Source organism: Rhinopithecus roxellana, chromosome 2 (assembly GCF_007565055.1).
Source record: "Rhinopithecus roxellana isolate Shanxi Qingling chromosome 2, ASM756505v1, whole genome shotgun sequence".
Lineage (NCBI taxonomy): Eukaryota > Metazoa > Chordata > Mammalia > Primates > Cercopithecidae > Rhinopithecus > Rhinopithecus roxellana.
Window position 1 is genome coordinate 159,580,828 of NC_044550.1, and position 71,104 is coordinate 159,651,931.

At 44.1% G+C, this 71,104-nt stretch overlaps 2 protein-coding genes and 1 non-coding gene across 3 annotated transcripts; 1 reads left to right on the forward strand and 2 right to left on the reverse strand.

The window, feature by feature from the left end:
- Positions 1-13,100: 13,100 nt before the first annotated feature.
- On the reverse strand, positions 13,101-13,204 carry LOC115896272. The gene has a single exon (XR_004056174.1). It is a non-coding gene; the product is annotated as a small nucleolar RNA U13 (small nucleolar RNA).
- A 1,790-nt stretch (positions 13,205-14,994) lies between these two features.
- CLRN2 (clarin 2) lies at positions 14,995-27,265 on the reverse strand. Its single transcript, XM_010381684.2, has 3 exons — positions 26,911-27,265; positions 19,121-19,300; positions 14,995-15,282 (listed from the first exon to the last, which is right to left on the reverse strand). Exons 1-3 carry the CDS (start codon positions 27,161-27,163, stop codon positions 15,017-15,019), a joined length of 699 nt encoding a protein of 232 aa, XP_010379986.1. The 5' UTR covers positions 27,164-27,265; the 3' UTR covers positions 14,995-15,016.
- Positions 27,266-30,184: 2,919 nt separating this feature from the next.
- QDPR (quinoid dihydropteridine reductase) lies at positions 30,185-56,371 on the forward strand. The gene is made up of 7 exons (XM_010381674.2): positions 30,185-30,461; positions 33,030-33,122; positions 38,205-38,301; positions 40,778-40,918; positions 50,095-50,203; positions 51,709-51,792; positions 55,531-56,371. Exons 1-7 carry the CDS (start codon positions 30,360-30,362, stop codon positions 55,634-55,636), a joined length of 732 nt encoding a protein of 243 aa, XP_010379976.1. The 5' UTR covers positions 30,185-30,359; the 3' UTR covers positions 55,637-56,371.
- The last annotated feature ends 14,733 nt before the right edge of the window (positions 56,372-71,104 follow it).

The following is a 71,104-nucleotide window of genomic DNA, read 5'->3' on the forward strand; positions in this document are numbered from 1 at the left end:
GTACTGCAGCAGCTGCTGATGACCTCTTCTCTTTTTTCTCTGTTTCTTTGTCAAGGATGAAGTTGGCAAGAGTTCGCATGCTAGCCAGTGCTCCAGGGTGAGGGAGCAGTGGTCCCTAATCCCAAATGGGAGTTACCTTGGTCTTCCCAAATCACTACAATGGCCCAATTTTTATTTTAACGGTGTTTTCTTCATGGTTTTGTGTGGCATGGTAGCAAAATATTATTGAGTTGCTTTCATTCTTCTGTTATCTCTAACCACATATACAATTTCCTGAGCTTCTCTTTTTCATTTATAAAATAGGAACGGTGACAGTACCTACCTTAAAACTCTACCATGTTAAAAAACAACAACAACAACAACAACAAAACAACAGCTCTACCATGTTGATTCCAAGGCTGGGATGGGGGAAAGTATTAAATTAACCTAGAATCTTTCCATGCCATAGGTGAGGAAGTGCTCAGATAATGATGTGGGCATGTCAAAAGGAGCAGGAGCTAGCTGGAAAGAACTCTCACCAGCCAAATCTGGGACAACTTGAGTATCAAAATAAATAATGATGGAAATGGAGAGTAAACCATAGAACAAAATAGGAATTCATGAGTCTATAGTGATATAAATGTATGAATCAGGGAGAGAAAGGAAAGCTCTTCCCTACAGTAGAATGCCAACCAATAAACTTAGAAGAAATAATGGGATTAGAAAAGGAACCATTTGGCAATCACCACAGTAACAACTGATTCAGGCAGAAAATCAACAATGGATGCTAAAAGCATGGTTTGAATGGTGAGAATTTGATGAGAAATAAGATATTTACAAACTCAAAATATCTTTCAGCAAGACACTAATTAAAATGGGAAAAGTAGAAACTACAGTGGAGAAATCTCTCAGTACTACTTCTTAGATGATTAAAGTCAACACCATCATCAATGGGAGAGAAAGATACACATGCTTTCTGTTGAGATGCGCTGAGACGGGCACAGTGTCATCTTGCAGGTATTCTTGCCAAGAAAGCACATGCCTGAATCTAATCATAAAGAAGCATCAGGCAAACTCAAATTAAGGGACATCCATAAAAGAATGTCCGGTGTCATTCAAAAATGTCAATGTCATAAATGACAAGCACTGAGGGATTGTACTGATTTAGAGGAGGCCAAACAGAAATAAAGACCAAGTGCAACCTGGACCTTGCACCAGTAGAAAATACTAAAACAACAAGAACTATAAAGGACATAAGGAGCCACTGACAAAACTGGAGTAAAATCTGTAGATTAGATAACAGAACTATGCCAGTGTTGATTTCTCGGTTTTCATCACTCTAATAATGGTTGCTGTACGTTGAGTTTTAGAAAATATACATGGACATATTTAGGGGTAAAGTGGTAAGATGTCCTTGGCTACTTACTGTCAAGTGGTTCAGCAAAAATTTGTGCACACAGATGTTTGCACACGCACACATAGAGAAAGAAAAAGGAGGGAGACTATGATAAAGCATATGTGATAAAAATTTCAACAAAAAAAGTTTAAAATTCTCCATTTTTTTGTGGAGGTAGGGTCTCACTTTGTTGCCCAGGCTGGTCTCGAACTCCTGGACTCAAGTGATCCTCCCGCCTCAGCCTCCCAAAGTGCTGGGATTATAGGCATGAGTCACTGAACCTGGCCCAAATGTGATATAATTTTAAAATTTGGAGAATCTAGCTGAAGGATATATAGGAAGTTTTTGTACTTTTTTTACAACTTCCTCTAAATCTAAAGCTACGTAAAAGTAAAAAGTTAAAAAATCGCCGTGGGAATTAAATGTGATAATATACAGGTAAAGCAGATAAAGTGTTTAGCACAGTAGCTGGCACATGGGAAACACTTTCTGCAAGATAGCTGGTACTACAAAATTTATCGGTCAATATACAACCTTCTACTGTTTTCAGTACGTCTGTACATTGTCAATAGCAGGCGCCCCCAAACCCCTGGCCACACAGACCGGTACTGCTCCGTGGCCTGTTAGGAACCAACTGGACTGCACCACAGGAGCTGAGCTGTGGGCCAGTGAACATTTCTGCCTGAACTCCACCTCCTGTCAGATCAGCGGTGACGTTAGATTCTCGCAGGAGCGCCAACCCTATTGTGAATCGTGCATGCGAGGGACCTAGGTTGCACACTCTTTTTGAGAATCTAAGTAATGCCTGATCTGAAGTGGAACAGTTTCATCCTGAAACCATCTATCCCCCGCCCCCCAACACACAATTTTTCCAATCGTTGAAAAATTGTCTTCCACGAAACCGGTCCCTGGTGCCGAAAAGGCTGGGGACTGCTGGTCTGAAGAACACACGGATTTCATCTCTTCTTCCACACTGTGCTTGCCTGCGTTTCTGCCTTTGCCTGCGTGCACCCTGTAACCCTCCTGGCCAGCATGAAACATTTTTAGTTGAGCTCTGGTTCCTTTCCCAAGAAACTTTATTTACTTCTCCCTCTACCCACGTCTTTCTTTGCTGAACTTCTATAAATCCAATTACTGATCTAAAAAGTTAGCATTGGCTTATTATCTGTCATAGGTGATTTTTTTTCTTTTAAGAAGAAAATGGTGAAATACCATACACACCCATTAGAATGGCCGAAATCCAGAGCATGGATGACACCAAATGCTGGTGAGGATGTGGAGCAACAGGAACTGTCATTCAATGCTGGTTGGAATGCCAAATGGTATAGCCACTTTGAAAGACAGTTTGGCAGTTTCTTATAAAACTAAGATCCTTTTACCATATAATCTAGCAATCACACTGTTTTTTTTTTTTTTTTTTTTTTTTTTTTTTTTTTTTTTTTGAGGTGGAGTCTGTATCACCCAGGCTGGAGTGCAGTGGCATGATTTCAGCTTACTGCAACCTCTGCCTCCCAGGTTCAAGCGATTGTCCTGCTTCAGCCTCCCGAGTAGTTGGGATTACAGGCATGTGCCACCATGCCCAGCTTATTGTATTTTTAGTAGAGACAGGGTTTCACCATGTTGGCCAGGCTGTTCTCAAATTCCTGACCTCAAGTGATCCACCCACCTCAGCCTCCCAAAGTGCTGGGATTACAGGTGTGAGCCACCTCGTCCGGCCTAAGCAATCATATTTCTTGGCATTTACCCAAAGAAGTTGAAAACTTATGACCACAAAAAAACCTGTACAAGGATATTTATAGCAGCTTTATTCATAATTACTAAAGCTTAGAGGCCACCGATATGTTCTTCAGTAGATAAATAGATAAACTTTGGTACACACAGACAATGGAATATTATTCAGTGCTAAAAAGAAATGAGCTATCAAGGCACTAAGACATGGAAGAAATGTAAATACATATTACTAAATGAAGGAAGTCAGCCTGAAAAGGCTACATAATGTATACATATATATGTATATACATACATACTGTACCTACATATGTGTATATATTGCATGATTCCAACTGGCATATTACAGGCGTGAACCACCACACCTGGCCTATTTTCTAAATAATTTAGGAACAATTCTGGGTGCTTAACATCTGTCAAAGAGCAAAAGCCCTAGAAAGATTCCTGTCCTGGCTGGGCATGGTGGCTCACACCTGTAACCCCAGCACTTTGGGAGGCTGAGGAGGGTGGAGCACCTGAGGTTGGGAGTTCGAGACCAGCCTGACCAACATAGAGAAACCCTGTCGCTACTAAAAATACAAAATTAGCCAGGCTATGGTGGCGCATGCCTGTAATCCCAGCTACTCAGGAGGCTGAGGCAGGAGAATCGCTTGAACCCAGGTGGTGGAGGTTGCAGTGAGCGGAGATCGTGCCATTGCACTACAGCCTGGGCAACAAGAGTGAAACTCTGGCCGGGTGCGGTGGCTCACGCCTGTAATCCCAGCACTTTGGGAAGCCGAGGTGAGCGGATCACAAGGTCAGGAGATCGAGACCACGGTGAAACCCCATCTCTACTAAAAATACAAAAAATTAGCCAGGCGCGGTGGCGGGTGCTTCGTAGTCCCAGCTACTGGGGAGGCTGAGGCAGGAGAATGGCCTGAACCCGGGAGGCGGAGCTTACAGTGAGCCGAGATCGCGCCACTGCACTCCAGCCTGGGCGACAGAGCGAGACTCCGTCTCAAAAAAAAAAAAAAGAAAAAAGTGAAACTCTATCTAAAAAAAAAAAAAAATCCTGTCCTCATAGAGATGAAATTCTCATGGAGAAAGACAGGCAATAATCAATAAGTATAACACAAATATCAATTATTTAGCATGTTAAAGACAAGAAAAAGAAAACGTCGACTGTCGAACAGGGTAGTAAAGATGAACAATAGTGATAAGGTATAAGGCAGGCTTCAGTATTAAACTGGGTCGTCATTCAGGAGATGACATTTGAGGCAAGACTCAAGGTCACAATGCAATCTCAAACCTCCTGAGAAGTCAATTCCCAAAATAGATGGGAAGGCAATTCCTAAAGTTGTGAGAGATGATGTAATCATTTACTTGGTGAGTAAGCCTCTTTTTGCCCTGACAAAGCTTAGAATTAAGTACAAAAATATTTAAAAGAAGCAAAATCAAGGTATTGATATTTTTGATTTTAAAATTTGTCCTTCCTTATTATTTTATGGATTGGTGATGAAAGAGAAGCTGGTCTGCTGGCGAAACAGGACAGCCTTGCATTTGCAATGATTTGGAATCATGTTTTGCTTATATACAGGGTTGGAATTTTTTTTTTTTTTTTTTTTTGAGACAGAGTCTCGCCCTGTCACCCATGCTAGAGTGCAATGGCGTGATCTCTGCTCACTGCAACCTCCACCTCCCAGGTTCAAACAATTCTCCTGCCTCAGCCTCCTGAGTAGCTGGAATTACAGGTGCCTGCCACCACACTCAGTTTTTTGTTTGTATTTTCAGAAGAGATGGAGTTTCACCATTGGCTACACTGGTCTCAAACTCCTGACCTCGTGATCCGCCCTCCTTGGCCTCCCGAAGTGCTGGGATTACAGGCGTGAGCCACTGCGCCTGGCCAGAATTTTTAAGATAACTTAAGGTTCACAGTATTTTAACTTTAATTCATTAGACTTAGAAGAATTATCAAATTTTGCCAGTTAATTGAAGTGCATGGAAAATAAATTAAGTTATATAGGCTGTTTGGAGATGTTTATTTAGTACTTTCATAAAGGGGACCAAATAGTAAACCAAAGCTTTTAAAAAGAGATCATTAAAATTTGCTAAACTTAAAAACACAACAGTAAGATTTATAAGCTGAACTTCAATTTAAGGAGGTATAAATTTTGTGAATGTATAGCTTTAATAAACGGAATATTACCTATTTCAAAGTATTATTATTATTTTCATTTTTGCTGAAAGGCATACAACCTGCTATGTGAATGGAACTTGAAAAAATCATGCATTCCCACTATTTACTTTCTGAAGTACATAACAGTGGTTTTGCCACAGTTTTGTAAATTCTAAATCACTTGTTAAAGTTTGCCATAGTGATGACTGAGAAAAGAGATGAGGCCTTCATGATGAGAGCTTTAAAGAAACAAAGGCATACTTACAAACCAAAATTTAAAAAATAATGATTCATTAATTTTCAAGAAACTTTTTTTTCATTACAAGGAATAACCTACTACAACGAAACGATGAAAGGTGGGCTTTAAAAATGGTTCAGTTGACTACTCACCATAGGAACACTACTTTTGAAAACTAAAGTAAAACTTTGAGAAATTTGTTTTGGAGACAGAAATCACTCTTAATGACATAGTTAATAAACAGCAGGTATATCAGGAGCTGCTTCTCAGGTGGGCCACTCGAGCTGTGGCACCCAGGGAAGCTTCAACAAAAGTAGACAGGATGACTAGAGGATGGCTCATTTCTCTCTTCAACAGTGCTGAGAACTTCTTTTTTTCTTTCTTTTTTTTTTTCAAATATATTTTTATAGAGATGGAGTCTCCCTATGTTGCCCAGGCTGGTCCTGAACTCCTGGGCTTAACTGATCCTCCTGCCTCAGCCTCCCAAAGTGCTGGGATTATATTAATAGACAAACATCTCCTTTTTAATTGAAAGAATTCTTTTGTCCTATTCACTCCCTCCTGCCTCCTACCCCAAGGTGGCATAAGCCACCACACCTGGTCTGGTGCTGAGAACTTCTGTTGGCCTCTTACAAACATCTCTCTCTCTTTTTTTTTTTCTATAGTCTCACTCTGTTGCCCAGGCTGGAGTGCAGTGGCATGATCTTGACTCACTGAAACCTCTGCCTCCCAGGTTCCAGTGATTCTCTTGCCTCAGCCTTCCAGGTAGCTGAGATTACAGGCACGAACTACCACGCCCAGCTAATTTTTTTATTTTTAGTAGAGACGGGCTTTCACCATGTTGGCTAGGCTGGTCTCAAACTCCTGAGCCTCAGCCTCCCAAAGTGCTAGGATTATAGGTGTGTGAGCCTGGCCACATCGCCTTTTCAATAGAAAGAATTCTTTTTGCCCTATTCACCACCTCCTGCCTCCTACTCCATTGAAATCTGTAAGGTTGAAAGAATTGCTACGTTAGAAGAAAAAAAAGTATTACATCCAATTTATTGTTCCGCAAGAGGTCAATGACAAAAGAAAAATCACTGTGGTTCCAAAGTCATTTGTTAGTGTTGCTTATTATTTTTTCCAAAACAAAAAGCAATAAAGCAAACAATTACATGCCATGTTTTTACATTTGTTTTATTTAACCAAGAACTCAGCCGTGAACATCAGAGAAATGCATATGCAGTATATTCAGAATATAGTTGAATTGGTGGTTGAAATCCTCACAATACTGAATTGTCAGTATATGTAACAGCATCTCCAATCACACTGGTAGTCAACTATTACCAAAAAGCATTCATGAAAATGCCTAGCTTAGTTGCCCGGCATATAGTTAGGTGCTCTATTCACTATAAATCTGGATATATTATATAGCATTAAAAGTCATAACATTTTAGAGAAGGAAAGAAAATTAGAGATTATCTTATGCAACTTGGTTATATTACAAATGAGAAAGTTGTGTTTCTAATTCTTTAACTTGTGAATAAATGTAATGAATAAATGTTAATCTGAAAGAGTCAATCCTTCAACATGGATCCTGAGTGGCTAACTGGGAAAGTTTTGAATATAGCCAAGGAGCCACTTGCTTATTAGAGGTGAAACATATACTCTGCATTCCTCCAAAACCCACACTTTTTTGAGACTTTCAGGTCTCATCTGAAGCAACCAATCAGAGCTCACCTGCCTTGGCCAATCAGGACTCAGCTATATAAACTAATCAGGGTGCAGCTCTACCAAACAATGAGAACTCAGCTATGTTGGTCAATCAGCGCTAAGAACGTTTGCATCCTTTATTTTCATAAACAAACCTGACTGGGAAGCTGTTGAGGGGGATGTTTTGCTATAAAACCTGAACCCTTTCTTTGTTCTCTGGAATGCACTTTTGTTTTACACTGAAGCTACTTCCCCAGTTTGCAAACTGTTCACTGGAATAAAGTTTCTTTCCTCCAAATTCCTTTTCAGAGAACTTTTGTGCACAAACTGAAGGCTGCGTCTCCTCAGTTTGCAAACTGTGTCTCCTTGGTTTGCAAGACCAGGAATGGGGTGTGCACCTACTTCAAATACATATATATTAAGCTGGGTACATCCTCGAAAATCACAGAGGGGTAGAAGGAGGCTGCATCTCTCTGGTTTTCAAACTGCTCATTGGAATAAAGTATCTTTCCTCCACATTTCGTTTCAGAGAACTTTTGTTCAAAAACCCAAAAACTGGTAATAAGAGCAACTACGTCTCAGAATTTTTATGAGAATGAAAATGAAACAATGCATGTGGAGTACTTAGCAGAAAGCCTAGCATATGGCAAACGCTCTGTTATTCATTGGCCTTATTTTTGTCAAGCTGTGACTATTGCTGACTCATAGTTGACATTGCCGTAGAAAAGAAAGTAAGAAACAGAGAGCATACAACCTAATTTATTTGGCAAGGATTTCACATGTGTCCTAGTTGCATAGATTGGTTAAGAAGCTCTACTCTTGGTTTCACAACCCAAACTACCAAAACTAAAAGGAAACAAAGGATCATGAGGAAATGAAAAGGAGAAATATTTCACCTGTAGAAATTCATTTAAAATCAGCTCAGGAAGCCGGGCATGGTAGCTTACGCCTGTAATCCCAGCAATTTGGGAAGCTGAGGCGGGCGGATCATTTGAGGTCAGGAGTTCAAGACCAGCCTGGCCAACATGGTGAAACCCTGTCTCTACAAAAAAAATACAGAAAAAAAATTAGCTGGGCATGGTGGTTTATGCCTGTAGTCTCAGCTACTTGGGAGGCTGAGGCAAGAGAATTACTTGAACCCGGGAGATGGAGGTTGCAGTGAGCCAAGATTATGCCACTGCACACCAGCCTGGGTGACAGAGTGAGACTCCATCTCAAAAAGAAAAAATAAAATAAATAAATAAGTAAATAAATAAATAAAATGGGTTCAGGGACTTCTCTGAGTTGCTGTGTCCCTTTCTAGTATCACATCCTGAAATCATATTTCACATTTCACCTTTGAGATTCCCTGTGCCCTGCATAGCCTCCTTCCCCTCTATGACTTCCAGTGATGAACCTGGCTTAATATTTAAGTATTTTAAGTAGGTTAGCACCCAATTCCCAGCAAGTATTTTCTTTTTTCTTGTTGTTGTTGTTGTTGTTGTTGTTTTTAGACAGAATCTTGCTCTGTTGCCAGGCTGGAGTGCAGTGGCGCAATCTCAGCTCACTGCAACCTCTGCCTCCTGGGTTCAAGCAATTCTCCTGTCTCAACCTCCCAAGTAGCTGGGACTACAGGTATGCACCACCATGCCAGGTTAATTTTTGTATTTTTAGTAGAGACGGAGTTTCACTATGTTGGCCAGGATGGTCTCGATCTCTTGTCCTCATGATGCACCTGCCTCGGCCTCCCAAAGTGCTGGGATTACAGGCATGAGCCACTGCGCCCGACCCCAGCAAGTATTTTCTAAATTGTGATGCTAATCTATTAGTAATAATTAATAATTAATGCTTAGCAGGAGTTAGCATTTTTATTATATGCTTTTGGAAGTGTGAGGAGTTGTTTAATTTGCTCTTCATAGTTTCACATTTTTCTTGAGAGAGAGAGAAGTATATTTGTCACGTATAACTCTGCTCTGATTTGACATGGAAAGATCCTTGCTATCCAAAAGTCTTGATTAATTGTATATGTTATTAGTTATATTTTCATTTTTTGGATGGAGCTTCGCTCTCGTTGCCCAGGCTGAAGTGCCATAGCATGATTTGGGCTCACTGCAACCTCTGCCTCCCAGGTTCAAGCGATTCTGCTGACTCAGCCTCTCCAGTAGCTGGAGCTACAGGCACACACCACCATGCCTGAATATTTTCTGTAGTTTTAGTAGAGGCAGAGTTTCACCATGTTGGCCAGGCTAGTCTTGAACTCCTGACCTCAGGTGATCCACCCGACTCAGCCTCCCAAAGTGCTGGGATTACAGGCTTGAGCCACCGGCCCTGGCAATTACTCATTTTTTATGCTGTGAACATAGAGTAGAACTTCTTTTCACCAATAACAAATTACTTTTCTTAATTGCAGCTAAATTGTATTGGCTTTGATCCCTGCAGTTAGTATTAGTAATATCATATCATTAGCAATCATACAAATGTATGCATATGATAATTATTTTTAAAGGGCATATGAAAATCAATCATCATCACACTCTTATCAATGTCATAAAATAATGTTATGACCAACATTTTGACTTTGCATGGACTGGTGGGCTGGAAGGGATAGTGCACTGCAGGCCATTGGACACCTTTGTGAGCCTTAGGAAAAGGTGCCCCCTTTAGGAGAAAGCACCCTTGTGGATGAGGCCAGGAGAAGCCAGGGACACTTGGGCTAGTCCCTCGCCCCTATACTTGCACCTCCCTTGGGCAGGGTGCAACCTGCACAGCCACTTGCAGAAACCCTGAGAAGGAGCCTCAAGGGTGATTCAAGGCAATAATCTTGCTGTATTGGAAAAGTGGTGGCTTGACATCATATAAATCAGGGCTGAAGTCTTTCTCCATTACTTATTAGCAATGGGGCTGAGCAAGTTCCTTAAATTTTCCAAACCTAAAGTTACCCATCTGTTAAAAAAAAGATACTAATATTTATCTTGAATAATTGTTGTCAGAATTAAGGAGAAAGTGTACAGTGCCTGGCCCACATAAGATAATGAATGACCTCTGAGAGGAAAGAACTCAGTGTTTTTCTCAGCTCTCAAACTACTCTCAACAACAATTAATACAGCAGACTTCGATGACCAAATGTGGGGAATTTCCCTCCATCAACCAATAAGCAGTCAGCTCTGCAGCAGATACCGGCTGGGTATGCTCTAAGTCAGTTTTGACACTATCCACCTGGTGATAGCATCAGGTCCCATAGGCTGAGAGCTCAGTCCCCAAAGCTGTCCCTCCGCCCTCAGACACTAGTCACAAGTCCAGGTTTCTGGAACTTCTGACTGATTGGCCTCAAATTAGCCAAACCCACAACTTTGGGTTTGGTTAATTTGCTGGGGCAGCTCACAGAACTCAGGGAAACACTTCTATTTACTGGTTTATTACAAAGGATATCACAAAAGATACAGATGAAGAGATGCATGGAGCAAGGTATGGGAGAAGGAGCACGGAGCTTGCATGCTGTCCCTGGGTGCACCTCCCTCCAGGAACCTTCACATACTCAGCCATCTGGGAGCTCTCCAAACCCAGTTCTTTTGGGTTTCTACCGAGGCTTCATTATGTAGGCATGATTGATTAAGCATTGGCCATTGGTGATCAACTTAACCTTCAGCCCCTCTTTCCTCCCAGAAGTCATGGGTGTGGGTGGGGCTGGAAGTCCCAACCCACTAATTCTGCCTTGGTCTTTTCCTGTGACCAGCCCCCTTCCTGAAGCTACTATTTATTTACTCATAAAATGACCACATTAATTATAGTCAAGATAAAGGAGCTATATTTTCCTCTGTGCATTTGAAAATAATGCAAGTGAATTTTGTGACCCAGATACTTAATCTCCCTTCTTCCCACCCCCACTCTCAACCTGCTAAATTCCATATAGGAATCTCATTTACAGTATTCCTGAGAGATGGTCTTTCAGACTAAGCCTGATTATTGTCAGTAACATTATGGTTGCCACCTGATAGATCATGGTTTAAAGACATTATAGATACTTCTGAAACACTTTCAAAAGCTATGGACTCTGTCACAGAAAAAATGCAGATGCGTACAAAAGCCTGCACTTTGACTTCTTGAAACACATCTGGCTGGGCGCAGTGGCTCATGCCTGTAATCCCAGCACTTTGGGAGACTGAGGTGGGTGGATTGCCTGAGTTCGAGACCAGCCTGGCCAACATAGTGAAACCCCATCTCTACTAAAAATTCAAAAAATTAGCTGGGCGTGGTGGCGGGCACCTGTAATCCCAGCTACTCGGGAGGCTGAGGCTGGAGAATCGCTTGAACCCAGGAGGTGGAGGTTGCAGTAAGCCAAGATCCCGCCATTGCATTCCAGCCTGGGTGACAGAGCAAGACTCTGTCTCAAAAAAAAAAAAAAAAAAAAAAAAAAGAAGAAGAAGAAACACATCTGTCTTGATTAAAGTCAATCCTAATCTACACTTAGAAGCAAAACTGAATTCACCCTGCCCCTTCTTCTTCTTTTTTTTTTTTTTAAACAGAATTTCACTCTTCACATCCAGGCTAGGGTTCAAAGGCATGATCTCGGCTCACTGCAACCTTTGCCTGGGTTCAAGCAATTCTCCTGCCTCAGCCTCCTGAGTAGCTGGGATTACAGGCACTCACCACCATGCCCAGCTAATTTTTGTGTTTTTAGTAGAGACGGGGTTTCACCACATTGGCTAGGCTGGTCTTGAACTCCTGACCTCAGGTAATCCACCCACCTTAGCCTCCCAAAATACTGGGATTACAGGCATCAGCCACTGAGCCCGGCACACTCTGCCCCCTTCTTGGCATGATGGTCTGCATATGACTGAAGGCAGTGATCAGTTCAAAGGCTATGGCCCTGATGACTTTCTATTTTTATTTTTGGAAATAGAGAGGGTCTCACTATGTTGTCCAGGCTGAACTCCTAGACTCAAGCAGTCCTCCCTCCTTGGCTTCCCAAAGTGCTGTGATTACAGGCATGAGCCACCACGCCTGGCCACCGTGCTCACTTTTCAAATAGCTCCATCACAAGCCTGCTCAGTATGTTTCATCCTCAGCTGCTGGGAGAATGAAATGTCTGGAGGGCAGGGATTTTTGTCAGCTCACTGCTTTAGTCCCAGCACTACATCAATATCAATACTGTCGAGTGAATAAATGTACCAAGATCCTCAGACACTTGTAATATAAACTGTTGTCAGATTTTCTGTATTTATGTTGATTTTTAAAAAACCCATCAGCAGGACTTTGTGTTCAAACTTGATATGATATTGACATTTCCTCTTGTTTTCAAGACAGCTTGGCAGTCTCTCACTATCTTTTGGATCCATCTCCTATCACATTAACTGTCTCTTTTGAATCTGTCTCCTATAACATAACTGTCTCTTCTAGCCATATGCCATCTGCATCTTTGGTGAGTGACATCAGTCCACTAAACAGTGCTGAAACTATGCCTGGGATGTGGAAAAAGGGCTGAAAGGGGCAGGTGAGCCCAGCAAGGAATTATAAAGAAGAGATGACATGAGCACTTCATGAAGTCAGCAAATCAGGTGTCATTTTAGATGGAGCTAATTTGGGGGATTAGATAACTTAAAAAAAAAATGTCCCAGGTTGGGCACGGTGGCTCATGCCTGTAATCCCAGCACTTTGGGAGGCCGAGGTGGGTGGATCACTTGAGGTCAGAAGTTTGAGACCAGCCCGACCAACATGGTGAAAACCCATCTCTACTAAAAATACAAAATTAGCTGGGAGTGGTGGCACACACCTGTAATCTCAGCTCCTTGGGAGGCTGAAGCAGGAGAATTGCTTGAACCCGAGAGGCGGAGGCTGCAGTGAGCCGAGATTGTGCCATTGCACTCCGGCCTGGACAACAAGAACAAAGCTCTGTTTAAAAAAAAAAAAATTCATTTTCCTTTTTTTTCCCTTCGGGTCAGATGGGTAATGTGCGGATGTCATAACAAGGTTCCAGGGTGGCATATCTCACACATGTGCATGAAAACTCAATCATCCTCCTCATGAACTACAAAAGGATCGCATTAGATAACATTTGCATGACATGAAGATAGGAGACCTGGGAAAGGATTCATCCCAGCTAGCATTATGGGAAAATTAGTTCATATAGTTGTGTACCTCTGTTAGGGTTCTCCAGAGGAACAGAGCCAACAGGCTGTGTGTGTGTGTGTGTGTGTGTGTGTGTGTGTGTAGTGATAGAGAGAAAGAGGGGGGTATTTTAAGGAATTGTCTCACATGACGCAGGAGGCCAGCAATTCCAGAATCTTGAGGCTAGGTGGGCCGGCTGGAGATCCAGTGACAGCTGCAGTTTGAGTCCAAGAAGTCTGCTGGCAGAATTCTCTCTCCCTCGGGGGAGCTAGGCCTTTTTTATATTAGGGTCTTCAACTGATTGGATGAGGGAATTGCCATCCAATTACAGATGGTAATCTGTTTTACTCAAAATACACAAATTTAAATGTTAATCTCCTCAAAAAATACCTTTGAAAAAACATCTAGAAGTGTTTGACCAAATATCTGGTTACTGTGGTCCAGCCAAGGTGACACATAAAATTAACCATTTCAGTGGCACTTAGGAAAACTCAACACAAAACAGCTGAATATCTCCAATAGGTGATTAAAGCAACATTCTAGTCCCATTGAGTACTCACACGCTTCTAAGCCCTCGTTGAAATTTCTTTTTCTTTTTCTTTTTCTGTTTTTTTTTTTTTTTTTTTTTTTGAGATGGAGTCTCACTCTGTCGCCCAGGCTGGAGTGCAGTGGCATGATCTTGGCTCACTGCAACCTCTGCCTCCCAGGTTCAAGCAATTCTTCTGCCTCAGCCTCTTGAGTAGCTGGGACTACAGGTGCGCGTCGCCACGACTGGCTAATTTTTGTATTTTTAGTAGAGATGGGGTTTCACCATATTGGCCAGGCTGGTCTTGAATTCCTGACCTCACGATCTGCCTGCCTCCGCCTCCCAAAGTGCTGGGATTACAGGCGTGAGCCACCGTGCCCAGCCCCTCCTTGTAATTTCACACCCTATGCCCAGCCTCCTTACTGATGCATCCTGGAATGCCCTTTTCCAACCTTGCTTCCTTCACCACTGGAAAAATCTACTCATCTTTCAAAGCTCAGATCAAATGTTCACACTGTGATACTTTCTTTAATACCACATCCCATCCCCAAGATTTAATTCCCTCCTCGGTCCCTTATGGCTGTTCTATTATCAGGTTGGTGCAAAAGTAATTGCTGTTTTTGCCATTAGGACCTGATGAGTTAATAAATGAGTGAGAACAGTGTCTTGCACATAGTAACCACTCAAAAAATGGCAGTTATTTTTCATTCTTAGTGTTACCGTTGCTAAGTGCTATGTCATGTGGAAAGATTAGGTGTTTCTGGAGGGCAGGAACAGGAACAGTATCATATTCCTCTGAGAATTCTTCCCCACTCACCAGCCCAATATTGTATGGAATCGACCAGGGATCTATGGACACTTACTGGAGTCTGTAGTATCTTATATTTGCCAAGTGCTCCACAGAATGCAGAATCTGGCAATATCATCACCCATTGAAACTTCACAACCGCCTTGCAAAGTTGTTCCTATGCTTAAGCTGGCAAGTGGCAGAGTCTCCAGCTGCAACTGGAACTCCAACATTATGAGAGAGGAATGCAAGAACGCTGGGGATCCCGGGCAAGTTTTTCTTTTCTGGCCCAGGAAACAGCCTTGGTCCTTCGCATCCTTTTTCTTACTGCTGAGAACACGGCCATGACAGAGTGGGAAGGCTGCAAAAACACAAGGACCCCATTCACACACAGAACTGACTTAGGCCAGGGTGTGAACAGGGGAAGGCTATTAATACAAGATATCCTCAGCCGTGACAGTGGCCTCTTCGATCTTGGTCTTAATCTCAGGGAGGGGAATATGACTGATCGCCACCACGACCAAGTTTGCAGCGTGGGCCGACGCGCTGGCCACGCAGATCCAAAACGACTCTTCGTACTGTTCTTCCAGCACCACAAACTGGAAGAGCTTCTCCTGAAAGTTGGCGATTCGTTCTGTCAGGTCATGAAATTTCACCGCAGCCATGAAGCTGGCTATGGCTAACGCCACGACTCCACCTGAAACCCAAAAAGTCACCCTCACTCACAGCTCTGTTTTGCGATTATGACAACTCTATGAGAGGTGGCATTTCTGTGCCACGTGTGACAAACTTGCTTTGGGTTAGAAAAGTTATGAGGAAGACATAAGTTCTAATTTGCTTTTAAAAGTAGGAGCTAACCCACACAGTATGAAGGAGAAAGGCAGGATTGTGCAGGGAAAGAGAGAATCTGCTTTATATCAGATCAACTTTGAATTTCCACCCCTCCAATTTTTATTTATTTATTTATTTATTTATTTATTTATTTATTTATTTATTTATTTTTTGAGATGGAGTCTTGCTCTATCGCCCAGGCTGGAGTGCAGTGGCACCATCTCGGCTGGCTGCAACCTCCACCACCCGGGTTCAAGTGATTCTCCTGCCTCAGCCTCCCGAGTAGCTGGGACTACAGGTGCCTGTCACCACACCTGGCTAATTTTTATATTTTTAGTAGAGACAGGGTTTCACCATGTTGCCCAGGCTGGTCTCGAACTCCTGACCTCAAGTGATCCATTCGCCTTGGCATCCCAAAGTGCTGGAATTACAGGCGTTTGAGCCACTGCGCCCGGCCCACTCTTCCAATTTTCCCCTTACCCAGTACCATGCTTCCCAGGGATCCACATTTGGAGAAGTTAATTATCTGAAATATCTCAGGATTTCTGTGAAGACCATGAAGGCTATGTGGCAAGATGTAAGAAAAACTGTTGCTCTCCTCTTTAATTATCCTCCTTCCATGTTTAAGGACAAGGGTGACCATTCATAGAAGGAGGAAAGGAGGGAGGCAAAAACTGGAAGAATTCCAAACTACTTCCCTATGTTTTGCTTGAAACGTTGACCTTCTAGGAGGAATCTCTCTCTCTCTCTCTCTCTCTCTCTCTCTCTCTCTCTCTCTCTCTCTCCCCCCTCTTCCTCTGGTTTCAATTTTAATTAGTATTTTTAATAACACATTTATGATGCTTCTTAAAAGATTATTATCTTCATCGAAGAAAAATTTGGACACTAGAGAAAATCATAAACAAGTTTACTTTTGTCCTAAAAGCCAGCATGAACACTTTCAACATTTGAGTGTTTTTCTTTATGTTTCTTTCTCTTTAACAAAATTAGTATTACGGTGTTCTTACTTGGATTTTAAATTTGATTTTTTTCCCCTCACTTGGACATTTTTACGTGTTGTTAAATATTCTGTTACAGCATGACTTTATTGTTTGTTTTTATTTTTGTTTTTGAGACAGGGTCTTGCCCTGTCATCCAGGCTCGAGAGCAGTGGCGTGATCATGGCTCATTGCAGCCTTGACCTCCTGGGTTCAAGCGATCCTTTCACCTCAGTCTCCTGAGTAGCTGGGATTATGGGTGCGTGCCACCATGCTTGGCTAATTTTTGGTTTTTGTTTGTTTGTGGAGATGGGGTCTCACTATGTTGCCCAGGCTGGTCTTGAACTCCTGGGCTCAAGCAACCCTCCCGCCTCAGCATCCCCAAGTGCTGGGATTACAGGCATCCATCACCACGCCAGGCTTACAGCATGACTGTAAATGAGTGCATAGTATTTTATGCACTACACACTATAATTTATGTGAGTATTTTTAGTAGAGACTAAACAGTCTCTACTAAATTATAGATACATGGTCACACACTATAATTTATGTAAGTATGACTTTATTTCTGGGTGTCTATATTACTTCTAATTTTTTGATATCATAAAGTGCTACAGCAAATACCATTTTATGTACATCCTTGTTCTCTTGTCGAGTATTTCCTTAGCATAAATCCAAACATGGAATTGTTTAGTCCAAAGATATGCAAAGGCTATTCACGTTTTTCTGCCTTTTGACACTGCAGTGTTTTTGTTTTTTTTAAGCTCAGTGGCAAGAAATAAAGTTTTGTCAAAAGACATAAAGTTTTACCTGTTTTTATTTTTATTTTTTTGAAACAAGGTTTTGCTCTGTTGGCTGAGGCTGGAGTGCAGTGGCATGACCACGGTTCACCGCAGCCTGGACCTCACAGGCTCAAGCAATTCTCCCACCTCAGCCTCCCTAAGTGTTGGGATTACAGTTCCCAAGTAGCTGAGACTACAGGCGCCTGACACCACGCACAGCTAATTTTTTTAATTTTTATTTTTGTAGAAATGGGGTCTTGCTATGTTGCCCAGGCTATTTTGCCTGTTGCTAATCTCTCATCAGTAGAGTTTGAGAGTGCTATCTCTCTGAGGAAAGAAATGGACAGAAATAAGCATTTATTTAAAGCAGGATTGAGCACTTTTTACATGCCAGCCTCTGTGAGGATGCATGCAGATAAGAAAGACACCTGTAGTCTTGATGAGGGTGAGCCATGTATCTAAACAATTCTACAGGGTGGCTACCATCTGCAAACAAAGGCAAACACATAATAATTGATTTCTTGATATACATTATAATACATAATAAAATAACATTACCTGTTTTTATATTTTATGATATTCTTGTATAAGGTGATCATAGTGAGGGGTTATTGTCCGAATGGTACCTTGAATATTTGACCTGAGTTTTCAGAGACAGCCCTCATTTCACAAGATTCTCTTATTTTCATTACAGATGACGTGTTAAGTGCATAATTAAATGTGAATTAATTTCTGTGCATCAATATACTCCTAAATCAACATGCATGCACGCACGTGCGCGCACACACACACACACATATCTTTTAGTTTTTGGCTTAGAAAATAGGTCATGATGGTCATAAACGAGAGCATGGATCTGTGGAAAAATAAAGAGCTTAGAATCAGTTATGCCTAGATTGGAACACCACCTCTGCCACTCATTGCTGTGCGACTGTTTAACTTCTCTGAGCCTCAGGCACTTCATCTGTAAACGTGGGTCTAATAATACCTCCTATAGAGATGTGGTGAGATGTAAACAAAGTAATGCATGCAAAATCCCCAGGTCCATGCCCAACCCTTAGTGGCTGCTCAGTAAGTTGCATCTAGTTTAAGGGCATGGTGCAGTGAAGGTGCTGGGAAGGTGAGAGGAGGGAGAGTTGAGACAGCCAGTGAGTGCTGCCTGCATTAATATGCCCAGGCGTGTGTAGGGGGAACACTAAAGACCTTGGCAGCTAGATGGCACTCACTTCGCCTTCTTAACCCAGAGCCTGAATGGAGGAGCCTTTCACAAATGGCCTCTTGCTCACAATACACTTCTCTTCTGTCGTTTGTGGAGTTCCTCCCAACCTCAACTGCAGCACCAGCTCCATCTCTTTCCCCATCCCAGGGCCCCCACCTCTCCCTACTTTCAGCTCTGTTTTCTGGCTTCTCCTTTCACCTCGATCTCTCTTCACTGCTCTAAGTCCTCAGCCATTCACGTACTCTAATAAGATGGTTCTTTATTGTGACAGACTCTGTAACTTAAAGAGGAAATTCATGAGCACTTTGGGAGGCCAAGGAAGGCAGATCCCTTGAGCTCAGGAGTTTGAGACTAGCCTGGGCAACATGGTAAAACCCCGTCTCTACAAAAACTACAAAAAATTAGCTGGGCATGGTGGTGCACGCCTGTACTCCCAGCTACTTGGGGGCCTGAGGTGGGAAGATCACTTGAGCCCAGGAGGTCAAGGCTGCAGTGAACTGAGATCGCACCACTGCACTCCAATGTGGGTGACCAAGTGAGACCCTGTCTCAAAAAAGAAAAAGAAAAAGAGGACATTCATTCCATGCCCATCAAGAAGGTCTTAGACCCAGGAAAGTCAAAGCTCCAGTGGGGCATTTTAGTTCCTTCACACCTTCTGCCCAACTACTTGGACCCCAGCCCTGTGATGGTGTGGACACAATTTTCTCTCTCTAAGGGACTTCTTACCTGCCAGGACATTCCATAGGCAGATACCCCCAGGACCGTTGACTGCCCGGTATGGGACCTGGATCATGTTGAGAATGGCAAAGCCCATGCTGACCAGAGCCAGGGCCAAGGCCAGGAAGAGGAGCAGCAGAATCATCACATGAAGGCCTGCGTTGAGCTCCTTCACCAGGTGTGGGAAGACTAGGGAGACAAGACACAGCCGCTATTTCAATATCAGAGTTAGTCACTTTCATAAAGCCCAAGCTTGCTTACCATGAAGGCTTCAACAGACAGGGGTGAAGGCAAGACAGCAAGCGTGGGGTTTTCAAACAGCGGGAGATTTTCTGAGATGAACTCATGGCCCCCAGATTCATGCTTGTCAGTTGATCAACAAGCCTCTCTTCCTTGGAGTGGACACAAAATCAAAATGTGTCCTGGCTGTCAGTTTAAGCTGCACTGAGCTTGAAGTTCTGGGGTCTGATGTGAACTGATGCACACAGGCCCCAGTGACTCAGCAAGGTAGACCCTTGCTTACCGCCATGTATGAAGGACACATAATTCTCACATTGCACAACATTTTATTAAAATATTACTTTGCGTTATGAATATGGCAAAATAAGTTAGTGAAATCTTAATTTATATTTGTTTTCTCTATGCTTGCCACCAGTACCAGCTGTGAAGATGAAATGGTGTAGCGTAATAGAGTAGCTCAAATATTGCCTGGTCAAGTCAGTTCTCAAAAATGGCAGCTGTGGTTATTGCTGTTACATTTTGACGGTCTTGGGAAAGTCGTGTGACTTCTCAAGCCTCAGTTTCTTCATCAGTACAATGGGGATAGTAATCCGTGCAGATGAATTGAGGATAATCAACATTTACTAAGTGCAGTCATGGGCCAAACATTTTACATGGTCATCTTGTTCAATGCACACGACAAAGACATGAGGTAGATTTTATAAGCTCCCTTTACCCACAGGCTTGGAGACATTAAATTGCTTGTGTTTGGGCAAGGCAACTCTATACTCTATATAAGATTTATAATTCAATATACTATGAGAACAAATGTGACCCTGAAAGAGCCAGTCCTTCAAGATGGGTCCTGAGTGGTTAACTGGGTCTAAATTTAAAATAGGGCCAAGTGGCCATTTACTGACTAGGGGGTCACACACATCCTCTGAGTTCCTTGAAAACCCACACCTTTTTATCTTTGAGATCTGCCTCAGCCAATCAGGGCTCAGCTGTAATGACCAATCAGGGCTCAGCTGTATCAGCTAATCAGTGTTCAGCTGTATCGACCAATCAGAACTAAGTGAATCCTTTATTTACATAAATAGACCTGATTGGAAACCTGGGTGGGAACTTTTGCTGTAAAACCTGAGCCTTCCCTTTCTTCTCTGGAATACACCTTCCTTTTACCCCAGAGGCTGTGTTTCCCTGGTTTGCAAACTGTTAACTGGAATAAAGTCTTTCCTCAAAATTCCTTTTCTGAGAACTGTTGTTCACAACTGTGTGTTTTAACAGTGTCAAGTCATGATCTTTAGTAGTTATAAATGAAGAATTGAACATTATGAAAGCTACAGAACTTCTGAGCATACTCATTCCTCTGCAATTGCTCCAAGGTTCCTGCTGAATACCCACCCTGATGGAACTAGTTCCTTTGCTGGTTCACCTGCCTCTCTCAGTCACTGAAGGTTGGCGTCTCCCAATCCTGAGAAGTAGAGTTTTTATTTTTCCCATTAGGTGTCCTTTCCACTCACATGTTTTCAGGCACTCCACTTTTACACTGTAAGTTCTGATGTTTCTTTCCAGTTCTGAATTTCCATTTATTGTTATCTCCCTATGGTTATCTAATCGGTATTGGAAACTTTACCCTGGAAGATGAGCTCCTTTCCAGTGAGTTTGTCTTTGTAAAGCATCTTTCTTCCCTGTGCCTCTATCCCATCTTAATGTCCCTCAGATTTTTTTTTCTCTTTTCAAACCCTCAGCCCCTTTTTGTTTCAGACACAGTAGCTTGTGCCTGATTTTTATTTATTTTTATTTTTGAGACAGAATCTCATTCTGTTGCCCAGGCTAGAGTGCAGTGGCACCATCTCAGCTTGGTGCAACCTCCTCCTCTCTGATTCAAGCAATTCTTGTGCCTCAGCCTTTCCAATAGCTGGGATTACAGGCACCCACCACCATGCCTGGCTAATTTTTGCATTTTCAGTAGGGGGCGGGTTTCACCATGTTGGCCAGGCTGGTCTCGAACTCCTAGGCTCATGTGATCTGCCCGCGTTGGCCTCCCAAAGTGCTGGGATTACAGGCATGAGCCACTAGACCCGGCCGCTTGTGCCTGATTTTTAAATTGTTTCATTATCCCCTTTCCTGACCAGGCAATCCTTAGGACACATGACTAACAGTAATGCTCACCCAAACTCTTAAAATAGAAAACAGTCACCTATGTGAATGGCAAAGATCAAAATGTTTGCTAACACACTGTGTTGACAATGGTGTAAGGAAGAGGCACTCTCAAGTCTCGTAGAAATATTAATTCATGTGACCTTGTTAGAGGGCAATGTGGCAACATCTACTAAAGCAAATTCATTTCTAGGAATTTATTTTTCAGAAGCACTCTTACATGTGCTCAAAGCGTGGATCAAATATTGGATATTCATTACAATACCGAAAGATTGGAGAAAAAACAGTATGTGAATAGATCAATTTAATAAATTAAGGTGGCCGGGCGCGGTGGCTCACGCCTGTAATCCCAGCACTTTGGGAGGCCGAGACGGGCGGGTCACAAGGTCAGGAGATCGAGACCATCCTGGCTAACACGGTGAAAGCCCGTCTCTACTAAAAATACACAAAATTAGCCGGGAGTGGTAGCGGGCGCCTGTAGTCCCAGCTACTCTGGAGGCTGAGGCAGGAGAATGGCGTGAACCCAGGAGGCGGAGCTTGCGGTGAGCCAAGATCGTGCCACTGCACTCCAACCTGGGTGACAGAGCGAGACTCTGCCTAAAAAAAATAAAAAATAAAAATAAATAAATAAAGGTATCCATAATGTACACAATTCATCTTTTAAAAAGAAAGAATCATATCCGCATAATGATTGAACCCCTATCCAGATTTGATTTTAAAAAATTGAGTAATAACCATATTAGGATGATGGGGGAGAGGGAATTTGGGGCATATGGAATGATGTGGAGAGGGTGGTAAAGAGTGCCCAGTCCTCGGTCTTCATAGTAGGAAGTGCATTAACTATATTTTAAAAATGCTTATTGGCAAAGGGCAAATCTCACTCAACCCCCACATTCTTGTGCCATAACTCAGGGCTGAGACCTCACAGTTAATTGAGATTTTATTATTTTTTAATATATGTCATTATTTAGAAATTTGAGGCTGGGGCAGTGGCTCATGCCTGTAATCCCAGCACTTCTAGGGGCCGAGATGGGGGGATTACTTGAGGCCAGGGGTTGGAGATAAGTCTGGGCAACATAGCAAGATTCGGTCTGTAACTTAAATTATTTTAAAAAAAGAAGAAAAAAATAGAAATTCGAATCATGTCTCAGGAGTGTTAATGCACCAGTTCTTTCTACTTTCTTTCTGAGGGGTGACTCTGCCTTAGCCTGACACCCAGTGCTGCCCTAGGAAAGCTGTTGTTCACTTGCCTTTCATATTTGAAACCCAGACTCCAAGAGTTTTAGGTGTCTCCCACTAGGAATTACATTTAAGTTTCCCGCTTGAAATCCATGACCCTACACACTATTCATGGTGATAAATGACAACACATGATTCATGGTGATAAATGACAACAGCCACCTATATGGGGTGCAGACTATGTGCCGGTGGCTTTATACATATTCTTTGTTTTGTTGCTCATGGACACCCTCTCTCACACTTACAAATGAGGAAACTGAGGCTCGGAGAAGTGAAATAGCTTAGCCTCGCTCCCATAGCAAGAAAGTGTCAGCTTAACTACTCTATTACAGGCCTAGAGCAGAAAAATCAGAAAGCACAGATAATTAGAGGTTTAAAATTCTAAATATAGAGTCTTAAATTCTGGAGGTCTTATTTTGAATTTGAATAGATATAGTTGTTTCCTACGCATTAGAGGTAACTCACTTGAATACCAGAATTGATTAATCATTCTATCAGCATCTAAGACTATTAGATAATTTGTTTGCTCCGAATCCCAGAGAGGTCTGGCAGCCCTTTTTGCCCCAGCAGGGCAAATAAGAAAGGCAGGACATCTGAAGTCAAACCCAGGTCCTGGCCACTAGTGGAATACCTGTGGGGTAGGAAGTAGAGAGGAACCACAGAACTAAAAGCTGCAAAGCAATCTATTACATTAGGTGCTTTTAAAGAAATTATTTTATGTATTGATTTCTCTGATCTTTAATTTCCTCATCAGTAAAATGGGCGTAATAAAATCTCTTCTCTAGCGTAGTAAAAATGGAAGGAAATGAACTATAATGCAGTGGCTTCAGATACTGTGTTCTGTGCCTAGTACATATTTACCTGCCTCTCCTTTATCAGATGGTAAATTTTTCTTTTTTCTTTCTTTCTTTCTTTTTTTTTTTTGAGATGGATTTTCACTCTTTTCACCCAGGCCAGAGTGCAATGGCACAATCTTTGCTCACTGCAACCTCCACCTCCTGGGTTCAAGTGATTCTCCTGCCTCAGCCTCCTAAGTAGCTGGGATTACAGGCACCTGCCACCACTCCTAGCTAATTTTTGTATTTTTAGTAGAGACGTGGTTTCACCATGTCAGCCAGGCTGGTCCCGAACTCCTGACTTCAGGTGGTCCAGCTGCCTTGGCCTCCCAAAGTGCTGGGATTACAGGAGTGAGTTACTGTACCTGGCCAGATGGTAAACTTTTCTAGGGCAGGTACTTGTTTGTTTTGTTCATCCCTGTTTTCCTAAGAGTCTGGTCTGTAAATACTCCATAGTACAATTGAATGTGTGGACAGTGCTAAAGTAATGTTTGTCTCTTTCTCTAGCCACCCAAACAGCCATGTTGACTTGTTTTTATTTCATAGGGCCTGGGTATTAAAAAAGGGCCTTAATCTTTGTGATGAATAGGTCTTTGGTTTCTCCATGATTGGTGTGGGAATTGATTCCCCTGGGTGATTTTTTGGGGAGACCTCTGTGATGGGAGAAGTGGCTGTTTGTGAACGAGACCCAGTAAAACCTCCCCACCCCACAGTTTACAAAGCACTTTCACTTTTGTCCCCATCTACACTGGTCTGCAACTTCAGGGAATTTTTTTTTTTTTTTCCCTACAGATGGATAGTGAATGGCAGAAAGAGACTCCAGGAGAAACAGACTCCAGGTTGTGGGAGGCTCTGATATACCCCGTAGCTGCCTCGAGGTTACATTGTGCTAGAATTAAAAGCTGTAAATCTAAAGGAGACTAGACTGACACTAGAGAACCTTATAATATCAGTGTCCCGGAGCTGTATCGGGGTAAAGCCAGCCAAGCACAGGAGGAACCTGGCCCCAGGTTCCTGGTGAATGCTTTGAAAGAGAATCACATCCAAGGTACTGTGAATGGATGTTTATAGACCCTCCTCTGAGACAACCCCAGGGCAGCAGAAAACAAAACCTTCTCAAATACTCTCCTACTCAGGGACAAGAATAAAATGTCCTTTATGCTTCTCACAGGGTTCTCATGCTTTCCAGACCAGAACATGTTAGACGAACCGAAAACGTTTCCCATGGATGTCCTAAGAAGGAAGGAGGAGGAAGGCAAGAAGTACTTACTGAATTCTTCCAAGGCTCAAACAAAATACATATTTGTTTGCAGCTTCCCACTCAAAGCAGTTTACATTTCTGTGAGCTGGGAATGGCAGGTGTCTAGTCATTAGGTTAATGCTGGCATGTGACTGCTGTTTAATCTTCTCACCCTATTCAAGTTTCAACAATTGTCCTGTTGGGGTTCAGAATCCAATACCCCTAAAATATGAAGCTTTGTGAAGAAGCCTCAAGGTCTCTCTGGCCTCCCCTCTACCTCCTGTCTCTCCATTCTTTGTCTGTCTAAAGCACAGGATGAGGTAGTTCTCTGACGTTCCCTTACCTGCCTACGTCCAGACCCCCCGAAGAAAAACACCTCTGGTCCCTTTCCTGAGTGTTCATTAATTGTACCCATATCACAGGAAGAAAGACTGAAGTCTGTTAACACAGCTGGACAGACTTTTGTCACAAGCCAATGTCTGCCCTGTGGGCCCAACAGACTTTGTTCCAGCTCATTGTATGTTCTGCAAGCCCATTGAATTTCCCTAAAAATAATTTACTAGTCCCCTAAAATCATCCACACTTCCCCATCTCCCTTTCCCCTAAGATGAAGAGGATATAACCATCTGTACCCCATTGAGATAGTGGACAATCACTCTGTGATTTTCCCCTATGCATGCTAATAAATGTGTATGCCATTTTCCCTATTAATCTGCCTTTTGTCAGTAGATTGTTTAAGAGAAGCTTCAGAGCGCAAACGGGAAGTTTTCCCTTGGCCCCTACAGTCCTGATGACATCCTTTATAGCAATAGCATCTAGTTCAGAATCGAGTAGTCCCTATAGTTGTCATGGTTAGCTTTTAGCATTTCTTTTTTTTTATTTCTTTATGGGTGTGTATTTTCAAGTTTTATGTTATAATTTTGATGGAGCTATTTTTTCAATATCCAGGGTTTAATCTAATTGCTAGGTAAATATAAATATGCCCAGAGATAGTTTTTGAATATACATAACAAATACAAATTTTTTGTGTATTTATATGATGACAATTTGTATTACATTTGCCAATGGTTCCAGCATTTTGTCCTTATAAATTTAATATGACATTTACCTTGGCCAGATATCTATAAACTACTACAATTCTGAAATATAGAAATCAAGGAATGAATACCATTCTGTATCACCTTGCATTGGCATGGTATTGATTAATTACGGTTTTGTGTGGACACTGTTTTCACCAGCGATCTCATCGATTCAAAAGGCTTGCAGAATATTGCCTGTTTTGTTTTTTCCTTCCCAGAAGCCCATTCCTAAGCCTAGCTTGGATTCCTGTCTGTGCAGACTGCTCTGCTTACATCCTGGGCAGCTCTGATGCCACACTGAACACCAGCCAAAGTCCATGCCCGCTCACGTTCACAGAGAGCAGGCAAGGGCCTTGCTTGAGGTCTCCCCGCCAGGAAACTTTCCAGTAGGGGTTCCAGCCGGGGTAGTCTGATTCCAGAACCCAAGCACAGTGCCCCTTTGCATTTTCTCAGACTATGCAGTTTTTACAAAAGTAGACGTGGAAGTGTTCATCATGCTTCCCAAAGGTTCAGTTCTGCAGGCAGCCTCCACCCACTTGTTGTGGTCACGTGGCATTGGTCTGGAGTCCGGCTCTACTGTTTCCTGGCTGGGTGACCTCAGGTAAGTTATGTAACCTCTCCAAGCCTCAGTGTACTCCTCTGGAAAATGGGAACAGTAACAATTCCTTCTATACAAGTTTGTTGTACGTCTTTAAGGAGACAAGTGGTGTGAGGTGCTTAGTAGAATGTCTGACACATGTAAACCTCTCATGTTTCAATAGTCATTATTAATAGAGGTAAACTGCAAAAATGCACAAATCCTTATTTCTATCTAATGTTTCTATACACCTCTACAGAAAAAGAAAAGAAGGAAGGAAGGAAAGATCTTTTTGATGTGGGTCCAGAACCCTTGGCTCACTGTGGACTTTGACATCATGCCTGAGATTGAGGCAGCAGCCAAATTCCACAATGAGACAAAAGCACTCTCACACAGTAACAAAAATAAGTACCTAGAAACAGCTTTCATACCCCCAATTTACTTACTCGTGAATTGGGACTGGCGGCTCCCAAGCCCACACTGCCGCACCTTACACCCTCGGAAGAGCCCGTAGTAAATGTCCCCAATGAATTTGACCAGCTCTCTGTCTGTGGCGTTGACCAGATCCACTCCAGTCTGACAAAGGATTTTCCCACTCAGCCAGTGGGGCACTACCAGGGCAACGATGATCAGGATGAAGGAGGAGAAGCTGAGTAAAGATGCCAGCCCATACCACGCCTTTTTGAACCATCCAGGCATGCTAGTGGGTGCAGGTCATCCCCAAGGTCTCCGAGCATCAGCGAGGGTCGTTGACATCTTTCAGATACTCAGCAATGCTCTGCCCCAAGGTCAGCTCTTCCAAACACTCTATTTCAAGATTTTAAGTCCATCCCCTCGTCCTCCTTCAGCGCAAGCTTGCACAGTCCGTGTTTACTATAACCACATCCGGAAGCCTCTACAGAGACAGTCTTCACCTGACTATGTAGCGGAGTGTGTTACTGAAGAGTGTAACCTTATATCTCCTCCTAGACTAATGTTTCAGCAGAGGGTTTAATTGTTCCTCTTTCAAGTATTTAGATAGCCCTGGTGTGGACCTCATAATGATAAAGGAGTTAGTAATAAGCAAAACCAAGTAGCTCTGATAAAGAGATGCAAACCAATCTCAAAAAATGCATATGGTAGAAGGAAAACAAAAATGGAATGATTAGCACTTGAATATCGCCAACAACGTGCAGTGTCAAATGTCGATCTCTCTGATGCGTGGGTGTCCTGGCATTTCTTTCTTTGAAATGTCACTGCTGTCAGAATCTTTAGGACTGTTATTAATACCATCAAATGACCCTGGTTCTTGGGGCTTTAATACTAAAATATGTAAATAGGGTCTTATGAATTTCTCACTGTGTGAATCTGCTGGGGGTAAATTGTGACTAGAATTAATTTGTGGCTGTTGGGACAGCCTGGAATCCAACACTTAACATTCCTCTCCCTTGCCCCTCCTTCTACGTTATCTGAAATGGGACAGAAAAGTGTTTTTCTAGTGTATTAGCAAATAGTAGCCACACTGCTGGAGTATTGATCTCTTCTAATAGTGGAAGATCTAGGTTTTCCTTTTAATCTGTAGACACTAGGAATGAAATATTCTTTCCTCTCTATCTTATACTGTGGATTTTGACATTTTGACTTTTACCTTATTCCCGAATATCAACTTAACATCATGTGAGACTGGCAACAGCCACTCTATCCATATCTCTGGGGAGCAAAGTTGGGCAGAAGTGGAGCAGTAAAATTTTTTACTTGGTCACAGAAGCCTGAAGGGGGGTTCAGGAAGTTGCACTGTTAACCAATAGGGGTCCCAGGAATCTCACTTGGAGAGTGTCAAGGAAGCAGAGGGACATATTAATGGAAATGTCAGTTTCCTTCCTCATATTGGGGCTCACTTCAGTGGCCCCTCCACAATGAAAATAAAGATGAGAATTTCTGAGCCTGGACAATGTAGTGAGACCTTATCTCTACAAAAAATAAAAAAATATTAGTTGGGCCTGATGGCGTGTATCTGTAGTCCCAGCTACGGGAGGCTGAGGCTGGAGGATTGCTTGAGCCCAGGAGCTCAAGGCTGTAGTGAGCTATGATCATGCCACTCTGAGTAACAGAGCGAGATCCTGTCTCTCTATCTCTCTATAGAAAGATGAGTGGCACTTTACCATGTACAAAATGCTTTGACCGTATGCTTGCTCACCTCTGATGCTTCAGCAACCCTTAATGGTAAACAGGAGATGTACGATTTCAGCCATTTCTCTCACGGAAAACTGGATGTCGGTGCTGGGGCTGAAATTCAGGTCTTTGAATTACTACAGCTCATCTTCATCCCAGTGACTTTGAAACAGCAAATGTTTTTCCGGTAAAAAATAACAGAATACATATAAAAGGCTCAGAAGACTGCTTGGCACATTAATAAGTGATCAATAATGTTAGTTCACATTCTTATTTTAACATTAAGCATACTTTGACAAGTCATCCGTAAATATCGAGTCATATTTCTGCCGTCAGTGATGGACCTGTGTCAACTTTTGGTGTTTTGAGGGTTAAGCAATTGTTTTCAGAAAAACTCTAAGGGAAATACTTGATTCCCAACAAGCCTTTGCCTTGCTGAACAAAGGTGCGGTTAAGTGGAACTCTAGCCATTGAAGACCTGGGTTCAAATTCCCACTCTTCTGGACAAGTGTCTGAGACTGTCATGCCTCAGCTTTCTCATCTGCATAGGATTATCGTGTGGAGTAAAATGAAATAGCACAGGCAGATCACTTAGCACAGTGCCTTGGATATAACGGGCACTAAATCGATGATGCTCTCCTCTCCACCCAGCCTCCTAGCAGTTCTATTTCTGATAATGAAGCTTCTGACAACAAAATGTGCTGCTGGCTGCATCCTCTTCTCTAGTGACATATTTCTGTGTGCTTTACCTGGCACAAGTTTACTGAACAAACATCTGTGTCTGCTGTGTACAAGGCTCTGTGTGTGGGAAGCGGCACAAAGATGTATATAATACAGGGTTCTGCTATCAAGAAGGTTATGAGAGTGTTAGAGCTCTGGTTCTCTATCAGTGATCAATTTGCCCCTAGGAGGCAACTGGTAAAATGTGGAGATATTTTTGATTGTCATGAGTGAGGGGTAGGGGCTAGCTATTGACTTCTAGTGTATGCAGGCCAGGGATGCTGTAAATATCCCACAATGCCCAGGGCAGCACCTGTCACAAATAATTATCTGGCCCAAAATGTCAGTAGTGTTGTAGTTCAGAGGCTCTGTGTTAGAGATACAGGCCATGGGCAGAAATAACTAATAAACATGGGAGAAAATGCCAGGATCTGTGTCTGACGATGAGTTTCATGTGGTAAAAGGGCCATTTGGATTAATGGGTATAAATGTACGGTCAGATAGAAGAAATAAGACCTAGTGTGGTTGGTCTCGTCTCCGCAGTGAACTTTCAGCTCCTTGAGCGTAGCGACCTCTTCCGTTTTTTTGGCAGGTGGGGATATTTAAATCTCTATTTTGATGCACAATTAAAAATAAAAAATTGCCAAAACAGTGGTCGAAAATTGTACTATACCATATTTCACGTGCTTACACTTCATAAATTAATGCTCATAAAACACTCGCTCTCCACCCTCCTGGCCCTTAGCCCCACTTGCTGCACGCCCCGGGGCTCAGCACTTGCCCGCGGGTGGGAGGCGGGGCTTCGCCAAATCTCCGTCCCCGGGGCAGGGCCTGACCGAGGTTACAGTCACTCCGGGTGGCGGGGCGCCCTGAGCGTGGCAGCGCGCTAGGCGGCAGCAGCGGGCGCGGAGCGGGACGCGGCCGCCGCGCGTTCCCTCTTGGCTGGGTTGGCCGGCCGGGGCGGGGCGCGGCGCTCGGGCTCGAGGCAGTCGGAGCTGCGGTAGCCAGGCCCGCCAGGAGCAGTATGGCTGCGGCGGCTGCAGGCGAGGCGCGCCGGGTGCTGGTATACGGCGGCAGGGGCGCGCTGGGTTCTCGATGCGTGGAGGCGTTTCGGGCCCGCAACTGGGTAATGGCTGCGGGCTGGGAGCTGCTGGGTCTCCGCGGGGGTGGCCGGGGCTTTCGTGTGGAGCCCGACGGGGGGCAGTCTAGAGGAAGCTGGGTGGCCCGGTGCACCGCTTGACGCGTGATTGCTTGCACGTGCGCGCACAGGTCTCGCGTCTATTCCTGTTTCTGAGTGCGTGCGCCCGCCAGTCCCAGGGCGCTGGGCCTTTGCTCTCCAAGGAGGTGCTCCGTGGGCCTCCACCAGACCCAAAAAGTCCGGCGTGACTCGGAAGAGAATTCCAAAGGAGAGGAACGGGAGCGGGGGTGAGAGGACAGAGAGAGAGTGTAAAAGGGAGGCTTTGGAATGAGACAGCCCAGTCCCGGTTACTAGTCGTGAGACCGCGTATTGATTGCTTAACGCCCTAGGACCTCAGTTGCCCCATTTGTAAAATGGAGATTCTGATAGAGTTGTGAGGACTAGATGAGATAATTGGTGTCGTTGCACATAAATTACCTGACGCCTGGTAAAAACTGTTTAAATGCTGGTTATTAACGTTACTGTTACTACCCACCCCTGTTCTTTTAGCCCCCTTGTATCTGACAGTTTGAAGTCTCAGCACGGAAAAACGCTGACGGCTTCTTTGCTTTGCAAAGACTATTTCAACTACTTTGCATAGTCAGGTATCAGTTTCCAGGAGGCAGCAAATCGGAGCAGAGCTGATCCATGGACAAAGACCCTTGACCTCAGCCGCTCAGCGGGCCTCAGCACTTTCCCGGTGGAGACCCTGCCAGGGGCAGCGTTCTGGGAGCTTAGCAGCAGCAGCAGCCTGGGCAGGAGTTCCCCTGGGACCAGAAAAAGGATCTCAGGATTTTCTTCAAACAAACAAACAAACAAACAAAAACAAAAACCTATTTATCTATCTAATTTTTATAGGTTTAGGGGCACAAGTACAATTTAGTTACATGGATATGTTGTGTAGTGGTGAAGTCTGGGCTTTTAGTGTAACCATCACCCAAATAGTGTACATTTATCAAGGTTTTCTCCTTGCTCAGAATCTGGTACAGGAATATGCTTCTAAATAATTCAGTCACACCACTCCCTTCCTGCCACCCATGTGCTCAGAGCCTGGGGACACTGATGAGGGCACTTTCCCAGGTCTTCAAGAGATGTATGGTGGTGACAGAGGCAGCACTTCTGCCAAGGGCCAGGCACTGTGCTCCCAGTACCGGAGTTCCCATAGACTCTTAATGCTCCCAATAACTTTAAGGTAGTAGATTCCGTTAGCGTCATGTGTTAGAGGGTGAAGGCTGTGCTTTCTCCTGTTGGTGGCACTTGGTCTTGGCAGAATCTGGAGAGCTGGTTTACCTCTGGCTCTTGGTCTTTCTACTCCAAATTCTTCCTGCCATCTTAGGGAGGGCTAGGATGATGGAGACTTTTCATTGTTTCAGAATCCCCCATGGGATAACAAGTTAGTTAATAATATAACAAATGTTGATGAATAGATGCTGTGTTTACAGCTTATGGTAGAGATAATTATCTCTGCGGACTTCAGACCAAGAGACCCTGAGTAAGGACTGAGCATCATCACCTGTGCCAGGACCTTTATCTTCTTCCATTTCATTTAATTCTTACACTGCCCCTGTTAATCATCAACAAACAACCTCTTTTGTTGGGAACCTCTGGCCAGCATTGGAGTGAGAAAGCCACTCTGGCAGAGCTGGGATTCAAACCTGATCTGTCTGATTTCCAATCCTAAAACCCATCCTTCTCTGCTCTAGGGCAGGGCTCCTCTGTGGGCTGAAACTGGTCTGCCACCTATTTTTGTACAGCCCAAGAGTTAAGAATGGTTTTACGTTTTCAGGTGGTTGAAAGTAAAATCAAATGAAGAAAGATATTTTGTTGTATGTGAAAATTATATGAAATTTACATTTCAGCTCTGAAGATTTATTGGAACCCAGCTGCACTTATTTTTTCCCCCTATTTATTGCTGTGTTCTGTTACAATTGCAGATTTGGGTAACAACAGGGTTTGTGTTTTAGAGGTGAAGGTGGAGGAGGAGGGGAATGTTTGGAGGTAGGAGGGGCTGGGATGGAGCCCAATATGGCGTAGGCTGGCTAAAGACAGGTGTCCCTAGAACGTGTGAGAGAGGTCGGTTGCTAGTTTCTTTCTCTGGTGAGTTTTCATTTAAGCTTCTGACCTGTCTCCACTCTCCTCCTTTCTTTTTCTTTCTTTTTTTTTTTTTTAAATGGAGATAAGGCCTCCTTCTGTCGCCCAGCCCGGAGTACAGTGGTACGATCATAGCTTACTGCACTCTCCAACTCTCGCCTCAACCTCCTGGGTAGCTGGGACTACAGGCATGTGCCACCACACCTGGCTAATTTTAACATTTTCTGTAGAGACCAGGTCTTGCTGTGTTGCCCAGGCTGGTCTCAAACTCTTGGCCTCAAGAGATCCTCCCACTTCGGCTCCCAAAGTGCTGGCATTAACAGACGTGAACCACTACACCTAGCCAACTCCCCTCATTTCTATGTGTGACCCTTTCATGGAATAACAACTCACTGCCTCTTAACCAAAGCTGTTTTCTCCTTCCAGTGGGTTGCCAGCATTGATGTGGTGGAGAATGAAGAGGCCAGCGCTAGCATCGTTGTTAAAATGACAGACTCGTTCACTGAGCAGGCTGACCAGGTAATTTCAAAAAGGCCCCAAACATTGTGAGGGGAACCCTGGGGAGAGGTGACCACTGGCTATATGTTCTTCCTTTTTTTTTTCTTTCCCGAGACGGAGTCATGCTCTGTCACCCAAGCTCTAGCGCAGTGGCGCAATCTCCGTTCACTGCAACCTCTGCTTCCCGGGTTGAAGCAATTCTCCTGCCTCAGCCTCCCGAGTAGCTGGGATTGCAGGTGCCCGCCGCCATGCCCACCTTCACATCCGGCTAATTTTTTGTATTTTTAGTAGAGACAGGGTTTTACCATGTTGGCCAGGCTGGTCTTGAACTCCTGACCTTGTGATCAGCCTGCCTCGGCCTCCCGAAGTGCTCGGTTTACAGGCATGAGCCGCTGCGCCTGGCCTGTACTTCCTTTTTTTTTAAAGCTGTTGTTTCTCTAATTAGGAAAGCCATTTGTGCTCATTGGAAAATTTGGAAAAAGTGAGAAATGATACAAAGATAAATTATATAATCATTTTGAATTAGTTCACTGTTAATGTTTTGGCCTATTTTCTTGTCTTTTTCTACGCATATTGTATGTTACTCCTTTTACAAGTTTAGGTAATTTTGTATTTTATAGTTTATGGTCAGCTTTGTGTTTTAGTTTTCTATACTTAAATACTTCTCCAGATTACTGAAAAAACCTCTTTGTAGATGTGTGATATTCCATTTTATGAAATGGCCATAGTTTACTTAGTTTCTGTTTATTGTACATTTGAGTTTTTTGCAGGATTTTTGGTTTACTATTATTAAGAATGTTGTGATGAACATCTTTGTCTACATATCTGATTATTATAATTATTATTTATTTATTTATTTATTTATTTATTTTTTGAGACGGAGTCTCGCTCTGTTGCCCAGGCTGGAGTGCAGTGGCACAATCTCGGCTCACTGCAAACTCCGCCTCCCGGGTTCATGCCATTCTCCTGCCTCAGCCTCCCGAGTAGCTGCGACTACAGGCGCCCGCCACCATGCCCGGCTAATTTTTTATATTTTTAGTAGAGACGGGGTTTCGCTGTGTTAGCCAGGATGGTCTCGATCTCCTGACGTCGTGATCTGCCTGCCTCGGCCTCCCAAAGTGCTGGGATTACAGGTGTGAGCCACCGCGCCCAGCCTGTTTTTTTGTTTTAAGAGTCTTGCTCTGTTGTTGACGCTGGAGTGTAGTGGCACAGTCTCAGCTCACTGCAACCTCTGCCTCCCGGGTTCAAATGATTCTTATGCCTCAGCCTCTTGAGTAGCTGGGATTACAGGCATGCACCCCAATGCCTGGCTAACGTTTTTGTATTTTTAGTAGAGACAGAGTTTTGCCATGCTGGCCAGGCTGGTCTTGAACTTCTGACCTCAAAGTTATCCACCTTCCTAGGCCTCCCAAAGTAATGGGATTATAGGTGTGAGCCACTGTACCTGGCCCACATATCTGATTATTTAGGATACATTCTAAAAAGTGGAGTTACCCAGTTCACATCATGAACGCTAACAAAACAGGTTATTTTTAATTATAAAATTATATGCATATTATAAAACAAAAGTCCAACAAAACTATGTAAATAGTTTTATAGAAATAAACTGTGAAACTGTCCCTTTTCTCCCCATCATAGTATCATTTCCCAGAAGGACGCACTGTTAACAGTTTGATGGATATCCTGGTATAAATATTTTAGATGCTCTAGGCTGGGCGCGGTGGCTCACACCTGTAATCCCAGCACTTTGGAAGGCTGAGATGGGCAGATCATGAGGTCAGGAGATCGAGACCATCCTGGCCAACATGGTGAAACCACGTCTCTACTAAAAATACAAAAATTAGCTGGGCGTGGTGGCGCACGCCTGTAGTCCTAGCTACTCAGGAGGCTGAGGCAGGAGAATTGCTTGAACCCGGGAGGCAGAGGTTGCAGTGAGCCGAGATTGTGCCACTGCACTCCAGCCTGGGTGACAGAGTGAGACTCTGTTTCAAAAAAAAAAAAAAAAAATCTTAGATGCTCTTAAGCCATGCTTAACTTATTTGAGAAGCCCTCCTAGTGAGCTGCCTGGATGACTTTTGAGTCAGGTTCTCACTGTGTTGCCCAGGCTGGACTGGAACTCTTGGGCTCAAAGGATCTTTCTGCTTCGCTCTCCCGAATAGCTGGGACCTCCTGAGTAGCCACTGTGCCAGACTGACTCTGTGTTTCATGGTTTTTAGTGCTGCAGCCCACATTCCCAAGGATAACTTCACATCACTGTGTGAGGCGCCATATTTTCCCAACCTCTCAGTGTGGCAGGCAGGCAGGCAGGCCATTTTACAGCTGTGAAGATAAGTTTGCAGCGACTAAGTGACAAGGCCAACGAGCCGCTCGGTGTGGGGGTCAGGATCATAGGTCTCCAGATACGAACTTTAGTAAGTTCAGGTGCCGCTTGGTCTGCACGTGGGTCTGCTTTTCATTTAGTTGCCCTCTCCCTGGTAATCTCAATACTGACGTTTTATGATGCTTATCTGTTTTTTATAACAAATTTTTAACATTTTAGAAGTGATGCATGCATGATATAGAAAATACAAATAAGCAAAAAGAAAAGGGAAATCATTGATAGTTCTAACATATAGTTAATCATTTATTTATATTTCCTTCCAGTCTGTCTCTCCAAAATATACATGTATAAATCTACAAATTTTGAACATAAAACTGTGAGCACAACTGTGCTTCTCATTTGCTCTTTCTGAAGTGTCAGTTTGACATAGATCGGAATGTAAAAGCCAGATGACTTAGTTTAGCACTTCATTTTTGTTGTTCTTATATTTCTTAGTGTGGTCTCAATGTTCCCGTACCTAAGTGATACAGATTGGCCTTAGTGAATTTAATAGTGAAAGTTAACATGGCATTGTTAGTTGCCAGGCACCATTCTCAGTGCTTTATTTTCGTTAACACATGTTGTCTTCATTACATCCCAAAACAAAGCTTCTACTTTTATCCCCCTTTTAAAAGGGGGTAACTGAGGCACAGAAAGGCCCTGGTATTTGTCCAAGGTCAAACAGATAAAAGGTTGCATAGCCAGTATCTGGACATGGGCAGTGGGGGTCTGACAGCTGTTCTCTTAACTGCTATGCTAAGATGCCTTAAAGCAAAATCGTTTCATGTGAATAAAGTAATAAAGGTTAAAATGGCTGGGTGCAGGGGCTCACACCTGTAATCCTAGCACTTTAGGAATCCGAGGCAGGAGGATCACTTGAGCCCAGGAGTTTGAGACCAGCCTGTGCAACATGACAAAACCCCAGCTCTACAAAAAAATACAAAAATTAACTGAATGTGGTGGCACTGTAGTCCCAGCTACTCGGGAAGCTGAGGTGGGAGGGTGGCTTGAGCTTGGAAGGCAGAGGTTGCAGTGAGCCGAGATCATGCCACTGCCTTCCAGTCTGGGCAACAGAGCCTAACCTTCTCTGCAAAACAAACAAAAAATAAAGTAATAAAAGCCAAAACGAAATGGAAGGGCTGTGCCTGGGTTTGGAGAGCAGCAGCCCTGCCAGGTGCGGGTCTCTGTAATTGGTGTCTGTTCAGTGTCTCTTCTGCTCTGATTAACTACAGGTTTCTAATGTCCCTGTAGATTGAATGTGGAGGTTGTCCCCACCCAAGGCTTGACAGTAGAGTGCATCTCTAAGACAAAGATTGAGAGATGCGTTTGTGCTTATAAACTTAGCTTTGAAAGTCTTCCCTCTTCTGCTACTCCACCAAAGGAAGAGGAGTACCTTCTCCACCATACCCCCAACCTTAAGAATTTCTGAACAAATAGCGTAACATTCAGTTTTGTCATGAAACTGGGGAAAGAGGTAATCAACTGAAATGTTGCTGCTGGGAGAGACACACGGTGTTGATTTAAGTCTTTTTTTTAAAAAAAAAATTAAATGTAGGGATGAGATATTGTTATGTTGCCTGGGCTGGTCTTGAACTCCTGGGCTCAAGTGATCCTTCTGCCTCTGCCTCCCAAAGTGCTGGGACTACAGGCATGAGCCACGTGCCCAGGCTGACTTAAATCTTAAGAAGATTGGGCCAGGCGTGGTAGCTCAATTCTGTAATCCCAGCACTTTGAGAGGCTGAGGCAGGCGAATCACCTGAGGTTAGGAGTTTGAGACAAGCCTGGCCAACATGGTGAAACCCCGTCTTTGCTAAAAATACAAAAATTAGCTGGGCGTGGTGGCAGGCACCTGTAATCCCAGCTACTCAGGAAGCTGAGGCAGGAGAATCGCTTGAACCCGGGAGGTGGAGGTTGCAGTGAGCCGAGATTGCGCCATCGCATTCTGGCTTGGGAGACGAGCAAAACTCCATCTCAAAAAAGAAAAAAAAAAGAACTCTTAAGAAGATTGATCTTAATGAAGCAATTGGGATGTGTCGTCTCAGCCATTCCAGAGAAATATGGAAGGGTCATGGTGGATGGCCAGAATTGCCTGTCCTGACAGACTGTTCTTTTAATAAATTATAACAAGAGGGCATCTATATTTTCAATGCTTTAAAATCTCAAACAAACAGAAGCAGAGAGATCGTTAAAGTGAACCCCCATGTACTTAATATTACCAACATATTGCTATTGACTGTATTTTTTCTTTCTCTTGATTTTTCTTACAATTTTTCATTGGCATTTTTTTCAGAGTTGCAGTTAAAGGGATTTTTGGATGGGGGTAGGGAAAATAGGGTTGATCTTTTTGGATTATAATTCTGTGATTTGTGAAGGAAGTCTGGAAAGAAATACACCAGGATGTTAACTATGGGCAGTGAAGCTCTAGGTGCTTTTTTTTTTTTTAACCTTTCCCTACTTTTATTTATTTATTGTTTTATTTCAAGGGATGTTCATGTCTCTACCTTTCAGAATGTATACAGAGAGACTCTAGATTGTTTTTTAAAAATTACACCAAAGTGTACTTGGGCTTCAAAGTCTGAAATGCTCATCAGAGCTTAGTCTTCCACCTAATTTTCAAAGTGTTGATTGCCAGGTACTGTAAACTGGCTTAAAAAGAAGACAAAAAGAAACAGAGTATCTGTAAAGATGCTAGCCTGTGTTGGCTTACCTTACAGTTTATACATTTTTTTGTTCCTGTGTTGAAGGTGACTGCTGAGGTTGGAAAGCTCTTGGGTGAAGAGAAGGTGGATGCAATTCTTTGCGTTGCTGGAGGATGGGCCGGGGGCAATGCCAAATCCAAGTGTGAGTCCTGTCCTGAGTCACTCATTCGTTCTGCTCTGTTCTTTGTCCAGCTGACAAGGATTGTGTATGGACTAGGTGGCAGGCCAGCTGTGTTTCTGTATATATCCCAGAATCTTTACAGTTGCTCGGGGAGAGAGTGATTAATGCTCTTAATCCATTTTATGGATAAAAAAGAAACTCTCCCTGGAGGACGTGAGGGGACGGGGGCATTGAGTTTGAGTTTAAAGTCAAGGCAGAATGAAATCAGCGTGGCCTGTGCCCCAGTCATGTGCTATTCAGGCATTGGAGGATGTGTAGGAAGTGCAGAGATCATTTAGAAAGTCAGAAGAAGTCAAACTTCAGTTTTTATTAAAACTGATTCCTTTTTTCATCTTTTCTTTTCTTTTCTTTTCTTTAAGACAGAGTCTTGTTCTGTCGCCAGGCTGGAGTGCAATGGTGCAATCTCAGCTCACTGCAACTTCCGCCTCCCAGGTTCAAGCGATTCTCCTACCTCAGCCTCCCCAGTAGCTGAGATTACAGGTGCCCACCACCACGCCCAGCTGATTTTTTGTATTTTTGGTAGAGACGGGGTTTCACCATGTTGGCCAGGCTGGTCTTGAATTCTTGACCTCAGGTGATCCACCCGTCAGCCTCCCAAAGTGCTGGGGTTACAGGTGTGAGCCATTGCGCCTGGCCCATTTTTCAACTTTTCATGATGAACATTTCTAAACATACCAGAAAAGTTGAAAGAACAGTTCAGTGAACACCCTTATATGCTCCATGTAGATTCAGTAACTCTTAACATTTGCTATACTTGAGTTGAGCTTGTTTTCTTGTGCCTGTGTACTTTGTGCATTTTTTTTGTTAACTGTTTGAAAGTAAGTTTATGCCTCACTATATTTCAGCGTGTTTCTCCAAAGAATAAGCCCGTCCTACATTATTATGGTACCATCGTACCTAAGAAAATTAACAGTGATTAAGATTAATGATATTGAGCCCACATTAAAATTACCCCAGTTTATTCCATGTCTGTTATAATTCTTTTTCCCTAAACATATTCCACACAAGGTTTATGTACTGCATTATGTTGTTTTTAGTCTCTTAATCTAGAAAATGTAGAATTAAAAAAAAATTCCCTGTGATAAGACTTTGTGTCAAGTCCTTGGGAGTTTTCATATAGCATGTCTCACACTCTGAACTTGTCTGAACTTTTCTTTAAGGTGCTGTTTGACTTGTTCCTCTATCCTTGGTATTCCCCATGAACTGGAATTTGCGTCTAGAAACTCAGTTAGATTTAGCATAAACATTCTTGAGGTGCGACTTCTTCCTGAGTGATGGTGTGTACCGTATATGCCATCACCTGGGAAGCTCAGCATGGCAGCTTGCCCTACCCTTAGGGATGCCAAATTTGATGCTTGGTTGAGATGGCAACTGCCAGACTTCCATTATAAAGGTACTTTTTTCTGTTGGCAGAAGTAATTCATATGTGGGATGTATGGTACTGTAATATTGTGTGTCAATGTCGTGTTTCTCGAATATTATACTTTTCACCCAGTGGTTTTAGGCATTCGTTGATAATCTCTGCCTGAAGCACTTACTCTATCAGGGGTCAGAAAATGGTAGTTTTCTGATTCTGTCCTCCCTTCTACATTTATTAGCCAAAGCCATTTAAAAATACATTGACATTCTGCGACCCACATGTCAACGTGAGAGTAGTGCTTTGTGAGGTGATCAGGTTAGCAAAACAGCTTGATAACCTTTTTGTGTGTTTCGGGAGCAAGAAATGATAAATGTGGATCCATCAGGTTTTTTCCTAGTCTTTTTTAGTGGGGAAATGCAATTCCTTGTTTATCACCTACCGACCCTCCTATAGCAGGAGGACATTCTTTTTTGATCACCAGGTACCACATGTCCTTTGAGTTGCCCAGTTGGTGGTGTGACATATGTTACCATTTGTTCTTCCTTATGTCTCTGCCAAGGCCGGGGAGTTAAAACAAGTGTGAAATGGTTGTTATTTTAGCTTTCTTTTAAAGAGTCTTTAAAGCTAACATTAAACTTTCAGCCATAAAATATGTAGCTCAGTGAAAGCCCTCTTTATAGCTGTATAGTAATAGGCCCTTGGATTTTTATCACAGAGAAAACCTGACGTAGACATACAGGTTCTTATTACAAATCTGATACCATTCATAAAATAAAACAATCTTTGAATTAAAGCCAGTCCAGCAAATGAGTGAACTCCAGGTTTATTTGCTAAAATTTATTGGCCAACATTTTGCCAGTGTATAGGTAAGGAAGCTGAACCTTGGGCGATCCTGTGGCCTGGGTTTGAACCCATGTCTCTGACCACTGATCCCTGTGCTGTTTGTATTAGGCCTTGCTGTAGACAGGGACCTGGGGACCAGGAGGGAGGGCTTCCCTGAGTGTGGGGCTGTGTGAGTTGAGCTCACCTTTTGGTTTCTTTTCTGGGAATGCTGAGCCCACATGTTTTTTCACTCAGCTCTCTTTAAGAACTGTGACCTGATGTGGAAGCAGAGCATATGGACCTCGACCATCTCCAGCCATCTGGCTACCAAGCATCTCAAGGAAGGAGGCCTCCTGACCTTGGCTGGTGCAAAAGCTGCCCTGGATGGGACTCCTGGTAAGCCTTTATTTCCCCATCTGTGAAGTGGGGGTGCTTACCTTGCTTGCTGGGGCTGCTGGGCACTTCATGGGATGAGGATTGTTAAAGCCTTTACCCTCTAAGGTGCTTCACAGATGGATGGATTTTGCCTTCTTTTGGGCCTGAATCATTTTAGGGAGAAGAGTTCCGATCTTTTGTTTGCCTGTCCTCATGTTTATGGTGGTAGGGAACACGGTGATCTGGCACCACCCATTTAGTGTATGTATCTATGATCTACACTGGAATGAATGGTGTAGTGGAAATTAATCAACATGGATTATTAGTATCACATTGTATCCATGTGTTCCAGGGGAGCAGCTTAGCAGCTGGAAATAGCATAGGTTTTAGAATGAGAGAGATTCGTTTGACCAGTAAGGTGGCTCACACCTGTGATTCCGGCACTTTTGGGAGGCCAAAGCAGGAGGATTGCTTGAGCCCAGGAGTTCAAGACCAGCCTGGGCAACATAGTGAGCCCCTGTCTCTACATTAAAAAAAAAAAAGGGAATGAGAGGGTTGAGGGTGGATTCTTTACCCTAGATGTGTGACCTTGAACCAGTTCTTTGGTCTCTGACCAGATGTCTACTGCAGTTTCCTTAATTGTAAAATAGTGACAATGACATTTAACTTGAAGAGTGCTATAAAACTGTAGAGGTGTTGCTATGTAGAAAGTCCACATGGTAGGCACCCATAAATGGTAAGTCTTACTGTTATTCGCAATAAATGGTAGATCTTATAAAAGTCTTCACTCTTTTCACGTCACATATATTCTCACTTTAATCTCATCAATATTTTTCAGTTTACAGATTAGGAAACTAAAACTTGGAGAGTTAAGTAACTTGTCTGGGTTTGTGCAGTAAGTAAGTTGCAGACTTACTCGAACCAAAACCCTAATAATTTACCAACTGTGTGCTTTTTCCATTATGTCATTTCTTTTGCATTTTTTATGACCGGTATTAATTTGCTTGGGTGGCTTAAACAACAGAGATTTATTTTCTCGTAACTCTGGAGTCTGAAAGTCTGGAGATCAAGGTATCTGCAGGGCTGGCTCCTTCTGAATCCCCTTATAGATGGCTGCCTTCTCCTTTTGTCTGCACGTGGTCTTCCCTCTGTGTGTCTGTGTCTTCGTTTCCTCCTCTTTTAAGGACACCAGGCATGTTGGACTAGGGCCCACCTTAATGAGCTCATTTTAACTTTGTTGCCTTTTAAAGACCTTCGAATACAGTCACATTCTGAGGTACCGGGAATTAGGACTTCAATATATGAATGTTGAGGGGATGCATTTCAGCCCATAACACTCCCTGTGGGATAGGGCTAAAGGAATTTAGGCGGGCGTAGAAAGCAGCAGCATAGGGAGGCAGGAAGTGTCTACCTCAACTATCTAAGTTGAACTCTAAGAAAAATGGGAGTTTTCTTTGACTCTCTAGTAAGTGGCAGAGACCTTGGGACCCTTCTCAGTTATTTATTTTCTTAGAGACAGGGTCTCTCACCCAGGCAGGAATGTAGTGGTACGATCCTAGCTCACTGCAGCTTGGAATGCCTGGGCTCAAGCAATCCTTTGCCTTGGCCTCCTGAGTAGCTGGGACTGCAGGCACACACTGCCATGCCTGGCTAATTTTTCTATTTTTGGTAGAAACAGGGTCTCGCTATGGTGCCCAGGCTGGTCTCAAATTCCTGGCTTCGGGTGATGCCCTTGCCTCGTCCTCCCAGAGCACTGAGTATTACTGGCACGAGCCACTACACCAGGCCCCTTCTCAATGTTAATGTAACTCACCGAACTGTGAGGCCGTGACTACTAGCAATACCTTGCCTCTCATTTTCTTCTTCCGTTTCTTAGAGCGTGTGATGTTACAAGTCCGTGGCTATAGCAATCATTAAAGCTGTGTAAATGTTAGCTGTCTGGTTGGTTGAGATCTGATTTTTATTTAAGATGACATGGGCAGAGGCACTAGAAAGTAAACAGAGAAATGAGTCATAGTTTGACATTTAAAAAAAACAAAACCCTAGGATGGAAAGACTGGTTTTTCTTTTTTTCTTTCTTTTTTTCGATGAGGAGGAAGAGAGTTTTATTTTCTGCAGGGAGAAGGCCTGGAAATTATCACCAGACCAACTCAAAATTACAAAGTTTTCCAGAGCTTATCTAGCTTCTAAGCTATATGGAAAGACTGATTTTTCTAAATGACAGAAGAGTCTCCTACTTTCCTTTGGTTTGCAAGTATCTTTTGATTACATTTTGGGTAGTGGTTAAGACTATAGGCTCTGGAATCATGCACATTGGTCTTCTGGTAAGGCTCTGCCACTTACTGACACATTTGGTGAGTTACTTCGCCTTTCTGAGCCTCCGTTTTGTTAATAAAATAAGGTTAAATAATGTCTCCTTTATATATGTGGTGGTTGTGCCTTGTAAATGTCTTAATGGATCTAAACGGATGAGAAAGGTATTACAGAGAGTCAACAGTAAGTGTGAGCCATTATTATTATTTACTCCAGGCTTATTTCTGCCCAGCTATTCCTGCCTCAGATGTTAATGAATTTGTTCATCTTTAAGCTCTTCAGTTAGATTTTGTTAAGCTATTAATAATTTGAGTCATGAGATCTTTTAAGTATGCTGCAGACCTCAGAAAAATCAGGGGAAATTGATCAACAATTTGAAAGTAAATGATGAATCAGGATTAATAGTCCCTCAAACTCAAGAAGATTTGTTCACCCATGAGAAGTTTTTCACTTGGAAGGATACAGAGAAAACCTCACCCTCCTATTTCCAAAGTTGTATTTCTAGACTGTCTAATGTAGGATAAATTGTATTAAAATGGTGGTCACTTTTGTTTACCATTAAAGGATCTGTGCTGTGATTGGAAATCACTTTTGGGGGACCTCATCGTTTATTTAATAATTTGGAAGTGTTGACCTTCTTAGTGAAATGCCTTTTTTCCGTATCTTGCAAATAACTGCTTTTGTGTGCCCAAGGAAAGGTCATTCTGTAGAATTAGGCCATTATGGTTGCCATTTGCTTGTTTCTTTCCTTCGTCAGAGTCCCTGCTCTTGTGTTGTATTGTTTGAATGGAGTGAAGAGAGAGCTCTGGGACTTTGAGGACCAGGACTGGATTAATGAGCGCTTATGCCCTGGTTTATTTTAATCACTGAAGAGTTTGTTATGTTTTTATACTGCCCCCTGATTAAACAGAGAAGCTAGGGATGGTGAACTATTCTTCTTGTGCTTCCAAATAGCTCTTTGAGACCTTGACCCTCTTTTGCAATTTGAGGTTGTTGTTGAAGCAGTTTTGTGATTGGTTCCTTGGCTGGGCTGTGATCCTCCCGCCTCCTGCTGGACCTGTGATGGCTCCACAGCGATTACATTTTAAACAGTGTGTGTGCTGAGGATTTTAGGGAGGCCTATGACCTCTAGAAGAAATAGTGGTTTTCAGAAGGTGGAGAGGTTTACAGTGATTCACCCTTCCTTCTTGTTGCTGTGATAGCAGCATTTAGCGAGCAGCTGCAGTTGGGTGCAGTGGGGAAACATAAAGAGGAAAGAGACGTCATTCCTGCCACATGCCTGCGGGACAGAGGGAAACCTACCCTAATAAAAGGCAACCCTTGATTCAGTCAGCAAATAGTCACCAAATAGTGGGAGGAAAGGAAGACCAATCGGTAGCAGGTATACACCATGTCAAAATTTGCTCAAATGGTATACCCTAAACATGTTTAAGTTTGTTGTATTTCAGTTATACCTCCATAGACTTGGAGAAAAAGGAAGAAATCTTTTTAGGTATCTGTCTTCTGGGTGCTTGGCTTGTTGGGCTAAGCTTGATCTTATTTTCATCACCAGAGGTGTCTGTAAAGTAGGTGCTATTATTTTCCCTTGATTACAGAGGGAAAAAACCAAAGTTCAGTGATTTTAGGTGCTTTCTGTAAGACAACCTGGCTAGTTAGTAGCAGATGGGTCTGAGTAATAAATTGATCAGTAATTAATATATAATTATAATCAGTAATTATAACAATTACTGATAATATAATTATATTGAGATAATTTTATAGTTATATTGAGATGATATAATTATATTGAGAGCCTTCTCCGGGCAGCAGGCGTGCGGGGGGTGTGAGTGTGAGACCGGGCTCAATTACGATCTAAGCAGAGTGCTTTTGGTGGGGTGATTCTACCTCTGAAAAGGTTTTGTTGAGGGAGCTGATTCAAATAGGGTCTTGGAAAAGGACTTGCTTTGACAAGTAGAGCTTCTGGGAAAAGCTAAGAAGGCACTGTCTTAGTTTTTATTTAAGTAATTTAATTAATCAATTTTTAAATTGGAAAACTAACCAATGCATGTAGTAAAAATTCACTTGGCATTAAAAGAAACACAATGAATAGGAAGACGCCCTCCTACTCACACCCCTGATCTCTATGGCACTCCCTCCCAGACCCAACTACAGTGGTGGCTCCTTGGGTGTCCTTCTGGAAGCATTCTGTGCCATTCTAGTGTGCGCCCATGCCGCACTCATATACTTTTTAAAAAGCACCATAATTTGGCAGAGTGCGATGGCTCATGCCTGTAATCGCAGCACTTTGGGAGGCCACGGTGGGCGGTTCACCTGAGTTCAAGACCAGCCTGGCCAACATGGTGAAACCCCATCTCTACTAAGAAATACAAAAATAATCAGGCATCGTGGCAGGCACCTGTAATCCCAGCTACTCAGGAGGCTGAGGCAGGAGAATCGCTTGAACCTGGGAGGTGGTGGTTGCAGTGAGCCGAGATCGTACCGCTGCACTCCAACCTGGGTGACAGAGTGAAACTCTGTCTCCAAACAAACAAAAAAAGAGGCTGAGGTGGAGGGATTGCTTGAGCCCTGGAGGTCAAGGATGCAGTGAGCTGAGATCGCACCATTGCACTCCAGCCTGGGCAACAGAGTAAGATTGTCTCAAAAAAAAAAAAAAAAAAAAGAAAAGCACCAAAATTTGATGACTCAGTAGAGGCTATTTTGTGCCTTATTCTTTTCACTTCATCATAGATTAAATAATTTAAAAGTTAGTTTGTCTGGAATATTGAGAAACTCATGAGTTACTGAGAATCACCTACCATAGTTTTAATGAACAGAGCTACCAGTTTGTTCGTTTTTTTGTTTGTTTTTTTTGAGATGGAGTTTTGCCCTCGTTGCCCAGGCTGGAGTGCAATGGCGCAATCTTGGCTCACCACAACCTCTGCCTCCTGGGTTCAAGCAATTCTGCTCCCTCAGCCTCCAGAGCAGCTGGGATTACAGGCACGCATTACCACCCCCAGCTAATTTTGTATTTTTAGTAGAGACGGGGTTTCCCCATGTTGGTCAGGCTGGTGTTGAGCTCCCAACCTCAGGTGATCCACCTGCCTTGGCCTCCCAAAGTGCTGGGATTACAGGTGTGAGCCACCGTGCCCGGCCCCAGTTTGTTTTTTCATTCCCACCGTTTTGGAGTGCCCACCATTTGATTAAGCCCCATTATCCTCCTTTGAGAAACCCACCTATTGCTCTTTTATGAAAGCAATGAATAAAATATTTATTTATTTATTTATTTATTTTACCTTTTTTTTTTTTTTTGGAGACATGGTCTGGCTCTCTCACCCAGGCTGGAGTGCAGTGGCATGATCTTGGCTCACTGCAGCCTCGACCTCCTGGACTCCAGCCATCCTTCCACCTCAGCCTGCTGGGTAGCCGAGACTACAGGTGCGCGCCATCACACCTGGCTAATTTTTGTATTTTTTGTGGAGACAGGGTTTCGCCATGTTGCCCAGGCTGGTCTCAAACTCCTGGGCTCAAGAGATCCACTTGCCTCAGCCTCCTAAACTGCTGGGATTACAAGCCTGAACTACCTCACCTGGCCAAATAAAGTATTTATTGAATGCCACCTTTTGATTTGGTAAACAAAACAATTAAAATCCCTGCCTCTGTGGAACTTACTTTCTTCTGGGAATGAAAGAGCCCTTTCGAGTTTATGAGGTGTGTCACGTTTCACATCGTCTTCAGGAAAGCCTATGAGCTGGGCATTAGATCCCACTTAGCAGGGAAGAACCAGAGGCTGAAAGAGCTGCTCACCCAAGTCGCAGTGGTGAGGAATCACCTGGGTTCCAAGCCCTGGGCTTGAAGTCCAGATTCTGGGTTCTTTCTGGTGTGCCGTGCCGTTCCTGGGAGCCAGAGAGCTGCCTTATGCTTCTTTGTCTTTCTAACACTGAGCCTAGGGATTCCCACATGGAAGAGGCTCCATGACATGGGGTGTGGTAAGTGGGTTTTGATGTCCGGGAGCAGGTGGTCCATGGCTGCCCCTTTCCAGGCTCTGGCTTTACAGGCAGCAGAGTATGGCAGGTTGGTTTGATGGTGTTAAGGCCAGAGTTGTCACCTTCCCAATCATGTCACAGTCCTTTCATCGCTGATAAGGAAGGAAATGCCCCTGATGGGCCGCAGATGACTGCTTGATCTGGAGAGGAATCATGTATTGTAATATGAATAATGATGAGCTGGGAGAGTGGGAGAAGCATCACCCCTCCCTGCTGCAGTCACTGGGAGAACATCTCCCTGGCAAGGTGCTGAGCAAAGCCATTCCTACACCAGGCTGGGCTCCCTCCGCACTGATCGGGTTCTGTGCATGCCCTCCATGGTTTCCAACGCCCTTCTTGGATGCAGTCTCCCTCCATCCTCAGCATGGCCTTGTGAATAAATTGTGATCTGAGTTACCGCTCCCATTTACAGATGGAAAAGCAGGCCTACAGAACCTGTGATTTTTTTTGGTGGCTGGAAAAGCAGGAGTTAGGGCTGCACTTTTTGAATTCCAAGTTGATGACCCTTTTTGCAACTCCTTATTGCTGTCCGTGGAAAAAGAGTTGCCAGTGACCTGCTGAGAGTCGTGAATGACAATAATGGCCAGGACTGAGTGTTCCTCTGTGCTCAGTACTGTACAAAGGGGATTTGTTAACCTGGAAAAAAAAACAATCAGTGGAGCTTTATTACTTGACATAATTAAGGAGGCTGGAAGTATTCTCCAAAGCAGCGTCTTTCCCAGGAGGGTTTCCTGGGGTGATGGAGAGGGGAGAGGGTGTGTCACGGCATGTGGAGGAGGGGTCCCAGGGGCACAGATGCAGTGAGTCATCACGCCAGCACATAGTCACATGTTCTGGTGATGAAGCTGTAGCATGGTAATGAGGAAAGTCCACTTGGGATCATCTCTAAGTTGCTGGTTTCACCTGACTAGTTGACTGCATTCCATGCAAGTTGTGGGAAAAACCAGGCTGTGAAACAGGCTGATTGTTCAAGCTGTTGAAACTCCTATAGTCCCTGGAGACCCTCCCTGTCTGCTACATGGTATTTTATTTGATTGTTGTTAGGATTTGGGATTGTCATTCTCATTTCATGGAGTGGGAAACCGAGGATTCCAAGGTTTAGTAGCCTCTCCCAGTGTCAGTCACTAGCAAGCAGTGGAGCCTGGACACGAAGCCAGGTAGTCAGGTTCCAGCGGACATTACTTCTGTTGATTTGATGGGAAACATTCATTGAGTGCCTGACCTGTGCTAAGGGTATGCTCGGAATTACGTACTCAATTCCTGTGTGTCGTAATGAGCCCCTCTGGATCACACCTGAGTTTACACTGATAAGGTGATTAGTAGGTTGAGGCCCCTAGACAGCCTCAGGATGGAGCTACTTCCTAGAATGATCAAGCAATTAGGCGGTTAGAAATTTCAGCTCCACTTACCAACGTCCTGGAAGGGAGTGGGGCTGGAGATTAAGCTGTACAAAAACTTCCAGATGTGATGAGTGTCTGGGTTGAACACATGGAGGCGCTGGGAGGGTGACGTGGTTGGAGCAGGCATGGAAGTTCCATGCCCACCCCCTCTCCTACCCTGCCTCTGTGTCATTCCACCTGGCTGTTCCTGAGTTGTATCCTTTATAATAAACCGGTAACTATTAAAAAAAAAAAAAAGTGTTTGCCTGAGTTCTTCCAGCCATTCTAGCAAATTATTGCACCTGAAGAGGTTGTTGTGCAAACCCCCGATTTAGCCTGTTGGTCAGAAGTCTAAGTGGCCCAGGACTTGTGACTGGCATCTGAAGTAGGGTAGGTCTTGTGAGACTGTGCCCTTAAATCAGACTGGAGTACAGTGACGTGATCATAGCTAATTGCAGCCTTGACCTTCCCCAGGCTCAAGTGAACCTCCCACCTCAGTTTCCCGAGTAGCTGGGACCACAGGCATGTACCACCAGGCATGGCTAATTTTTGTAGAGATGGGGTCCCACTATGTTGCCCAGGCTGGTCTTGAACTCTTGGGCCCAAAGGATTCTCCTGCCTCAGCTTCCCAAAATGCTGAGATTAAAGGCATGAGGTACCGCACCTAGCCGGGAGTTCTAAGTGAATTATCAGGCACCCAGTTGGTGTCTGGAGACTTAGAGAATTGATTGTGTTGGTAAACACCTCAAACCCATTTTACAGATGCAGCAACTGAGGATTAGAGAGGTTTTGGGAACTTGCCCAGAATTTCTTTAGTGGTAAGTGGAGGAACTGGGACTTGAATGTATCTGATTTGACTTCAAGGCCTGTGTTACAAATAACTGCTTGATTTTGCTGTCCCATTAAGTGCCTCTGTGTGCCAGGTGCTCACCAGCATTTAGTGATCAAAGGGTTCGGAACCCAGTTCTTGCCTGGGCTTTAACCTCTCCATCAGCTTTGGCACACGTTTGTGTGTGAGCCTGGAATGTACTCAACCTGTCTGAGTCTTGGTTTCCTAAGAATAAAAATAAGATCAACCTTTTGGCTTTTGTAATAAATGTTAAGTGTTAGATGCATAGTAGGTACACTTGAAATGTCATGTCCCCTTCACTTTCTCCCCATAAATGTTCATTTATCTTTTCTTCCTGGCCTCTTCTGGACCCTGGAATGCTGCACCTTGGATGTACCGGTGGCCTGTGTGAAGCCTGTGTTCTTGGAAACTGGCCAGAGGCCATAACTCCCAACCCACCTATTCCCATCCCCTCTTTCTCATGGCTCTTTGCCATTTTTTGGTGGGGGATGGTGAGGATGTCCGGCCTGGAGGAGGCCAGACACAGCTATTTATAAAGTTTTCAGGGACGAGAGATCTCAAGAGAAGATTGCATGTCCTTGCTGTCCCCCTGGCCGCCAGTGGTCACTGAGCCATCTTCTCCCCATTTCCCAGGTATGATCGGGTACGGCATGGCCAAGGGTGCTGTTCACCAGCTCTGCCAGAGCCTGGCTGGGAAGAACAGCGGCATGCCGCCCAGGGCAGCCGCCATCGCTGTGCTCCCGTAAGTGCTTGGGGTTCCCTGGCCGCTGCCCACCTCTGCCCCACTGCTGCGGGTGACTGTTTGTCTGACTGTAGCTTTCCACAAGTGACCTGTGTGTGTTCTCACCTCAGGCTCTGAAATGCACCAAAGTCTCTTAGGATACTTATTATCTTAATCTGTTTGAATTGCTCTAACAAAATACCTTAGACTGGGTGATGTATAAACAGCAGAAATGGATTGCTCACAGTTCTGGAGGTTGGGAAGTCCAAGATGAAGGCGCCAGCAGATCTGGTGCCTGGTGAGGGCTCATTCCTCACAGATGGCGACTTCTGTATGTGCTCACATGGTGGAAGGGGCAAGTGGGCTTCCTCCAGCTTCCTTTATAAGCACGCTAATCCCCTCCTAAAGGCCCCCAATTGTCTCCTGCAGACCCCACCTCTCAATACGATTATGTTGCAGGTTGCATTTTGTATGTGAGTTTGAGGGGGATACATTCAGACCATAGTAATACTTCAAGTTTTGGGTTCTCCTGGGCTGTCCAGAATGTTTGATTGGCTGGTTGGATGGGTCTGTCTTTTTTGCCTCCTTTTTTACTCTCTCTTTCTTTTCTCCCTTCATTATTTCTTCCTTTAAAATTAGACTACACATGTTATTTTTTTATATGTAGCTCTGTCTTTCAAGTCATTACATGGCATATGGGTGTGTGTGTGAGAGAGAGAATATGGGAAACTGTTAGAGGTGTTTCTGTTGGCCATCAGGGGACAGTCCCCCATCAGCCGTCCCAGGCAGAGGCAGCTGCTTTGGAGGGAGGCTGTTTCTTCTCACTGGAAGGCTTCTAGCACTAGCAGGCTTGCCTCTTGCCTGTGGTCCTATTATAAAGGGATGCTGAGACTGTAGGGACTGTACTGATTGACTTTCTGGTTCCCTTTTATTTGTGAGGTTCTGTGATTCTGTGACATGATTCCCGCAGCTGTTGTGAATGATTCGAATGATACCTGAGGCCCGAATGTTCTTGGGAGATTAATGCATATCTGAATTCTGTATTCTCTTGCCAAAAATCTTAAGGTTTTGTGGAAAATAGCCACATATTTAAAATTTTAGTATTTCAGTATTCTCATATTGAAAGGCATATTACTACCTTAAATCCTTAGAAATGAGTGTGCTACATGTTAGGCAGTGAATAAAGACACAGCAACAAAGCAGTTTAATTCAGTGAAGACTCTTTTTGAAAAAGACAAAATGTGGCTCCTTCTGTTTTGTTCTTATCTGCCTAAGTGGTGAGCCACAGAGCACCTTATTGAATTATGCTCAGATCTGGCCTTTGCTAGCGGGGACAGCTTCCTGTTCTCTCTCTGCTTATCTTCCTGTCTGATCTTTCCGTGTAAATAGCACCCTCGGTGCCAGAGGCTCTAGGTTGTCATGCTGTATGTTTGCGTTATGTTTGCGTTTTCCTGGCCAAGGAGGACTGGGCACCTGTTGTTATAAAGGGGTGACATGAGTGACGTGCTTATCTGTGTCCATTGCAGGGTTACCCTGGATACCCCGATGAACAGGAAATCAATGCCTGAGGCTGACTTCAGCTCCTGGACACCCTTAGAATTCCTAGTTGAGTGAGTATTACAGTCATGTCCATGACTGAGCAGCTTCCAGCCCCTATTCTCTGCCTTGCTGTGGTCCAGAGGACAAGTCTGTGTTCCCTGAGGTCATCAGGGTGGTCTTGGGAGGTCTCCAGGACTCATCGTCCGTCAGACGGAATCTCAGGGTAGCTGGACTTGGAGACAGGCAGCAGAGTAGTGGAATGGGTAGTGCCGATGTGAATCCTGGCTCCCTCCCTGCGCAACGGCCACGCTGAGCACATTATTGACCTGCTGAGGCCTCAGTTTCCCCACCTGGATCATGAGGTCCATCGTGCTTGTTAGGAGGATTAAATGTGATAGTGTGTGCCAAGCACTCGGCACAGTGTCTGGCCATAGCAAGTGTTCAGTGATCCCCAGCTGCAGTTTGTGTCGATACTGCTGTGACGAGGAGCCTCCATGGGGGAGGGGGACACCAGGTGGATGGCCTGGGGCACATGTCTGAATCAGTGTCGAGCCACAGACCCACAGAAAGAGCCCTTTATTTCCCAAATCCTTTTCGCCCATTTGTGAATATGGGTGGCATTTGAGCGCTCATGAAACAGAGCTGAATTCCTCTTTTGTGTTTGTTTAGGTGTCAGTTCCCCAAGCCCCTCTAGTTAGTAAGCATGGGTTCATCGAGCCCATGGGTGCTGCCCTCGGCTCTGGGGTCAGGACGAAGATGGGATCCCTGCCCTCATGGAGCAGGGGGGCCGCGAGGGTCACGGTGACAGCCTGACCCACCCGTGTCTCTGTGTAAACTGCTTTGACGACTGTTTGTCAGAGATGTTTGTGAATATACCAGTGTGCTTCTGGCCTGATGTTACAATCTCATTTAAATTCAATCGGGAGAAATTTGGGACTTGCATTTTATGTTTGAAACATGTACTTACAGAGCACTTTTTATGTCCTGGCCACCATTCTAAGCACTTCATAACTCTGATTTAATGCTCATAGCAAACTCTGAGGGAGGAGCTGTCATTTTTGTTTAAGGCTTAGAGACTTGGAGGGATGGCAGGGGATAAGTCACTTGCCTAAGGTCACACAGCACTGCCAGGATCTGACGCAAGTGGTGTGGCTGCAGAGCCGATGGTCTTAACTGGTCTGCTGACAGTTATTTCTGTCTATGCCAGGAATCATGCTAATGCTTGATTTGCAGGAAAAAAATTGAAGTTGTAGAGGAAATCAAGCTTTGAATCGTGTTTGTGTTTGAATTTCTTTTTAAAGGCCGACACACCCAAGCACGCTTGAGATATTGGTCTAAGACCTAGACTCTAGATGGAACATCTGGGGTCTTGTGTCTGAACTCGTGCTGAGCCACAGACCCACAGAGGACGGGCTGTCACAGGCCCCTTTGTTCTAGAGATCACATCCACCCATTTGTGGTATTTGAAAACTCTCAGAAAAGTTGGCATGAAGTTTGCTTTGAGATGTCGGCGAGCACATCCTTCTTCTACCATCCCTGGTTAGAACGGCGTTCTCTCTCACCTATCCACGCTGCAGATGAGGGTGAAGGAGAAGTAAGACCATTTAAAACATGCATTGCAGCAAACCAGCGTGGCACATGTATACCTGTGTAGCTAACCTGCATGCTGTGCACATGTACCCTAGAACTTAAAGAATAAAAAAAACAAACAACAAAAAAACATGCTTAACCAACACACAAAACCCTACACATCAGAACAGCACTGGTCTCTTTCGGAGCCTTCCCTCACCAAGCCCTGCCCTGTCCCCAGAGATGAGACCGTGACACATGACAGTACTTTAGAGAGTTTCAGCAACGCTTTGTTTTTTGAGCCCATGTGCTCAAATGAGCTCATTCAAACCCCAGAGTGGGGGCCTGAATGACTGGACCTTCAGACATCAGCGCTGGCCCAGAAGGTTCCAGATCGGCACTGGGAGTTTCCCGGGAAGGAACTGCTGAGCACTTTCCAGTTAATGAAGGTCCGAAGTCTCAGCTGGTGCATTGTCAAAATGGATGATGTACTCAAATGTAAATATTTTATGTTAAAGAATTATCATGTACTTCTTGTTTCTTGTGAATTTCTTTTGCGCTTTTTCATTCCTGTCTTCTTACAGGGTGTTTTTGACTGCCGCAAGTGGGGTCCGTTGCTCCTCTCCTCAGATTTGTGAAATGCCCCTGTTACTGTATTTAACATTTTATTGTAATAGTCTGTTTTTTTGTATCTCTTTTTCCATTGTTTGGTGCAGCGGTGGGTACTCTATAAATATTTGATTTAAAAATGCCAAATAAATGAATTCTGTCTGTTTCTCTCATAAATTTCTGAGAAGGTAATATAGCGAAGTATTGTGCATATGTCTCTCTCTTTGAATGAACTAATTAAAATCTTTAAAAATAATTTTTTTTTTTTTTTGAGACAGGGTCTCACTCTGTCACCCAGGCTAGAGTGCAGTGTCATGATCACGACTCACCCCAGCCTTGATCTTTGGGGCTTAAGCAATTAATTGTCCCACCACAGCCTCCTGAGTAGCTGGGACTACAGGCATGTGCCACCATGCCCAGCTATTTTTTGTATTTTTTTGGAGGTGGGGTTTCACCCCGTTGCCCAGGCTGGTCTCAAACTCTTGGGCTCAAGTGATCTACCTGCCTCAGCCTCCCAAATTGCTGAGATTACAAGTGTGAGCCACCATGCCTGGCCAAATTAAAATCTTTTAAAATCACAAAAGAATTCCAACAATGTAGAAAAATACCAAAATGAAAGTTAAACTCATGCCAGATCCTGCCACTCAGAGATTAAAATGAGTATACCACTGAACTCACTGGAGGCCTCAGTATGTGTCCATCATGCCTACTAGCTTTTTTTTTTTTTTTTTTTTTTTTTTTGAGACGGAGTCTCACTCTGTTGCCCAGGCTGGAGTGCAGTGACGTGATCTTGGCTCACTGCAAGCTCCGCCTCCAGGGTTCACGCCATTCTCCTGCCTCAGCCTCCCGAGTAGCTGGGACTACAGGCGCCCGCCACTTCGCCCGGCTAGTTTTTTTTTTTGTATTTTTTAGTAGAGATGGGGTTTCACCTTGTCTGCCAGGATGGTCTCGATCTCCTGACCTCGTGATCCGCCCGTCTCGGCCTCCCAAAGTGCTGGCATTACAGGCTTGAGCCACCGTGCCCGGCCCCTACTAGCTTTTATTTATTTTTTATTATTTTTTTGGAGACAGGGTCTTGCCATTGTGTCCTGGCTGGTCTCAAACACTTGAGCTCAAGCGATCCTCCTGCCTTGGCCTCCCAAAGTGCTGGGATCACAGGTGTGAGCCATAATGCCTGACCTTTAGTGGCATTTATTTGTTTATTTATTTATTATGTTTTGTGAGATGGGGTCTCACTGCGATGCCCAGGCTGGAGTGCAATGGTGCAATCTCAGCTCACTGCAACCTCTGCTTCCCAGGTTCAAGTGATTCTCCTTCCTTAGCCTCCCAGGTAGCTAAGATTACAGGCACATGCTGCTACGGCTAATGTTTGTATTTTTAGTAGAGATGGAGTTTCATCATATTGGCCAGGCTGGTCTCAAACTCCTGACCTCAGGCGATCTGCCCACCTCAGCCTCCCAAAGTATTGGGATCACAGGTGTGAGCCATGGCGCCCAGCCCTTAGTGGCTTTTAAACAGTTGCCGCTGTGCCACCCCTTTCCCCCACCCCACAAGCTGTCGTTGTGAATGTCAGCATGTACCCAGATTTTTGCTTTGAGAATGTAAAAAAAAAATTTTCTTTTTTGTTCCAGAACCTTCCATGACTGGATCACAGGGAAAAACCGACCGAGCTCAGGAAGCCTAATCCAGGTGGTAACTACGGAAGGAAGGACGGAACTCACCCCAGCGTATTTTTAGGCCTCATCTCAGTGCCTGTGAGGGGCCTGCCAGAAAAGTCACTAACCCATTTCAGGGTGGCCTTGTCCAGCCTTGTGTTTTCTGTAACCCCTGTTTGTGGAACGAGATAATGAGTCCTATTTTTCTCTCACGTAACGTGCATTTGCTCTCCTAGGACAGTGTAATACATTTATGTGAAGTGAAAACATGCAAGACTGGCGGCCTACAAATAGCATCCGTCAATCTGTGTTAACTGCATAGGGAGGGCTCTGCATAGTCCCTGCTGTAGCGGTGTCATGTTGGATCACTTTTGAGACTGTTTATCTGTCCTTGACAGTGGCTGTCATCTTGACTACTTAGTTGATTTGTTGGTATTGGGGACGTTTGAAAGGCTGAGTTATTTTTGAATGTCATGTTTATGTCATAGACGTAGTTTTCGCAGCCTTGAATTAAACTGCCTTAAAACTCCTTTTGTGGTATAAGCAAAACTCCATGGACCCTGTCCTGGTATCCTTTTCCTGTGTGGTTGCCCCGTGTCCTCTGGCCTAGGGTTAAGTGTGCAAGGTAACTACTTGTGAGTATTCAGAATGTTGTTCCTAATACATGCACTTGTTGTCTGTCTTCTTTAATCAAATCACATCTTATATACAGCAGTCAGAGATGAGTACACTAGAATCATGGATTGCTGGAGGTCTTTTAATCTGGTGTTCTCAGAAGGGGGTGGATTTAAATCCTGAAATAAATATTTCAACACAAGAACACAGGCCTGATTCTGCCTTGGACATGTCAAAATCTGGGGGTGATGGGATGGCCCTATGCATTTAGAAGCAACTCTCCACATATGGCCAATATAGGCTGTCCTGGTCAAGAAGTAGTAGTGATTTAATCCAACCTGATCATTTTACAGATGAGGAAACTGAAGCCCAGAGAGACAGTACTTTGTTGCCAGTAAGCGGCAGAGCTAAACCCAGATCTCTAGTCACCACACAGTTACTGTTTTTAAAGGCCTTTACCACGTATTTTCTTTCTTTTTTTAGTGAGGTGAAATTCACATAAAATTAGCTATTTTAAGTCTAAGTTTAAGTATTAAAAGTTAAATAGGTGAGCAGTTTAGTGGCATTTAGCACATTTACAGTAGTGCATAATCAGTACCTCTGTCTAGTTCCCATTTTCATCACCCCAAAAGAAAAACCAGCGCTGTTTAAGCATTTCCTCCCCATTCCCACTCCCTAACCCCTGCAACCCCCAATCTGTATTTTGTTTTTGTGAATTAATTCTGGGTATTATCATTTTTTTGAGACAGTCTTGCTCTTTCTTGCCCAGGCTGAAGTGCAGCGGCATGAATATGACTCACTGCAGCCTTGACTTCCTGGGCTCAAGCAATCCTCCCTCCTTGGCCTCTTGAGTAGCCGAGACTACAGGCACGTGCTGCCATGCCCAGATATTTTTAAAAGTTTTTTTGTAGAGATAGGGTCTTGCTATGTTACCCAGGCTGGTCTCAAACTCCTGGACTCAAGCAATCCTCCTGCCTTGTCTTCCCAAAGTGTTAGTAGTACAGGCGTGAGCCATTGCACCCGGCCTGTTCTGGGTATTTTGTATAAATCGGTAGGTGACCTTTTGTGTCTGACTCCTTCCACTTAGCTTAATGTTTTCCATGGTCTTCCCCATGGCATCATGTATCAGTTCTTTATTTCTTTTTGTGGCGTAATAATATTCCATTATGTGTATCCACTGCAATTTTGTTGATCTGCTGATCTGTAGATAGACATTTGGGCTGTTGCCACCTTTTGGCTGTTGTGAGCATTGCTGCTGTGAACATTCATGTGTAAGTGTTCGTGTATCTGTTTTCAGTGATTTTGGATATACCTAGGAGCAGGATTGTTCCATCATGTGGTAACTTCTATGCTTAACTTTCTTTTTTTTTTTGAGATGCAGTCTCGCTCTATTGCCCAGGCTAGAGTGCAGTAGTGTGATCTCAGCACACTGTAACCTCTACCTCCCAGGTTCAAGCAGTTCTCCTGCCTCAGCCTCCTGAGTAAGTAGGACTACAGGTGTCCACTACCACACCTGGCTTTTTTTTTTTTGTATTTTTAGTAGAGATGGGATTTCACCATGTTGGCCAGGCTGGTTTCAAACCCCTGACCTCAAGTGATCCACCTGTCTTGGCCTCCCAAAGTGCTTAGGATTATAGGTGTGAGCCAATGCGCCTGGCCTGTATGTTTCTTTTGAGAAGTCTCTTGATTCTTGCCACTATGAGGTGATTTTATCCAACTATTACAGGAAAGAAAATGGGAGCTCAGAAGGTCGGACTGGTTGTTCAAAGTCACCTAGCTGGAGAGCTGCGCAGCTGAGACTAGTACACAAGTCTAGCTGTTGAGAGCACCCTGAGCACATTACCTCATGCTGTACCTTGCATGTCTTGTTGTTTCCATTTTTCAGATGAAGAAACAGTTCCACACACTAAGAGACTTACCAAGGGTACAGTTAGTTTCAGGAGAGCTGGTAGTTTTCATTCATTATAGAACTGGACCTGATAATTATTGATTATCCTAATAAATGCACTTCATTTATCGTGCTTTTTTTTTTGAGACAGAGTCTCACTCTGTTGCTCAGGCTGGAGTACAGTGGCACGATCTCGGCTCACTGCAACCTCCGCCTCCCTAGTTCAAGCGATTCTCCTGCCTCAGCCTCCCGAATAGCTGGGGACTACAGGCATGTGCCATCACACCCAGCTAATTTTTGTATTTTTAGTAGAGATGGGGTTTCTTCACTTTGGCCAGGATGGTCTCAATCTCTTGACCTCGTGACCCGCCTGCCTCGGCCTCCCAAAGTGCTGGGATTTACAGGCGTGAGCCACCGCGCCTGGCCTGTCTTCTTTAATCAAATCACATCTCATATCCAGCAGTCATAGATGAGTATGCTAGAATCATGGACTGCTTGGAAGTCTTTTTATCTGGTGTTTACCTAGTGATCTGTTGGTAGAAATTTGGGCTGCTTATTAAATATTAATTATTTTTAATTATTGAATATCAGATCTGGTTTCTACATGGAATGAAGACTACCAGCTCTCCTGAAACTAATTGGTTATTGAGGTATGTTTCTTTTCCTTCCCTGGTGATGTGCAAAGAGAATGAAAAGGGAAAAGGGTCCAGGAAGGAGATGTTTTTTCTCCTTCATACATTCAACAGCTAATCTGAGTACCAGCTGTGTACAAGGCACTAACCTACATGCCTGGGACACATAATGAACTAAGTAGACAAAGGCTCCTACCCTTAATCATTGAGTTTTATTCTAGTTGGGGGAGAGGGTGACAGATAATAAACAAGAGTCATAATATGAATTCATTGTAGAGTATGTGAGAAAGGCGAACTATGGGGAGAAGAGCGCAAGGTAAGGGAGTGAAGGAGTGTTGGGGAGAATGGGATTGCAATTTCAGACATGGTAGTGGTATGAACTGAATGTTGGTGTCTCCCCCAAATTTGTATGTTCAAGTCCTCACTCTAATGTGGCTGTATATGGAGATGGGGCCTCTAAGGAGGTAACTAAGATGAAATGAGTTCGTAAAGATGGGCACTAATTCAACAGTATTAGTGTTCTTACAAGAAGAGACACGAGTTCTCCCTCTCACTTTCTTCCCACACGCATGCACTGAGGAAAGGCTATATGAGGACACAGCAAGGAGGCTGCTGTTCACAAGCTGAGAAGAGAGCCCTCACAACAGATAGAATTGGCTGGAGCCTCAATCTTGGACTTTCAGCCTCCAGAACAGAGCAAATAAATGTGTGTTGTTAAGCCACCCAACTCCATGGTGTTTTGTTATGGCAGCCCACACTAATACAGGCAGTGATGGAATATCTCATGTGAGGAAGTGACATTTGAACACATTTGAAAGTGTAGAAGGCAGCCAAGGGCATCTGAGGTAAGGACATTTTAGACAGAGGAACCAGTCGTTGCAAAGGGCCTGAGGCAGGCGTGTACCAGGCGGGGTGAGGAGCACAGGGAGGCTGGGTTGGCTGGGGCAGAGTGAGTGGAGCAAACAGAGGGGCCGTTTCAGGAGATAAGGTCAGACAGATGATTGTGTAGGGTAGGGGTTCCCCAACTTTTTAGGCCCATAGTGCCCTTAGTGTCGTAGTAATTTTTTACGATGCCCCTACGTCAAAGAAAATAACTAACGGTTTGGATTTACAAGTGGTTGGGTTCTAACAATTTTATAGTAGTAATATGACTGATACTGCTGTATAACCTAGAACATAGAAAGTACCCTGTAGTGCCCCGGTGAATGCTGCCTTGGAGTGCCTTGGTGCACAGTTTGGGAATAGCAAATGTAAGGGGGTGTTGGACATTTCAAGGATTTGTTTTTGGATTTTGGGAACTACTGCAAGGATTTTGAGCAAAGGAGTGACATGATATATTTTAAAAGATTGCTCTGGCTGTTGTGTTGAGGATAGTACTAAGGCTTTTGCTAGAATCCAGGCAAGAAATGACAGTGGTTAGGGTGGTAGCTGTGGAGGTGGTGAGAGGAGAATTGGGAAATGGTGGATATTTTGAAGATAGATTGAAGAGGATTTCCTGGTGGATTTAATGTGAGAGTAAGAGAGAAAAGAGTCAGTGGTATCTCCCAAAGTTTTTGACATGAGCAAATGGAAGTATTAAGTTAGCAGGCGTGATAGAGAAGGCTGTGGATAGAGCAAGTATTGGGAATATCTGGAGTGTTGTTTTGGACATACAGGTTTGCTCTATTAATACCCCAGTGGAGATGTCATGTGGGCAGTTAGTATTAAGTCTGGTGTTCTAGAGAGAGAGAGAGATCTAGGGGTCCTGAGAGATCTGGGGGTCCTAAGCAGTTAAAGCTATGAGACTAGGTGAGATCACTAAGGGAATGTGTTTGTCAGGGTCCAGAAGACAGAAGCTGCACAGTATTGTGAATGAGGTAAGTGTAGTATAAAGAATTATTGAGTGGCAAAGATTAATTCTAAAAGGCTAATGAGAACGCTGAAGAATATTCTTGGGCTGAGGGACAGTACTTGAGGAACAAATTTGGAAGACAAGTCCCTCCCCAAGGCTGGAACCTGAGCTTCACTGGAGAAGGTATGGCTGTGGCTCACTGGACAGCAGAGTTTGCTGGGTTCCCTGGGCCTGTGTTGGTCTATAGCCACTGGGGAAGCAGAAAGCACCCTGCCAGGGTCCATGAAGTGCTGCTGGATGTCCCTCACGTGTACATGGTAGCCATGTGTCAAGAACCATATGGAAGCACACTAGAACCAGGAAGGGAAGCCCCCTCCTCCAACACTCTGTTAGCAAAACTGAACATTGTATCAGCTGTGCAGGAGAAATGCCTACAAAGTCCAGTTCCATTATTGCAGAACAGGCAATGAAGGGTGGCTTTGGAGCAGAGAGGAAATAAATTGGAAACTGGCAATATACTAAATATGTGAGAAGAGAAGAAGATAACTTCTCTGATAATAGGGAGAAAAAAAATCAACAAAAGGGCACCGATAGGGAACAACCAATAAAGTAGGAGAAAAAGTAAGAATGTGGTGTCCCAGGAGTAAAGTGAAGAAAGTATCAAGGAGGGAGGGAATGAAAGTATCAGGGAGGGAGGCAGTGTTGAATGCTGTGAGAAGTCAAGTAAGACAAAGGCTATAAAAACTGACCATTGGACTCAGCTGTGGGGAGGTCCTTGTGATCCTGACAAACAGTTCCAGTAGAGTAATGGGGAGTAGGGAAGATGCGAGTGGGGTTATGAAAGCATGAGAGAAGAGGAAATAGTGTACAGACAGCTTTAACTTAGGTTAGGTACTTTGTTGGAACCTTCTAAACTTTATCCTTGAACAGAATCTGGAAAACGCTACCAGGCTTTTGAATCTGTTTGTTCTCACAGATACGCTTTATAGCTGAAATCATTTCTTGGGGAATTGATCAGATACATGTAATTTGAAGCCTGGCTTATTGAATTTTAGCTTCCCTCAGCCCAAACTTGCCTGAAAGCTTGCCTCTAGCTGCTAATTTCCTGCTACATTCCAGATTGTGCCTTCTGCCCCCTTCCAAATGGGCTGTCACCAGCTTGGAGGTCAGCCTGCATGTTCCTGGAAGCCAAGAGCGAGTGTACACAGCTTCTAGGAATAGAGCAGCATGCCATGGGGCTCCAGAGTACTGGGAAGGAACCCACTGTGGTCTGTTCCATGAAACAATTGTGACTTTTTCTTTGGAACTTTCAGTGTGAGTATAACCTACACCTAGAAGCAATATAGAGTTATAGAGGGACCCTGAGTCAGGTCACATGCATTTGAACATAGTTCTTCCAATTACTTGCTGTAGAACCTTGAGAATATTTTTTATATCTCCATATCTCAGTCATATGAGAAATGGGAACATTCTCATGATCTCCAGGGATTAAACAAATGAATATATACAAAAGGACTGGCATATAGAAGCGCTCAGAAAGTATTGGTTGGTATTCTTATTATTGGTTTCTAATTTTATATGGAAGTATATGACAGGAAAATAAGGTTCACCCATGTTACACAGCATGTGGCAATACTTCAGTTTTTTATTGCCAAATAATATTCCATTGTATGGTTATGCAACATTGTATGGTTGCTAGATATGTGAATTGTTTCTGCTTTTTGGCCATAATGAATTATGATGCTGTGAACCTTTGCAAAACTCACCTTTTGTGTGAACATATATTTTCATTTCTCTTGGTACATGCCTATAAGTAGAGTTGTTGAATATCAGAGGGTGACTCTATATTCAACCATTTTAGCAATTACTAGACTGTTTCTCAAAGCAGCTGCACCATTTTACATTTCCACTGGTAGTGTATGGTGGTTTCAGTTTTTCCACATGTCCAGTCCAATCAGTCTTGATTTACATCTCTCTAGTCAGGTAAGTCCATCCTCTTCCTTGTATGGTAAGGAGCAAGTAAGGACCTCAAGGTCTCATGTGTCAAAGCGCCACAAGTATTACATCATTTTTAATTCAGTTAGTATCTTAGACTCTAAAACTTTGGTTTTCTTAAAACCATCACTGGTTGCTTGATTATAGGTTATCTCTTTTTGATTATAGCCATCCTAGTGGGTGTGGAGTGGCATCTCGTTGTGATTTTGATTTGTATTTCCCTCATAGCTGATGATGATGTTGAGCATCTTTTCATGTACTTCTTGGCCATTTGCATATGGTGAAATGTCTGTTCAGATCCTTTGCTCAATTTTTAATAATATCCTTTTATTATTGAATTCTTATATTCTCTATTTACTCTAGATACAATTCCCTTATCAGATAAGTTATTTGCTACACATTTCTTTCATTCAGTGGGTTGTCTTTTCACTTTATTGATGGTGCCCTTTGAAGAACAGAACTTTTAACTTTGATGATTTTCAGTTGCACGTAAGCTTTTGTTTCTCACCGTTTTCTAGGGAACCTGGACTAAGTACCTGAGTGAGGTAGACATTAGTTCCGTATCTGGTGAGGGAACTAAGGATCATAGAGATTAGCTAATTTTCCCAAACCACATAGCCAGCATGGAAAGAAGCCAGAATTTGCACTGAAGTCTGTGAGATCCCTTATGGACAGGGTGCAGGACATACTAAGTGTGAGTTGAGCTTGCACATTGGAAGGTTGGGCATGGTGGCTCCCAGCCACCATGGGAGGCCGAGGTGGGGGATCACTTGAGCCCAGGAGTTCGAGATCAGCCTGGGCAACACAGTGACACCCCCTCTCTACAAAAAAATACAAAATTAGCCCGGCATGGTGGCACATGCCTGTAGTCCCAGCTACTGGGGAGGCTAAGGTGGGAGGATTGCTTGAGCCTGGGAAGTTGAGGCTGCATTGAGCTGTGATCATGCCATTGTACTCCATCCATCATGGAGTGAGACCCTGATTTGGTTTGGCTGCGTCCCCACCCAGATGTCAACTTGAATTGTGGCTCCCAGAATTCCCATGTGTTGTGGGAATGGAAGGGACCCAGGGAAGGTATTTGAATCATGGTTCCAGTCTTTCCCATGCTATTCTCATGATAGTGAATAAGTCTCACGAGATCTGATGGGCTTATCAGGGGTTTCTGCTTTTGTTTCTTTCTCATTTTTCTCTTGCCATCGCCACGTAAGAAGTGCCTCCCGCACTTTTGCCTCCCGCCATGATTCTGAGGCCTCCCCAGCCATGTGAAACTGTAAGTCCAATTAAACCTCTTTTTCTTCCCAGTCTTGGGTGTATCGTAATCAGCAGCATGAAAATGGACTAATACAGACCCTATCTCCAAAAAAAAAAAAAAGATTGCATATTGGCACTTGGTCCCTGAATGTGCTAATGATATGTGGCATTCGTGGGCCATCTGCTGTGTGTGGGGTTCTACATACATTCTTCCTTGTATATCCTTAAGGCATTCACCTCTTCAGCCTCCAGGATGGGAAGGTTTTTGCAGGAATGTATCTTTTCTTCTCTTGAGGTCCTCACTTGCTCCTCACCATAGGAGGAAGGACGGATTTATCTTATTGGAGAGACTGTAAATAAAGACTGACTGGAACATATGGACCAGGGGCGGGTCTGCTGCATGGACTTTGGGCTGTGTGGGTTGCTCACTCTCCTGCCCTTTTCTTGCCCATGCAGAACTGATTTCTCACCTCTACCTTTTTGTCTGTTCCTGGTGGGTTAGGAATGTAGAGGAGAGAAGGGATGAAGATTAGTTTCTCTGACCCCCTGAAGCATTATTTTTCATGTTGCCTCTCCACCTGTTCAGTGTTGAGTAAGTGTTGAATGAGTGGATGGGGAAACAGCCTTGGAGAAATTTACAATCCTGCATATCCCTACTAAGTGGTGCAAGTGAGTCAGGGAGCCGGGGTCCACACGCAAGCGCCACTCTTGGTGGTTTGTATGATTCTCTGGTTAGGGAGGCATGACGGTAACATCTCCTCCCGCTTATTCCTGCCATCTGCCGCTTTGTCTGCTTCTCATCTCCCTGGCGGCTGCTTCCATGCAGCAGGGTGGTGGACTCAGGTGCACTTTGTTCACTGCCTGGCCCTGCCACATCGTAGTTGCGGGACCACGAGCAATGGGCCAGCCATTGGCCTCTTTTCTCACATTTATTCCTTGCCCTTCTCAGTCCCAGTCTGCATGTCAGGCACCACGTTTTCCAGGGTTCCCTGCCACTGGCTTCCTGTAGGGTCAGGCAGTTGGGGGCCTGGTAGAGAAAGGGAGGATGGGGAGAGGAGAGAAGCACAGTGTCCCCATTACCCCTCCTGCCTCAGTGGCATCTCGGGCAGTGGTGTTTTCCCTGCTCCCACTGACTGGCTCCTTCCTTGGTGGAAACAGCTCCCCAGGGCCTGCCCATGGCTCTTCCTTTGAGTCTCAGCCCTTGAGTTGCAGTGGCTTCTCACTGTTGTTCATCTCTGGGTCACTTCATTGTCCCCTGTTTGGATTCTGGATTTTTCCGTCTCTGATATGACCCATCCGCTTTATTAAATCTCCTCTGTTGGAGTAGTTCTGTTTTCTGGCTGGTCCCTGACCGATGCAGTGTCCTCATCAGTAAAATGGGAGTGTTACCATCTACCTTCTGGTGGGGCTGTGGGTATTCAATGAGATGGCAGCTGGTTAGTATTTACTGTTTTGTTTTCTGTACTTCAGAGGGAAGAGTGGGCCTCTCTGGGAAACAGTGCCTCTGACTTCTGCATTTTTAATTTGCCCCAAAGCCATTAGTCCTTAATTTCAGTTTCTACATGTTGCAATGGTAGGGTGGTAGCAATATCGCCACTCACCCTTCTGGAATAGTCTGGGGCTCGGGGAGAGGTGCTCCCAGTGTGGCCACGTTCTGTAGCAGATCGTGTCTAGCCGGGGACTTGGGCAATATGCTGCTGTCAGCTATGAGTGTTTTTAAGTCACAGCTACTTAAAATCCCAGAAAATGGAAAGCGTATAAGTGGAGTGAATGGTGCGCCTCATGCTGCCTTTCAAAGTGCGACGACAACCTCTCCTGGGGGCTTGGCAAGAGAATTGGGAGGGGTCAGCTTCAGGGGCTCTGTCCATGGGAGGAAACTGGTGCTGAGTCCAGGTTTTTCCCCCTTCAGGTCAATTTCTATTGTAATACTATCACTTAGATGTAAAAAAAAGGCCACTGGGGGGCATTTTAGAGACAGAGACAGGGGGAAGCAAAGCCCCGTGGGGGATAAAGGAAGCACATTAGAGAGAAAATCCAACTGTGCCAGGGGCTTCTGCTGTCCTAGAACTCTGTGCAGGGGATTATTGGAAGAAACTTAATGTTTTCCTTCCTTCCTTCCTTCCTTCCTTCCTTCCTTCCTTCCTTCCTTCCTTCCTTCCTTCCTTCCTTCCTTCCTTCCTTCTTTCCTTCCTTCCTTCTTTCCTTCCTTCCTTTTCTCTTTTCCTTTCTCTTCTCTTTCCCTCCCTCCCTCCTCTCTCTCTCTTTCTCTCTCTTTCTTTCTCTCTTTCTGTCTTTTTCTCTCTCTTTTCTTTTCTTTTCTCTATTTCTTTCTTTCTTGACAGAGTCTTGCTCTGTCACCCAGGCTGGAGTGCAGTGGCATGATCTCGGCCCAGTGCAACCTCCGCCTCCCAGGTTCAAGTGATTCTCCTGCCTCAGCCTCCCAAGTAGCTGGGATTACAGGCGCCCGCCACTGTGCCCAGCTAATTTTTGTATTTTTAGTAGAGACAGGGTTTCTCCATGTTGGCCAGGCTGGTCTTGAACTCCTGACCTCAGGTGATCCACCTGCCTCGGCCTCCCAAAGTGCTGGGATTACAGGCGTGAGCCACCACACCAGCCCTGAAACTTAATGTTTTTCTAGAATGTTCTTAGCATTGAGCGAGCCTCTATATAGTCTGGAGATACTCCTGGACTAAGCAAGTCCCCTTCTGGCCTCTGCCTCAGTTTTCTGTTTCCTGGCAGAATTTCCTATTGCATTTTTGCAAATTAATTTTTAGCTCTGGATAAAGTAATTTGGACTGAAAATCTGAGCAATAGAAGAGTTAAGCTATCTCATCTCAATGGTTATACCTAAGGACTGCAAATGGAAACAGTGAGATAGCATTAATAATAGTTACCAAATTAGCAGTGATTTTTAATGTATGTGGTAGTTGGTAAAGTGTAATTTCAAACCCTGCTGGTGGCCAGCTGAGTAGCGGAACTTTTCTGGCAAGTAATTTGAGGGTCTTAGAACTTTATACCATTTGATCTAGTAATTCCATATCTTAAGTGTTATGTAATAATCAGCAACAAGGATAAAAAATTATAGCAAATGAAATTCCTGCATCATTACTGAAATCTTGGAAACAATCCAAAAGACAACACAGAACTGTTAAATAATCACCGTATGTTATGATATAATATGATTTGTGCCATAGAATAACTGCTGAATGGGAGGCGTGCCCTGGGCAGGGAAGGAGGTCCAGGTCCTTTCTGGGGAGTATGTACTGCTGTGAACCCATGCGGGGTCTACTTGACATTGAGCTGTATCTGCTCTAACGGCCTAGGGGCTTCAGTCCCCTGCCCAGCTCCTCTTGCCATCTCTCTTCCTTAACACTGACTGAATGAATCCTTACTATGCTGTAGGCCTTGCTTTACAAGCATTGACCCAGCTTCACAACTTTAATGAGGACACCTCTATTATTATGTCCATTTTACAGTTGAGAAGAGTGCGGCATAGAGAGAAGTTACTTGCCCAATGTCACACAGTTAGGAAGCAGCAAATGTCAGGATTTGAGCAGGCATTCAGACCACTCTTAGCTACTATATTATACCAGACAGCAAATAAGCTGTACAGTTAATTAGCACAACCTAGTTATGCTAAGAATTATTAAAAATCACATCTTCAAATGATTTTTAGTGATATGAGAAAATTCTCATTATACAGCATCAAGTGAAAGACAGCATGCATGATATATGTTATGATATAGTGAGATGTGAGCCAGATGCGGCAGCTCACGCCTGTAATTCTAGCACCTTGGGAGGCCAAAGTGGGAGAATTGCTTGAGGCCAGGAGTTCGAGAGTAGTCCAGGCATCATGGCGAACCCCATTTCTACCCAAAATACAAAAATTAGCTGGGCATGGTGGTGTGTGCATTTAATCCCAGCTACTTGGGAGGCTGAGGTGGGAGGATAGCTTGAGCCGTGATTATGCCCCTGCACTACAGCCTGGGTCACAGAGCAAGACCCTATCTCTAAAATAAAATAAAATAAATGCAAGTTTTGCTGTATGACTTAATGAAACAGGAAAGAGAAATAAGTTCCATGAGACAGGAGCAGCGCCATTTACTTGTCTGTTATTTGTTTATATTTTGGAGATAGCATCTAGCTCTGTCCACCCAGGGTGGAATGCAGTAGCACGATCTCAGCTCACTGCAACCTCTGCCTCCTGGACTCAAGCGATTCTTGTGCCTCAGTCTCCCGAGTAGCTGGGACTACAAGTGTGTGCCACCACACCTGGCTAATGTTTTGTATTTTAGTGGAGATGGGGTTTCACCATGTTGCCTAGGGTTGTCTCGAACTCCTGAGCTCAGGCAATTCACCCACCTTGGCCTCCCAAAGTGCTAGGATTACAGGTATGAGCCACTGCGCCTGACCAATTTGCCTGATTTTTAAACTCATCCTTGCAACTCCCAGGATGTCGCTCAGTGCCAGGCACATAGTAAGGCCATAGAGTAACTGCTGAATAGGCGGACTTCTCTCTATGCGTCACTCTTCTCAATTGTGAAATGAACATAATAATAGAAGTTTCTTCGTTAAAGTTGTAAAGATGAATCAATGCTTGTAAAGCAAGGCCTATGGCATAGTAAGTGTTCAGTCAATGTTAAAGAGCCCTGGGGAGGGAAGGAGGTCATGGTCTTCCCTGGGCAATAGGGGCTGCTGTGAACCTGTGTGGGGTCGGCTTGAACTGAATCCATTGTAATGGCCTGGGGGATTCAGTCCCCTGTCCAGCTCCTCTTGCCTTCTCTCTTTTTTTTGTGTTGTGCCAGAGCCATGTAAGGGACTGAAACTGGTGTGGCACAGGAATACAGGCACTCAGGCCAAGCAAGGATGGCCTTGCTGTTGAGTGAGTGGATTGCAGCTCATCTCTGTCTTGACCTTGTCCATTTCATGTGAAGCAACACTTACGGGTGGGCCCAGTGCCTGTTTGCTTTCAGGGAAACAGCACAGTAATCAGGATCAGTAAATTTGATGTTAAGTCTTTATCCCTTGGACTCTCCCATCCCTCACTCAGGTTCCCATCAGCACATTGTCACCTCATCCCTGCAATGGTCTGGCAGCTCTGTTTTGCCTCAAAGAGGCTCTGACAAGCCTCTCTGGGGTGTGCAAGCCACTGGGTAAGGCTAATAATTTGGTGATTCTTTGAATAAATTTAAAAAATATCTACTGTGGAGAAATGAAGTTTTGGTTAATAAAAATTTCATGCAGAATTCTTTTCTTTTCTTTCTTTCTTTTTTTTTTTGAGACAGGCCCTCGCTCTGTCACCCAGGCTGGAGTGCAGTGGTGCAATCACAGCTCACTACAGCCTTGCCTTCCAGGCTCAAGTGATCCTCCCAACTCAGTCTCCCAAGTAGCTAGGACTATGGGCATGTGCCACCACACCTGGCTAATTTTTGTATTTTTTGTAGAGACAGAGTCTTATTATGTTGCTCAGGCTGGTCTTGAACCCCTGAGCTTAGGTGATCCTTTTGCCTCAGACTCCCAAAGTGCTGGGATTATAGGCAGGAGTCACTGCACCTTTCCTTTTTCTTTCTTTTCAAAAAACTGATTTATTTCCATGGCTAGAAGAAGACCCAACGTTTTGAAAATACATTTGTACCACGACTTTTTTTTTTTTTTTTTTTTTTTTGAGATGGAGTCTCTCTCTGTCACCCAGGCTGGAGTGCAGTGGCACAATCTTCGCTCACTGCAAGCTCCGCCTCCCGGGTTCAAGTGACTCTCCTGCCTCAGCCTCCCGAGTAGCTGGGACTACAGGCGCCCGCCACCACGCCCGGCTAATTTTTTTGTATATTTAGTAGAGATGGGGTTTCACCGTGTTAGCCGGGATGGTCTTGATCTCCTGACCTTGTGATCCTCCCAACTGAGCCTCCCAAAGTGCTGGGATTATAGGCATGAGCCACCACGCCCGGCCTGTACCACGACTTTATTTGTAGTGTTTGTTCTTTAGCTACTTTCACTCTCTTATCTTCTAAACTAGACTCCTTTGGAGGTGCATGAAAGGGCTTGCAATTTAGGTAGTCAACAGCTGGTAAGCGGCAAAGATGCAAACATGATCTGAATCAGCATCTTAGCTGATGGTGATTGTGGGCTTTCAGCTGCCACTGACTCCAAAATGTATAAAAGGAAAAAAAACTCAGATGAGAAAAGTTTTCAAAATGTCCACTGGGTGGAGCTGTCAGTTTAACCGGAAGTATGATTGGCTTACTTAGCTACAAGTTATACCAGTGATGTTTCAGTGACTCTTAAAATTGGTGCCCAAACCCTTTTCTACTTCCTTCAAACCCAGATCATAATTACAACCAAATAACATTGGTGGGATTATTGTCAGTTTTCACTCACCAGACTGTAAAGTTCATGGAAACCCTGAAGGTCAGGATTCCCAGAGATGCCACTTTGGTCTTCTTCCTCTAAATTTAGTTGGTTATCAAAGGAATCATTAAAAATGGATTCCTGGCATCTTTCCCAATCCTGATTTAGTAGTAGTGGGGTGGAGCCATGTGTTAGTTATCTATTGATGTGTAAACAAATCACCCCAAAACTTAGAAGCTTAAAAGAATAGTACTTACTATCTTTCAGTTTCTGTGGGTCAGGAATGTAGGAGTAACTTATTTTGGGGTTATGGCTCAGGGTCTCTTGTGAGGCTGCTGTCAGATGTCAGCTGGGGCTGTCTTCATCTGAAGGCTCGACTGGGGCTAAGGGATCCACTTCTGAGGGTTCTGGCAAGCTGGATCCAGGAACAGTATAGGACAGGGAGGATGTGCTGGACTGGCTCAGATATATCCAGACATAGGTGCTGTCTGGGCATGGCAGATGATTAAATGTTGGTTCTTTGGCTGGGTGCACCCTGTTGCATCCTCTGACCACAGCAACCCTGAAGCACACAGTCTTCTCCCTCAGCAGGTCCCCTCAGCCTCTAGGCTTCCATGGTCTCCTCAGCCTCTAGGCTTCCATGGTCCCCTCAGCCTCTAGGCTTCCATGGTCCCCATCCCTGCAGGGTCACTTTGTCTTTCCAGGCTACACTCCTGGGGAGTGTTCCTTTCAACATGGCTTGAGGTTGGCTTCTTCCCATGTGGCCCACATCTGGCCTTGGGAAAACGTGAGCATTTGCCCGCCTTCTTCACTCCCCAGAAAAGGGCAGGGAAAGGAGAAATGGCACAAGATTCCAACAGCTCTCCAGAGACATTGTCTCTCTACCTCTTCCACCTCTCCACCATCATAGGCTGGTGGCTGGTAGGCGTGGGATCTGGAGCTGACAATGGCTTCCTAGTCTCTTGAAGGGTCCTGCACCAGTGACCTAACACT

Excerpts from the sequence above, each read along its gene's own strand:
- CLRN2 (XM_010381684.2), bottom strand. The coding sequence starts at position 27,163 with ATGCCTGGATGGTTCAAAAAGGCGTGGTATGGGCTGGCATCTTTACTC. Across the intron at positions 19,301-26,910 it reads CCGCCAGTCCCAATTCACGA|TCTTCCCACACCTGGTGAAG; the intron begins GTAAGTAAATTG and ends TTGTCTCCCTAG. Across the intron at positions 15,283-19,120 it reads CCTATGGAATGTCCTGGCAG|GTGGAGTCGTGGCGTTAGCC; the intron begins GTAAGAAGTCCC and ends TTTGGGTTTCAG.
- QDPR (XM_010381674.2), top strand. The coding sequence starts at position 30,360 with ATGGCTGCGGCGGCTGCAGGCGAGGCGCGCCGGGTGCTGGTATACGGC. Across the intron at positions 40,919-50,094 it reads TGCCCTGGATGGGACTCCTG|GTATGATCGGGTACGGCATG; the intron begins GTAAGCCTTTAT and ends CCCATTTCCCAG. Across the intron at positions 50,204-51,708 it reads GCCGCCATCGCTGTGCTCCC|GGTTACCCTGGATACCCCGA; the intron begins GTAAGTGCTTGG and ends TGTCCATTGCAG.